The sequence below is a fragment of the Anolis sagrei genome, chromosome 6 (genome assembly GCF_037176765.1).
Source record: "Anolis sagrei isolate rAnoSag1 chromosome 6, rAnoSag1.mat, whole genome shotgun sequence".
Taxonomy (NCBI): Eukaryota; Metazoa; Chordata; class Lepidosauria; order Squamata; family Dactyloidae; genus Anolis; species Anolis sagrei.
The window spans coordinates 62,469,871-62,530,818 of record NC_090026.1 but is presented as its reverse complement, the minus strand read 5'-3'; the positions used below and the strand labels follow the sequence as shown (position 1 = coordinate 62,530,818).

Here is a 60,948-nt window from a genome sequence, read left to right as displayed (position 1 = left end):
TGACGACTGCCGCTAGAATTGTTTTTGCTAGAGAATGGAAGAAAGACTCAGCACCACCCATACAGGAATGGGTGGAAAAAATCAGAGAAATAAAGGACATGGATGAATTGACTTTTTTGTTGAAGAAAAATACAGGTATGATACTAAGAAGAACGAATTGGGATAATCTCCATGAATATCTGGACAATTTGGGAAAATAAGAAACAAGAGAGACAATTTCTTTTTGAACTTATTTTATATTTTTGAATAATAAGAAGATATGATCCAAGAAGATGGAATGGAAGTCAGTTTTTTTTTCTTTTTTTGTGTGTTTTTTGTGTAATTTTGTAGATTTTTTATTTTTTTCCCTTTTTTATTTTTTTTTAATTTTAATTTTTTTTTTTTTAGGGGTTGTTTGGGATTTTAGTATATTTTTTTGTTTCTTCTTTTTTCTCCTTTTTTTTCTTTATTTCCTCACTTTCCTATACTTTATTGTTCTCACTCTTTCGTTGTAATCTATATAAAAATTAATAAAAAAATTCTAATTAGAAATATTCTCTCCTGATGTTTCACCTGCTGTTTCACAGCTGCCTTGTTGGAAAACTATTACAGGCTCCACAGTGAAGACCCATTTAGTGAGCAAACCCTTCAGGCAACGCAGAGCATTGTATCCTCCATCTCTGAAGCCAAGAAAGAACAGTGGATGAAGCTGATCACAGAGGTCGACATGGGCAGGAGCAGCCAGAAGGCATGGAGGCTGCTAAGACGGTTGAGCAATGACCCCTCACAAAGTAATACTAGGCCTGGGTAACAACGGAAAAATTTGTTTCTAAAATCGATTCGTTTTTTGGGGGTTTTTGCGTTTCGATATTTAAAATAATTACCAAATTTTCCTTTTAAAAAGTTCGATATTTACGAAATTTCGTAAATGTGAAAAAAATTACAAAACATTAACGAATCGATTTCCGAAACAATAACGAATCGATTCGTTAATGGCGGACGCGACCGCGAAATACGCTAAAAAACCTCCAAAAACTTCTGAAGCTTCCCTCTCCCTCTGTTGTTGACTGTTGGTGTGATATTATAATTTTTTTTCACTAATTAAACCATAAAACTGGCCCAGACATGCGGAAATAATAACGAAACGACCTCAGAACAATAACGAAACGAATACAATAACGAAATACAAAGCATTTACAAAACGTCTTTAAAAATTCGGTTTTTTAAAAATTGCTCCAGAATGGTTCGTTATCGCTTCGTAATCAACAAAATTAATGAATTATTAACGAATTACAAATTAACGAAACGAAACCGCCCAGCCCTAACTAATACCCATGCCAACATAAAGGCAAATCAGATAGCACACCAACTCTTGAAGAATGGGACAGCCAACCTTGCCACCAAAGTAGGAAAGAAACCAATAGCCAGACAACCAGAGACTGAGAACAACCTTCATGAACCTTTTACATCTACTGATTTGGACATGGCTCTCAATAAATGTAAAAATGGCAAAGCAACTGGACTGGATGATCTACGGATGGAACAAATCAAGAACTTTGGCCCAAAAGCAAGGCACTGGCTGCTGGAGCTGATGAACAACTGCACTGCATCCTGTCAGATCCCCAAAATCTGGAGGAAAGCAAGAGTCATCGCCATCTTGAAGCCAGGCAAAGACCGTAAAAAAAGACCCAAAAAGCTACAGAACAATCTCCCTGTTGTGTCACCTCTACAAAGTTCTGGAGAGATTTATTTTGCATAGAATTACGGAAAAAATAGACCCATGTCTGATCCCACAACAAGCTGGCTTCAGGAAAGGCAAAAGCTGCACATCGCAAGTGCTGAACCTGACTCAGCACATAGAAGATGGCTTTGAAAGGCAGAAGATCACAGGAGCTCTCTTCATAGAAATGACAGCAGCCTATGATTCTGTGAACCACCGCCTCCTCCTGAGAAAAATGTATAATATCACATAGGACTACCACCTCACCCGCCTCATAGGAAACCTGCTACAAAACAGGAGCTTTTTTGTTGAGTTCCAGGGCCAGAGAAGCAGATGGCGGAACAGAAGAATGGCCTGCCTCAGGGAAGCGTGCTTGCTCCATCCATGTTCAACATCTACACAAATGACCAGCCACTGCCAGAAAGGACAGAGAGTTTCATCTATGCTGATGATCATGCCATTACTGCTCAAGCAGGGAGCTTTGAGATGGTAGAACAGAAGCTCTCCAAAGCTCTAGGTGCTCTTACTGCCTATTACAGGGAAAACCAGCTGATCCCTAACCCATCTAAAACACAGACATGTGCTTTTCATCTCAAGAACAAACAAGCATCCCGAGCTCTGAGGATCACATGGGGAAGGAATCCCACTGGAGCATTGCAACACACCCAAATACCTGGGAGTCACTCTGGACCATGCTCTGACTGACAAGAAGCACTGCCTGAACATCAAGCAAAAAGTGGGTGCTAGAAACAATATCATACAAAAGCTGACTGGCACAACCTGGGGATCACAACCAGACACAGTGAAGACATCTGCCTTTGCGCTATGCTACTCTGCTGCTGAGTATGCATGCCCAGTGTGGAACACATCTCACCACGCTAAAACAGTGGGCATGGCTCTTAATGAGACATGCCACATTATCACGGGGTGTCTGCGCCCTACACCACTGGAGAAATTACACTGCTTAGCTGGTATTGCACCACCTGACATCCGCTGGGAAGTAGCAGCCAATAGTGAAAGGACCAAGGCAGAGACATCTCTGACACATCCCCTGTTTGGGTATCAGCCAGCACGTCAACGACTTAAATCTAGAAATAGCTTTCTAAGATCTACAGAGACACTCACTGGAACACCTCAGCATGCGAGAGTCCAAAAGTGGCAGGCTCAAACCCAGAACCTCAACCAATGGCTGATACCAAATGAGAGACTCCCCCCTGGGCACACAGAAAACTGGGCGACTTGGAAGGCGCTGAACAGTCTGCGCTCCGGCACCACGAGATGCAGAGCCAACCCCAAGAAAGGGGGCCACAAAGTGGAATCCACGACATGCGAGTGTGGAGAAGATCAAACCACTGACCACCTGCTGCAATGCACCCTGAGCCCTGCCATATGCACAATGGAGGACCTCCTTGCAGCAACACCAGAAGCACTCCAAGTGGCCAGATACTGGTCAAAGGACATTTAATCAACTACCAAACTTGCAAATTTTGTATTTTGTCTGTTTGTTTGTTTTGTTCTGTTAGAAATGTAATACAATTGACTGGTTGCCCTGACATGACAAATAAATAACCTGCATCTATGGCAAACATCCTCAGAGGTTGTGAGGATGCTTGCCATAGATGCAGGTGAAACGCCAGGAGAGAATGCTTCTAGAACATGGCCATATAGCCCAAAAAACCTACAACAACCCAGTGATTCCAGCCATGAAAGCCTTTGACAATACATAAAATCAATATAATCCTTCCATTGGTAGCTGTTTGTGCATAGTGGACATTTATTTACATTGGCCCTGCATATCCCAAAGTCACATAATAGAAATCTGGACTAAAGACCCAGCCAGTGGTAGTGTTGCCCTGTATCCTCTCAGGACCTCATCAAACTTACCAATTTAAACATCCTAGGATGCTTGCCAACCAGTTGAGGAACAGATGGGCAAGAAGCCCATCACACAACACCCCTCAACTTCTGACTGGCGTAGAGGCATCCTAGGACACTTCCTCGTCGACACGCTGCAAAATTTAATAGAAAGAATTTCTTGAGCAAATATATAAATATATGTTCTATTGTATCTTAATGGTACAGGATGTTCCCAGTTTACAGACAAGATAAGTTTTGGAGCTTTGTTGTTAAGCTGAATATTCATGTAAACCGTAATTCCAGCCAAAAATACAAATTCTTTTGGTTCTGGATAGCATAGGGAAGCGTTGACACCCCGTGGTATTTGTTTTGCTCTCTGTGCCTCTGTTCAGAATATTTCACATCACTTTCTGCCCCTGTAACCATTAGAGTTTGAAAAATTTGGCTTGTTGTGAAAACCAAGATTGATGATAACACTTCAGTGGAGACACCTTTTCCACATGATAAGTCTTCCAGGAGTTAAGACTTAGCAGGATCAAGTGTGTGTATTAAAGAAAAACTTTATGATGTTAATTATTATGTGCAGCTGGTAATGTAGGTCAGCCAGCATGTTTGGGCCATACAGTCATACCGGTGGGTATAACTGTATGGATTTTAGAATACAGTTTAGAGACGCTGAATTAGCAACACTCCAGCAGCAATGTTCTTTGCTAAAGTGGAATAGCTATTTACTCAAGGTTTATGTTTTGCTCTCTCATTTGATTGAAGATGAAGAAACCTTATTCTGTGTTACTTACAAGGACTATGTAAGTTTGTTGCACTGTTTGATTTTGCATGCAACACTGCAAGTTTATGTTTTACCTCTGCTGATAAGAGTAAAGTTTTTTTCTGTTCCTTTTTCCTCTTGCCTGTGTGTCTTTTGCATGGGACGTGGCTAAAATCCACTATTGCACAACAAATTTCCCTTCCTAGGGATACATTTCTTCTCACTTCAATTTGTACAGAAGTCATTCTGAGGTTGGATCTACAGTGGCATACAACCCAGTTTCTGAATCCAGATTATCTGCTTTGAACTGGAATATATGGGTCTACACTGCCATATAATCCAGTTTAAAGCAGATAATCTGGATTCAGAAACGGTATTATGTGGCAATGTATAAGGGGCCTGAGTTGAATGTAACTTGGATGTCTGTGGCCAGATCTACAATGCTAACTATTTAAGATATTTGAAAATGTTAAAGTGTTATATGTACACTCAAAATTAATGTGAACAATGTGCCTGCTTCTTGCAGCAGTTTGTCAGAGAAATTTCCCTTGTTGTCATGTCTCCTTTTAATGCCTGGAGCACACTCATTATTATTGTTCCCCTGGCTAACAAAGGGCCAACTCATTTTTCTTCCAACCATCCTTTCTCTCTCTTTTTCTCTCTTCTGCCTTTCAAACACTTTAACTGCCTAACTGAATCTCTTGGTTTGCTGGCTTTTTGTCCCATCTCCACTCCTGTGATCTTTGCTGGCAGTTTCTAATCTCAGAGTGCTTGGCTTTTCTGTTTTTTGCATAGTGACCTGCTCCTGCCAAGAAAGGAGCAGGCCCTTTCCTTTAAAATAAATAAGTACCCCAGATAATCAAACTGAATCTTAAATGGACCAAAAACAGATTCATAACCCTACTGGTACTCATATTGGAGAGTGGTCCCTGATCAAAGTGGTCCCTGATCAAAATGGTTCCTGATCAAAGTGGTCCCTGGTCAAATGTTCCCTGGTCAAAATGGTTCCTGATCAAATGTTCCCTGGTCAAATGTACCCTGGTCAAAGTGGTCCCTGATCAAACGGTCCCTAATCAAAGTGGTCCCTGGTCAAATGATCCCTGGTCAAATGGTCCCTAATCAAAGTGGTCCTTGGTCAAATGGTGCCTGGTCAAATGATCTCTGATCAAAATGGTTCCTGATCAAAGTGGTCCCTAGTCAAATGTTCCCTGGTCAAAGTGGTCCCTGATCAAAATGGTCCCTGATCAAATGTTCCCAGATCAAAGTGGTCCCTGATCAAAGTGGTCCCTGGTCAAATGTTCCCTGGTCAAAGTGGTCCCTGATCAAACGGTCCCTGATCAAATGTACCCTAGTCAAAGTGGTCCCTGATCAAAGTGGTCCCTGGTCAAATGTACCCTAGTCAAAGTGGTCCCTGATCAAACGGTACCTGGTCAAAGTGGTCCCTGATCAAAATGGTTCCTGATCAAATGTTCCCTGGTCAAATGTACCCTGGTCAAAGTGGTCCCTGATCAAACGGTCCCTGATGAAAGTGGTCCCTGGTCAAATGGTCCCATATCAAAGTGGTCCTTGGTCAAATGGTCCCTGGTCAAATGATCTCTGATCAAAATGGTTCCTGATCAAAGTGGTCCCTGGTCAAAGTGGTCCCTGATCAAATACTCCCAGGTCAAAGTGGTCCCTGATCAAAGTGGTCCCTGGTCAAATAATCCCTGATCAAAGTGGCCCCTGGTCAAATGATCCCTGATCAAAGTGGTCCCTGATCAAATGGTCCATATCAAAGTAGTCCCTGGTCAAATGATCCCTGATCAAAGTGGTCCCTGGTCAAATGATCCCTGATCAAAGTGGTCCCTGGTAAAATGTACCCTGGTCAAAGTGGTCCCTGATCAAAGTGGTCCCTGGTCAAATGGTCCATGATCAAAGTGGTCCCTGATCAAATGTTTCCTGATCAAATGTTCCCTGGTCAAAGTGGTCCCTGATCAAAGTGGTCCCTGGTCAAATGGTCCATGATCAAAGTGGTCCCTGATCAAATGTTTCCTGATCAAATGTTCCCTGGTCAAATGGTCCATGATCAAAGTGGTCCCTCGTCAAAACGATTCCTGGTCAAAGTGGTCCCTGGTAAAATGTACCCTGGTCAAAGTGGTCCCTGATCAAAGTGGTCCCTGTTCAAAATGGTTCCTGATCAAAGTGGTCCCTGGTCAAATGTTCCCTGGTCGAATGGTCCCTGATCAAAGTGGTCCCCGTTTCTCTTTGCTGGCATTAGATAAACCTGGCGCAAGGAGGGAGCCAGGCAGCTGGAGGCGGCGGCGCTGCTGGTGTCCCTCAGAGGCTTCCCTGCTGCTGCTGCTGCATTGGGGCGCCTTCCTTCTTTCCTTCCTTCCTTCCTTCCTTCGTGCGGGAGGGAGGGAGGGAGAGAGGGAAGGAGAGAGGGAGGGAGGGCCCTGCCAGCAGCCTCGCCTGCCATTCGCTCCCTGTCTGGGCGGGGAGACGCTTTCCTTTTCGGCGGAGGACAGGCGCGAGGGAAGCGCGCGCGCGCGGAGGGAGCCAGCCAGGTGCAAGGCGCCCCGTCTCCTTCGCTTGCCTCCTTCCCCCTCCTCGCGCCACGAGGAGGCCGCCCGGGTGCCTTGATGTGCTTGGAGGCGGCGACGGCGGCGCCGAGGCCCATTTTCCCGCCAGCGCCTGGCCAGGGACGGGGATGGGAGGCCCAGCCTGCTTCCCGCCCGGTGGAGTCGCCAGCCGGGGATGCTGAGGGGAAAGACAGGGCGGCGGGGAGATGCCTCAGGAGGTGAGCCAGGCCGCGCGCAGGGGAACGGGGAACTTTCGGCCGCTGAGGGGGGAAAGCGGGAAAGTTGCGCGACGTGTGTGCCGTGCGGACGGGCCGAGGGGGGGGGGTGTTGTGTTGTGTTGAGGGCAGCCGGCGTTCACCCTTACCTGCGCAGTAGTCGTGGCTGTCAAGGCGCCCTCATGGCGGTGCCTGGTTGGTGCTGCAATGGACTCATCGAGCTGTATCTCCTCACAAATTCCTTGAAGCTGTGGCTCCCCCCCCCCCCTTTTATTCCCAATGCATCCAGTTTGCCAACAGTATAATATCAGGAGATCCTGTTTTCATTTCACTATACACCAGGCATATGGGCCAAGTTGGACTCTCCAGGTGTTTTGGACTTCAACTCCCACAATTTTGTATTTGGGAGTTGTAGTTGCTGGGATTTATAGTTTTCCTACAATCAAACCCACCAACGCGCCAAACTTCCAACACAGAACTCCCATGACCAACACAACGTACTGGAGGGGTTTGGGATGAATTGACAGTGATTTAGGAAAGATGTAGTTCACCTTCCACCTTTCTGATGGGTCTTCAAACGACAAGAGAGGAGATTCCATCTGAACATGAGGAAGAACTTCCTGACTGTGAGAGCTGTTCAGCAGTGGAACTCTCTGCCCCGGAGTGTGGTGGAGGCTCATCTTTGGAAGCTTTTAAACAGGGGCTGGATGGCCATCTGTCAGGGGTGATTTGAATGCAGTGTTCCTGCTTCTTGGCAGGGGGTTGGACTGGATGGCCCATGAGGTCTCTTCCAACTCTTTGATTCTATGATTCTTTGGCAACCTCTCTGACACCCCCTCACGACCCCCTCCAGGAGTCCCGATCCCCAGGTTGAGAAACGCTGACCTAAGGGCTAATCAATAAAAATCCATTTATTTATTTATTACTAGCTGTCCCCTGCCACGCGTTGCTGTGGCCCAGTCTGTTGATCTCGGAAATAAAGTAATGAGAAAGTGTTGGTTTCTAATATATGTAATTCCTTTATGCTTGTGAGTAAACAGTATTTCTTGCTGTGTCTTTGTCAGTGTTGATGTGGAGAGTGTCTGGTTTGCCCACTCTGGAACATTTTTTTTTTGTCATGTCAGGAGTGAGAGAGAATGGTGTGAGAGAATTGGCCGTCTGCAAGGATGTTGCCCAGGGGACGCCTGGATGATTTGATGTTTTTATTATCCTTGTGGGAGGCTTCTCTCATGTCCCCGCATGAGGAGCTGGAGCTGATAGAGGGAGCTCATCCGCCTCTCCCTGGATTCGAACCTTTGACCTGTTGGTCTTCAGTCCTGCCGGCACAGGGGTTTAACCCACTGCGCCACCGGCAGCTCTGGAACATGCAGCATATCATTGTCCTTCTTTAAGGGTCCCTTTCAAATCTATGATACTATATCTCTCTGTGAATCATATCTATCTATCTATCTATCTATCTATCTATCTATCTATATCAATGGCTGGATGGCTCTTTGTCAGGAGGGGTTTGATGACATTTTCTTGCCCTGATGAAGGGAGTTGGATTGGATGGCCTTAAGTATTTTCTGTTGGTTGTGGGGGTCCTGTGTGGGAAGTCTGCCCGGATTCTGTCGTTCATGGGGTTCAGAATGCTTGATTGTAGGTGAACTGTGAATCCCAGTGACTACAACTCCCAAAGGTCAAGGTCTTTTTCCCCCCAAACTCCACCTGTGTTCATATTTGGGCATATGGAGTATTCGTGCCAAGTTTGGTCCAGATCCATCATTGTTTGAGTCCACCATGCTCTCTGGATATAGGTGAACTACAACTCCCAAACTTAACGTCAATGCCCACCAAACCCTTCTAGTGTTTTCTGTTGGTCAGGGGAGTCCTGTGTGCCAAGTTTGATTCAATTCCATCATTGGCTGAATTCAGAATGCTCTTTGATTGTAGGTAAACGATAAATCCCAGCAACTACAACTCCCAAATGACAAACTCAATTTTTTTTGAGTGATGGACATACATTGGGTTGTTAGGTGTCTTGTGTCCAAATTTGGTGTCAATTCGCCCAGTGGTTTTTGAGTTCTGTTAATCCCACAAACGAACATTACATTTTTATTTATATAGATTTAACGAATTACCCAATATTACCGAACATGCAAAAACAAACAATACTATATTTTTTTCTTTAAATGACTCAGGCATTGCTGGGTAGCCAAGCTAGTTACATACAAAAGGCAAACAGTTCCATCCCCAAAGTGAAATAGATTTTTTTTTGCTGTGTCAGGAGTGACCTGAGAAACGTCAAGTTGCTTCTGGTGTGAGAGAATTGGCTGTCTGCAAGGACGTTGCCCAGGGGACGCCCGGATGATTTGATGTTTTTATCATCCTTGTGGGAGGCTTCTCTCATGCGCCCCATGAGAAGCTGGAGCTGATAGAGGGAGCTCATTCGCCTCTCCCCGGATCCGAACCTGCGACCTGCCGGCACAGGGGTTTAACCCACTGCGCCACTGGGGGCTCCTAGTGAAATAGATCATGTATAGCAGGCATGGGCCAAGTTGGGCCCTCCAGGTGTTTTGGGCTTCGACTCCCACAATTCCTAACAGCCTCAAGCCCCTTCCTTTGCCGTTACCTTCCCGCAGAAGCGGTACCTATTGATCTACTCACATTTGCATGTTTTCAAACTGCTAGATTGGCAGAAGCTGGGGCTAACAGTGGGAACTCACTCCACTCCCCAGATTCAGACCTTTCAGTCAGCAAATTCAGCAGCTCAGTGGCTTAACCCACTGCACCACCAGACACTCCAAACTCTATGTAGTAAGTTTAAAAAGTCATTTGTAATAATACAGTAAATAAGTATGATAAAACTGAATATAGATATCCCCCCCCCCCCCAATTTGCCCCGATCAGCCCCAAATAGGTTAGGGGAAAAAAGTCAGGCTTTGCTTTTGTTTTTAATGAATGCTTCCATTGGAGAATGTATCAGGATGATGTTCAAAGTTGAACGACAACTTCCAATATCTTGGGTCAATCGCCCCGAAATTCCACCTGTATTCAAAGGAGGCCATGTTGAGTATGCATTGGCCCAGATCCGTTGTTGGCTGGGCTCACACTGCTCTCTGGGTGTTGGTGAACTTCAACTCCGAGAATCTAAGGACAGTTCGCCCCAAACCCTGCCAGTATTCAACGTTGGCCATGTTGGATTTGTGTGCCAAGTTTGGTCCTTATCTGTCATTGGCTGGTCTCACAGAGCTCTTGATGTAGGTGAGCTACAACTCCCCCAAATCAAGGTGCATTCCCCCCAAACCTCTCCAATGTTGTCTGTTGGTAATGGGGTTCTGTGAGCCATGTTAGGTCCAGGTCCATCGTTGGTGGGATTGCAGGTGAACTATAAATCCTAGCAACTACAACTTCCAAAGGTCAAGGTCAGTTCCCCACCAGTATTCAAATTTGGGTATCTTGGGTATGCATGCCAAGTTTGGTCCAGATCTATTGTCATTTGGGTTCACAGTGGTCTCTGGATGTAGATGAACTACAACTCCTATAAATGAAGGTCAGTTCCCACCAAACTCCTCCAGTATTTTCTGTTCGATCATGGGAGTTTTGCATGCTAAGTTTGCTCCAGATCCAACATTGGTAGAGTCACAGTTGTCTCTGGAAGAGGGAGCCAATAGGAAATCTGATGCAAACATTGTTGATCTCCCACTGCTCTATAAATCCAGTTTTTGAATCCAGATGATCTGCTTTGAGCTGGATTATAGGGCAGTGTAGACTCATCTAATCCATTCAAAGCAGATCATCTGGATCCAGAAACTGGAAGATATAATATAACCCAAGACTCAATACCAACAGGGAAGGGAGCTTTAGAAGTATTAATAGGAGCAGTATAACACGATATTTTGTTTTTCTTTATTCACAATACAATATACATTATCTGCTTTGCTTTGATGATGGAACTGATGGCCGTTTTCGTGTAATTTCCATTCACTTCCCTGCAAATCCGACCGACCCAGGCCTGCCTCAGGCTCTGGTAATCTCAATCCCTGGGTTTGTCCTTCGCTTCGAAACTTTTGGCAGCTGCCAAACTGTCTAAAAATCCCTAGTCTCCCCCCCCCCCCTTATTTCCCCATTTTTGGCTTGGCCCCCTCTTAAAGAAAAAAAATGTATTTTTTTATCTACTTAATAAGGCAAACAGATTCCATTTACTTGCTCACTTTGCCAATTTTATCTGGTAATCGGGAAATTGGGAAACTAACACCAAAGGATACTTTAAAAAAGAGAACCCATATTATTATGTGCCAGAAAGCTAATTGGATAAGCGGAGTCAAACAGTAGTCTTGTAAGGCCCCATTTACACTGCCATATAATGCAGTGTATACAATGCAATGTAAATGAGCCTAAGAAATGGCTGCAAATAGGTCCAACTTTCCACAATGGTCATCAGCATGTGTTTTGTTTCTGGGGTACTATATGTCAACCTAAGTATTGTAAGGTTTTGTACTTTTTCCTTAAAATTATTAGCTCAGAAGTGGAAATAGAATGTGTAAATACACTGGGATTCATGGAGTAGCTTTCAAATTGTTAAAAAAATTGGCACAAATGAATGTGCCTCAGCCTAAAAGAGGCTACTTTGGAGATTCCTTCAGAATTTATTTATTTAGTACATTTCTGTAATGCCCCTCTCAGCCTTCCGGCAACTCGGGGCAGTTTACAAAGCAAGAATTCAATACTGCCAAGGACACAATTACAATATACAATATAAAAAAACATCAGCAACAATAAAATCAAACATTATAATGAAACATATTTCAATCGATAATCATTAAAGCAATGTCCAGTTCCGCCATATAGTTATTCCGTTATTATATCTGTTACTCCGTATTTTCAAATTCCCGCTCAAATAGCCATGTTTTAAGATTCTTCCGGAATGATAGGAGAAAGGAAGCTGATCTAATCTCCCTAGGAAGGGCGTTCCATAGCTGAGGGGCCACCACTGAGAAGGCCCTGTCTCTTGTTCCTACCAACCGTACTTGTGATGATGGTGGGACCAAGAGCAGGGCCTCTCCAGATGATCTTAAAGTCCTTGCAGGTTCATAAGGGGAGATTCGCTCAGAACCTTGTGCATGCTTCTGAGAAGCCACATTATATTCCATGGATGCTCAAATCCCATCATATACAATGACATAGCAAAATTGTGTTCTTTGTATGAGAGGGCAAATTCAGGGTTTGCTTTTTGTATTATTTTTTTTAAAAAAAAATCCGAGGATTATTGCATCTATGGATACAGAAGGCCAACTGTAATTCAACTGTAAATCTATCTAGGAATAAGTCTACCAAGGAATGAGTCCCGGTGGCACAGTGGGTTAAACCCCTGTGCTGGCAGGACTGAAGACCGACAGGTCACAGGTTTGAACCCAGGGAGAGCGCGGATGAACTCCGTCTATCAGCTCCAGCTCCTCATGCGGGGACATGAGAGAAGCCTCCCACAAGGATGGTAAAAACATCAAAACATCTGGGCATCCCCTGGGTAACGTCCTTGCAGACGGCCAGTTCTCTCACACCAAAAGCGACTTGCAGTTTCTCAAGTTGCTCCTGACATGAGAAAAAAAAAAGTCGTGTTGTACTCAACAGACTTGTGCCTGAATAAATGTTACAAGGCTGTGTTTCTACTTAATGATAAAATAATAATTTCTGATGATGGAAAATAACTGACACACCTAAATGATCTGAGATAGGATGTGATACTTGAAACTCTTGCGTAGAGTTACTGTTTTAGGGTGCATCTACACTGTAGAATTAATGCATTTTGACATCACTTCAACTGCCATGTCCCAGTGCTATGGAATTCTGGGATTTTTAGTTTGGTGAGAAAGAATAATTTCTGATGATGAAAAATAACTGACACGCCTAAATGATCCCAGATAGGATGTGATACTTGAAACTCTTGCGTAGAGTTACTGTTTTAGGGTGCATCTACATTGTAGAATTAATGCATTTTGACACCACTTCAACTGCCATGTCCCAGTGCTATGGAATTCTGGGATTTTTAGTTTGGTGAGGCATGAGCACTCTTTGGCAAAAAAGGCTAAATACCTTGTAAAATTACAGCCCCCATGATTTCATAGCATTAAGCCAGGGGTCCTCAAACTTTTTCAACAGAGGGCCAGGTTACAGTCCCTCAAACTGTTGGAGGGCCAGATTATAATTCGGAAAAAAAATGAATTAATTCCTATGCACACTGCACAAATCTTATTTATACTGCAAAAAACACTTAAAAACAATACAGCAATTAAAATGAAGAATTTTAACAAATATAAACTTATTAATATTTAAATGGGAAGCGTGGGCCTGCTTTTGGCTGATGAGATAGGTTTGTTGTTGTTGTATTCAAGTCGTTTCAGACTTAGGTTGACCCTGAGCGAGGGCCGGGTAAATGACCTTTGAGGGCCATATTCAGCCCTCAGGCCTTAGTTTGAGGACCCCTGCATTAAGCTATAGCAATTAAAGTGGTATCAAATTACATTAATTCTATATTATAGATGCACTCTAAGTTGGGTCCAATTGGAAATAATTGTTGCAATTAGTAAACATTATTGTATGTGTAAATATCCAGTTTGTTGAAAACCACATCCAGTTTGTTGAAAACAAGCAAAGTGATCCACAAAATAAATATTGGCAAGCTTTTCTAAGTATATATTACCAAGAATGCTCAGATAGTAATGTAGTATGCAACCCTTCTTTTCCCCCAACTCCAATGTGTATCTCTCCAATTAATTTGTAAAAAAACTGTATAAATACATTTTTTCTTTACAGAATTTTACAACAATTTAGGTACTTTTTTGCCTTTTGAAAATACATTTGGAAACTTTTAATTATAATTTTGGCCATTGCTCTTAACTCAAAGATAAATAACTGAAGCTGAGAAGCATTGTGTTATGTAAGAGTGTCAGACAAATGCTGTGTATGACTCTTCTGTAATCTGAAGTTTAGATTTCCATGTACATCATTTCTAGTTACCTCTTTTTGCTTTCTATACATGACAGATAAAGTATTAACTGTTTTTTTTTAATGCAGATTATAATCTGAATCTATTCTAACTGATCTCTTCCCAGGGCCTGTGGATTGTCAGAGCAATTCCCTTTGATGTGAATAAAGCATCTTCTACCCTTCTGGGATGCCTTAGGTAATGCACAGCAACACTGCAATGGCAACTGGCGCTTTCTCTGGTTCCCTCCTTGTGACTTGCTTCCTGATGGTTGCTATCTGTAGTTCTACTACACCTCTGCAAAAACTGCCTAAGACTCAAGACAAGCAGGAAATGAAGTCAAGCCAAGAAAAGAGGGACCACACATCAGATCGGGAAAGCCAGAATCAGACTGGATTAGGAAAAATGAATGAAATGGGCAGGAATGGGAGGGAAGAGGGCACAAAAGACTGGAAGAGCAAAAGCATCAGAAATTACTCTAACAAAGAATCTTGGACTAAGCAAAAACAAGGTCTGAGTAGTCAGGCAACAAGGAGTAAGTTTGGAAGCCAACCATCCCAAGACCAAGTTTATGGTGTACACCAGAATCTTCAAGCTGCTGAAGATTCCTCTCTCATGGATATTATTGCGAGTACGACTCCTGACCCTGCAGAGGAATATGCTTATCCGGACTACCGTGGAAAGGGCTGTGTAGATGAGAGTGGTTTTGTTTACGCGATTGGAGAGAAGTTTACTCCTGGTCCCTCTGCATGTCCTTGCCTTTGCACCGAAGAGGGCCCTCTTTGCATTCAGCCAGAGTGTCCTAGACTTCATCCCCGTTGTATTCATGTTGACACTAGTCAGTGTTGCCCACTGTGCAAAGAAAGGAAAAACTACTGTGAGTTTCGTGGGAAAGTGTACCAAACATTGGAAGAATTCATGGTAAGGAGGATGAGGTGGTTGTGGTGGTAAAAGGAAGGTCATAGTTCTCGTGATCTTTTTATCCTAGTTGATGTTATGTTCTTCAAGGGGTTTCTTTGCAGTTATTTCATATCCTTATATCTCCAGCTCCAGAAAAATGCAAGTAGAAAAAAATGCACTTATCAAAGAGAACTAAGTTCATTATTTATTTTGTTCCTTTTTATGTTTAAACCCTATCAAGCTATTTAATGAATATTCCTGTGGATTTTGATTAGATTTTCAGAATATGAGTTTGCTGTTTATATCTTCTACAAGCAAATAGCCAGAGAGCGAAATTCTAGCTGATAACAAAGGAGTGAAAGCAATGTATTTCTATGATGTTTCTCCTACATTTTCCTTTGCGTTTTTGCCTGGGTATATCAAGGTTATATAATCCTCTGTCAGTATGATTATGGGCCTATGATATAATACTAAGTACATGCTTCAGGGCATGCTATGCAGTAAGGTCAAGCAGGGTTAGCATTTCTAGCTGGCAAAACACTCTTTCCATTGATGCAATGATTTCCTTATTCAGAAAACATAGTGTATACTGATCTAAGCACTGACATTATTGGGATTTAGGGCTCAGCAAAAAAAATGTTTTTCAGGCACTTTTTAAAAAACCAGATGATTTTGCAGCATATTGATTATAAAGGGTTGAGAAAGATATCTGCAAATATTTACATTATATCTGCATACTGCTTGAATATAAGGTTTTCAGGGCTGAAACTAGCCACGGTTTTGATTTAAAAACAAGTGACAATGCAGGACTTAAAGAGATATAGGACTTAAATGCACATTTTGCACATTCGATCAAAAACTTAAAGAAAAGGAAAACAACATAAGCATAATCATGGGGGAGGACAGAGGGGTCTAATAATACACTGAAGACTTGAATGATGCTTTCCTAGAACAGATAACCAAACACTGATATGATAGAAAGAGGAAATTTCAATGATCCTTGGAAGTTATTTATTTATTGTGTCATCAGCAACCATACCATTGTATTACATTTCTAACAGAACAAAACAAACAAACAGATAAAAAATCACAAATTTTGCAATCATGGTAGCTGATTAAATGTCCTTTGACCAGTATCTGGCCACTTGGAGTGCCTCTAGTGTTGCCGCAAGAAGGTCCTCCATTGTGCATGTAGCAGGGCTCAGGTTACATTGCAGCAGGTAGTCAGTGGTTTGCTCTTCTCCACATTTGCATGTTGCGGATTCAACTTTGTAGCCCCATTTCTTAAGATTGGCTCTGCATCTCATGGTGCCAGAGCGCAGTCTGTTCAGCGTCTTCCAAGTTGCCCAATCTTCTGTGTGCCCAGGAGGGAGTCTCTCATCTGGTATCACCCAGGGATTGAGGTGCTGGGTTTGAGCCTGCCACTTTTGGACTCTCGCTTGCTGAGGTGTTCCAGCGAGTGTCTCTGTAGATCTAAGAAAACTATTTCTTGATTTAAGTCGTTGAAGTGCTGGCTGATACCCAAACAAGGGATGAGCTGGAGATGTCACTGCCTTGGTCCTTTCACATGAGGGAAGCCTCCTCGCAGGATTGCAAGACATCCGGGTGTCCCCTGGGCAACGTCTTCGTAGACGGCTGATTCTCTCGCCTCAGAAGCAACCAGAAGCGACTTGTAGCATGCAAGCAATCAAGCGAGCAAGCAAAACAACCAACAGACCTTTTCAGGACCAACCATGACAATCCTTGGAAGTCAAGTGTTGCCAGTAGTATAGGGTCCAACACATTCCCCATGTCCTTGGATACAATTACATTTTTTCTAAAAGGCAGAGGGTTAAAAGGGGGATCAATTAGAAAGAACTGGCCATCTTAATGGAAATAGTCTGCACCCTTGGATGGGCATGACAGTGTTCTCCTGGGATTTTTTACACAGAAAAACCAAGTGTAATTGTACATGGACTCAAGACAATGAAGAGAAATGATTTCAGTATATATAGGAAAATGCTGGAGGAGATTCCATGGGCTGAAAGGGAATTAAGTTCATGGTGGGTGGGAGTTTCTTAAAGTTGAGGTACTGAAAACACAGTTGCAAACAATTCCTATGAGAGAACAGAACATGAATGAATGGATTTAAATTACAAGGAAAAATCCACCTAAAAGCTATTCAGCACCTTGGATGGTGGTGGACTCTTCTTTGGAGTTCTTAAACCGAGGTTCACCAAGCGTCTTTGGGGCATGCTATAGTTGTGTATTCCTGCAAGAAAAATGTTGGATTAGATAATCCTTCATACTCTGTGATTTATTTATTTTATTTTATTTTATTTTTACCCCGCTTTTCTCCCAATATAGGCTCTAAAGGCAGCTAAAAACAAACATAACACAGTACAATTAGAATAGAGAAAATATATTAAAATATGATATTTTTTTAAAAAATGTAATACTGTGCGTCATGAAACATACAGACCCAGAGGAGAATTGAGGAAGAAACATGACATTGGTGAGAAGGCTCTTACCAGTGCCGTGTGTCTCCTCTTCCTCCCCCCACCCCCGGCCCCCGGTTTTTTCACTGGGGAATAGCTTGTCTTGGAGGATGATGGATTTTGGGGGTGTTTTTTTTCACTCTTCAAACTTTTAAGATTGTATTATTCTGAACCATTAATTGATATTTTGAAGCAAATATGTCCAGGATCTGAGCATCAAAGTGTAGTTTTTAAATTAAAAGTATTATGTTCTTAGTTGGAATGCTGAAAAATTGAGTTTAGAACAAGCATATTTCTTAGACTTCTATTTTCATGATGGCATTTTCATTTCTAGCTTTTAAAAAGGTGATGGCAGTTGCTACAGGAACATTTATGTAAGGTTGCCTTCAGCAGAATACAAGGACATAGTTAATGTAGCTTTAACATCTCTTCCCCCTCACTTGCTCTCTATCCTTTTGTGTTATTACTAAGAGGTACTTGAAAACTCGGCGTGGTGGGGGTGAGTAGCAACCCACAAAGGACAAGAAGGTGTTTGACATCAATCATATTTCTGACTGCTTATACCAGGGGTCCACAAACTAAGGCCCGGGGGCCGGATACGGCCCTCTAAGGTCAATTACCCGGCCCTCGCTTAGGGTCAACCTAAGTCTGAAACAACTTGATAGCACACAACAACAACAACAACAACAATCCTATCTCATCAGCCAAAAGCAGGCTCACACTTCCCATTGAAATACTAATAAGCTTATATTTATTACAATTATTCTTCATTTTAATTGTTGTATTGTTTTAAAGTGTTTTTTTTCACTACAAATAAGATATGTGCAGTGTGCATAGGAATTCATACAAGTTTTTTTCAAATTATAATCCGGCCCTCCAACAGTTTGAGGGGCTGTGACCTGGCCCTCTGTTTAAAAAGTTTGTGGATCCCTAGCTTATACAAAGCCTACCTGTTCACACAAAATATTAATAGTAATTTTTATTACATTACTAATAATAATTAGTAATAATATATATTACATTAATAATAATTCAGTCATCATCATCATTAACTTTATTTATACCCAACTTTGTCCCTGGATCGCTATAAGTCTTTGCTTCCTACACCACAATGTATCCTTCCATTTATACAGTTACTTAGAGTTTACTGTGCATAATGTTAGAGTTTGCTCGTAGAACTTCCATATCAGGATACTTTATTTGCGGTCCCTTTTATGTGTCACAAAATAGCTTCATGTTACTTAAGGGCGTAGGCCATTCCTTTCCAATTTTAATTGGATGGTGCATCCTCCTTTACTCCAAGGTAATACCTTCCCAATTCATTTTGACTTTGAAATATATTCAACAACAGCAGTCTGTAAAGAGGTTTTTGGTCAAATTTTGGTCAAAAAAACTTATCAATGGGTCAGTATGAGTACTATATCTTAACTCTTGTCAAAAAAGTAACCATTCTCTTTTCTGAGTAGTTTAGCAAAAGGGAAAAGCTTTGCCATTCCCAGAAAAACCTAAAAGAAGCATTGACTCCCTATAATCTTCCAGCCAGAGCACCTTTTTGAATGTTTAGATGGGATAATGGTGGCAGCCAATGCTGGCTGGTCCTCTGAGACAGCAATAGCACTTTTTTCTCTCTCCATGGAATGACCCACAACTTATTCATAGGCAATATCAGTAATTTTTACCCCAAAACCTGACTTTGCCTTATACATGAAGTTGCTCTATACTGACAGTATATAAAATCAATTCCTAAGTAGCTTAGGTATCCCTAACTTTGCTTCTATATCAGTATGCTGGGTTTTTTTCATGAAATAATCTAATTAATTCGACAATACAATCTAATTAAAAATTAATTCATTTGTAATAAAATACTACAAACAATCACTTCAGTTTTCATATCGAGTGATATTTTAAAGTATAAAATATCTCTTCTACTAAAATCGTAACTTTCGCAAAGAAATTGAGAGCTACCCTCCTGTCTGATAGCAAATATATTGTAAGGCAAAAACAGTCATGTATTTTTCTGGGAAGTTTCTGATTTGGTGAACACAAGAACCTTAACAGCCACGATAATCTGACCAAGACCTATTTAGAACAGCATTATGTGTGCAAATAGATGCCTAGGGAAGCCCATAAGCAGACCATGAGTGCAAAAGCATCATCCTACTCATGCTCTCTAGGAAGTGATATACATAGGCATAATTCTTCAAGCATTAGATATATGCATACACTTCTGCACCATGAATTAACCAGCCATCTTTGGAAGCTGATCAGGTTGTCAGCCAGTACTCCTTCCCATGATGCTGAATTCCATCATTTCACTATGTGCTTTTTACCTCTCTTGTACCTATTATTGTCAATCTTATGGATGATCCTTATTTCTAGTACCATATTTACTTACTTACTTACTTAGGCGATCCCTCGTTTTCCGAGGAGGATTGTCTTCCAGTGTTCTTGTGGGTCCGTACGTGGCTGTGGAGCCCTACTCTTGCTCTGCATCTTCTTCTGCAGTGAGGGCATTGGTTTTCAGGTGGAAGGCGGTCTCAGTCGGGGTTGGCTTGACACGCCTTCCTCTTGGCATGCTGCTCCCTTTCGCCCTCCATTCGTGCGTCTTCCATTTCTGCAGCACTGCTGGTCACAGCTGACCTCCAGCTGGAGCGGTCAAGGGCCAGGGCTTCCCAGTTCTCAGTGTCTATACCGGAGTTTTTAAGGTTGGCTTTGAGTCCATCTTTAAATCTCTTTTCCTGTCCACCAAGATTCCGTTTTCTGTTCTTGAGTTCAGAGTAGAGCAACTGCTTTGGGAGACGGTGGTCGGGCATCCGGACAATGTGGCCAGTCCAGCGGAGTTGATGGCGGAGAACCATCGCTTCAGTGCTGGTGGTCTTTGCTTCTTCCAGCACACTGACGTTTGTCCGCCTGTCTTCCCAAGAAATTTGCAGGATTTTCCGGAGGCAGTGCTGATGGAATCGTTCCAGGAGTTGCATGTGACGTCTGTAGACAGTCCACATCTCACAGGCATATAGCAGGGTTGGGAGGAGAAGAGCTCTATAGAGAAGCACCTTGGTATCCCTACGGATGTCCTGGTCCTCAAACACTCTCTGCTTCATTCGGAAAAATGCTGCGCTCGCAGAGCTCAGGCGGTGTTGTATTTCGGTGTCGATGTTGACTTTGGTGGAGAGGTGGCTGCCAAGGTAGCGGAAATGATCAACCATATTGTACCACATTTACACAACTCTTAACACAGACTTTTTTGGGGCTAAATTACATAGCCAAAAGTGAGGTGGGCATTAGATTTAAGGGCACAGTATAATTGGGCATGTAAACCTGTCTGCTTCCACTCTTCAGGCCGATGCTGGTGAACTCACCTTCCTTGGCCTGATGGAGGAGTGTGGTTTCCCCTTGCTTGTTGACTGTTCTGAGGCGGCAATGGAACAACCAACAAACAAGGAGAAGGCATGCATTCCATTTGATAACAAACCTTTTTTTGTAATGTGCACCTTCAAAACTGAGGTGCGCATTACAATTGAAGGTGCATTACACTTGAGTAAATACGGTATTATAAGACATGAAGTAAAGGCTTCCTTATTAACTTGATATATAAAGTTCTGCTAAATTCATAAACCATAAAAAATGCTTTTGGAGTTTAGACTTAGGTAAGATTAGGTTTTAATAAGAGTACTGTATTCATGTTTCCCCAATAAGTGCTCTGTGTTTTGAGTGTTGTCTAATTCAAGTGCAGTTGAAAGATAACTATAAGATGCAGGATAACAGAGATCATGACTTTGACAACTGATTGAACAGGAGGGCACACTAGTCACCTGATCAGTCTTCCTCACAATGCTGAGATGTATCATATGTCTTATATATATATATATATATATATATATATATATATATATATGCATGCATTTGAACTCTTAACACTATCTGTCCTTGGTGAAGCATTTCCTCGTTGCAGCAAAATGTGCATTACCAGAAGATAGGTTTTCCAATATTTTTGCCTTTTCAGGTTTCCTTATAATTTATTTTGTGATAGGGTTCCAAAAACTAGGTGCATTATAGTATGTTTTAATTTTTCAGAATCTAGAGTGTCTCTTCTTATATAATTCTGTTGCATATTCCTATAGGCTTGGTATAATAAGATGCTGTTTGAACAAAGTTCTCATTCCTAAATTATGTTGAGACAGGATCAAGTGTGCTCTGGATATTAGCTGGTGGACTAGTGATCAGCCCAAAAGAATGCTGTGTTCTTGTAACCTTAAATGTTGTTTAGTTAGAAATTCTTGCTAACATAATCTATCCATTCAAATTTTATATATGTACTGTGTAAAAACAGGTATGGGTAAATCCAGGCTCAGGGTCCAGATGCAGCCCCTTGGGCTCTTTTCTCAGGCCCTCCTCATTCTCACCATCCTAACCTTCCTTCTCTCTTTCCTTCCTCCTTCCCTCCCTCCCTTCTTGTTTCTTGTTTCCATGTGGCCCCCAAATTGGAAAGATTGCCCATGTCTGGTATAAAAGAAGAGTGCTCTCAGCAATTTATTGACATTTCAGGAAATTGAATTTCCATTGTAAAATGATATTGTTGACCTTGTTAACAGTTTTGTTGTATTAATGTAGACATTTTCTTTAGGGACAAGAACTGTAGAATGATTAAGAATGTGGCTGATTTCTGGTGATAACTGTAAACTCTAGATTTCTTAGCAGCATCTTGGCATGTTTTGTGGGTTTTGATATAATCTCATTTTGTACCATAGAATGGTACAAAATTGCATAACTTGAATCACTGTGCCTAGGAGAAAGCTGAATCTGCCAGATGTTATCAACAGAAGGGAAATCATACTAATCAGAATTTGAGATATACATATATATATTGGCTATATGTGGTGAGAATAGGTTTCTATGGCCTGTTAAAAGAATTAAAATAATATTTCTACACAAAAGCTCTTAAGTGTAGAGGCTGAAAATTCTGTTCTGTCTGCTGTGTACCAAAAAGTAGAACAAGGCATCTATTTGACAGCTGCAGGATTGATTTTGAAAATGTCTGGATGCCAGGAATAGACATGGAGATGAAGGTGAAATGCCTGTGGGCAGTCCAGGATGATGTTTGTAAACAACAAAGGGTCAGTTTAAGCTAGGCACCACAAATCAACATGTTAAATAAGCCAGATATGATTCCATTTTTGAATCTATTAACAGAAATAGATTATGGGAAAGATTATGGAGATCTGATATTGTTTCTAGACTCTTAAGATATATACAGGAACTACACAGAAATGAAGGTTAGAGTTGGCATTCATAATTTTCTTGACAGAAGCTTTTGCAATAACATGGGGAGTAAAAATGGATGCCTATTAGCTCCCAGCCTTTTCAACATCTATGTGAATGGTTTCGTGTTTAGCTAAAATTGATTCTCCAGTAATCAGGAATAGAACAATTTTCATCCTGATATATGCCGATGATTTAGTGGTCATCTCCCTCTCTCATTTTGAATGCATTCATTGTTTACTGTCAACAGGAGTACCTGTCAATAAATTACTCCCATGATATAGGTTATAGTTTTGGAAGAGCAAAGACTGGAAGGGTTAATTACAGCTTCCTAGCAAACAGCAGACATACATTATCAAATAATTCCATACAATATCACAAGGAAAAAAGAGGCTCAAGTTTTGAAGTTTTACTAAAACAAACAAGCAAAGCTGGCATAAGAGGGTAAACCTGCATAGAGAAAGCCTGTGTGGACTTCTTGAAATCCCATTTTGATGGGAGAAACATGTCAAAATTAAATGGACATACCCACATTTACTCGAATGTAGTGTACCATCAAATCTAATGCACTTCCATTTTCAAAACCCTGAAACGCAAAAAGGTTTTTGATGACAAATGTAATGCGTAGTGGCAAAAAGTGCACTCTTTGTAGTTTGTTCCAAAAATTTGTGTATTACAGTTGCTGTGCACTTAGAGTTCCTTCTTTTAAAAAAAGAACTATTAGATCACCAAATATTCCAGGAATGGAAAGTAACACCAGAGAATCAAGTAACCCTTAATGGGAAGGGAAGGAAGATGGGGAAAATTGGAATGAGGAAAGTTGGAAGGAAAAGAAAAAAAGGATGATAAGAAACAAAGGAGAAGATGGATGGTGGATAGAAAGAAGGCCAGAAAAGAGGAAGAAAATGAAAGGAAAGGAGGGGGGCGGGAAGGAAGAAGGGAGAAAAGGTGGGAAGAAAGAAGGAAGGAAGGAAAAGAAGAAAGGAAGACAAGAGGAACAAAGAAAAGGACGACAGAGGAAAAGAAAAAAGGAGGATGAGAAGGAACGAAGTCAGTAATGGAAGACAGAAAAAGGAGAGAGAAGAAGTGATGGCAAGAGGATAGAAAAGTGAATCACAGTGGCATTCATGTCCTTAGCATTTAGGTAGCATATTATAGCATGAACTTCGCACTTGGAGGGAAATGCAATGAGGATGCTCATCTCTAACCTTCACCACACCAGTTAATGAACTAACAACTGGCTCTCCTTGTTCGCTTCCACTAGCTTCCCGTTATACGGCAGTGATACCAACTTCCCCTGCGAAAATTCCTCGTGAAAGCTACATGTCTTGTAACCTTACTTTCCGGATAACCCTCCTATTTTTATATAGAAATATATATATAAAAGTAAATATAGTAAGATCAGTCCCGAGTGAAAGCCTATTGCGGTGTTAGATGGATGCTATAATAAGGTGCCATTAGAAAATCGACTATATATTTGTAGACAATGTTTGGTGGAACACAAATCTTTACATCAGGTTGCTTTACTCTTCATCTTCTTCTTCCTCCTCATCCTCTTCTTCCACCTCTATACATTACATGATAAACTGTCTCCTGTATACTGACCCCAGAGAAAGATTTCTGGAACCCTTGCTGCCAGACAGAAGCATTGTAGAATTGGTTCAGATGTTTTTCTGAGTCATTCCAATGATTATGTAACACATAAAGTGCCCCCCTTTTTTCTCTTTTTTTCTTTTTGCTTTGGCTGGAAAACAGATCAGAAGGTGAGAGCTAGATGAAATTGCCACAAATTGCCATGGGAATCCAAAGTACTCATTTGATTTTCAGGTTAAAAATTACCTCTAACTTGAAATGGTTTTATCTATATACATTTGAGTATAACTTTGGTTACTGTCTTTTGTATTTCTAACTTAAATGTTCCGTATATTTTATAGCTCTTTGCCATGGCCTTTGGCTAGCATAATATGCATACTGATTGATTGATTCTATCTTTTTCAAAACCAGGTCATGTCATAGTAATGTTATTTTTGTTTTTGATAAAGTTACAAGCTTGGTAGATCTACCTCTGGGGCATTAACTATCCCTCCCTATTTGGTGTCATCTTCAGATTTGATAAGCATGCCCTCTATTCCATCATCCAAGCCATTGATAGAGAGGTTGAATAGCACTGGGGCCAGGACAGAACCCTGTGGCACTGTGTTGGCTGCTTCTCTCCTGCATGAAGGGGGCTATTTTAATAAGCACCCTTTGGGTTCTGCTAGTTAACCAATTCCAAATCCACCCAACTGTAGCATTGTATAGACCAGGGCTTCTTAATTTTTTTCCACTCGCAACCCCTTTCTGCCTAAGAACTGTTTATGTGACCCCAAATATATAGGTATGCAAAATAGGTACAGTATAAAAGCAGATTGTCAACAAACTCCTCCTTATGCATGCCACCTATTGGCATTCCACCTTGACCACTAGGGATGGGCAAGCCAGAGTCCACAAACTGCATGTCATTTGTAGGGATTACCACTTCACCCGCCTCATAGGAAACCTGCTACAAAACAGGAGCTTTTTGTTGAGTTCCGGGGCCAGAGAAGTAGATGGCGGAAACAGAAGAACGGCCTGCCTCAGGGGAGTGTGCTTGCTCCATCCATGTTCAACATCTACACAAATGACCAGCCACTGCCAGAAGTGACAGAGAGTTTAATCTATGCAGATGATCGTGCCATTACCGCTCAAGCAGGGAGCTTTGAGATGGTTGAACAGAAGCTCTCTGAAGCTCTAGGTGCTCTTACTGCCTATTACAGGGAAAACCAACTAATCCCTAATCCATCTAAAACACAGACATGTGCCTTTCACCTTAAGAACAGACAAGCATGCCGAGCTCTGAGGATTACCTGGGAAGGAATCCCACTGGAGCATTGCAGCACACCCAAATACCTGGGAGTCACTCTGGACCATGCTCTGACCTACAAGATGCACTGCCTGAACATCAAGCAAAAAGTGGTCGCTAGAAACAATATCATACGTGCCCAGCTGACTGGCACAACCTGGGGATCACAACCAGACACAGTGAAGACATCTGCCCTTGCACTATGCTACCCTGCTGCTGAGTACGCATGCCCAGTGTGGAACACATCTCACCACACTAAAACAGTAGATGTGGCTCTTAATGAGACATGCCGCATTATCACGGGGTGTCTGCGCCCTACACCACTGGAGAAATTACACTGCTTAGCCAGTATTGCACCACCTGACATCCGCCGGGAAGTAGCAGCCAATAGTGAAAGGACCAAGGCAGTGATATCCCCAGCTCATCCCTTGTTTGGGTATCAGCCAGCACATCAACGACTTAAATCAAGAAATGTTTTCTAAGATCTACAGAGACACTCGCTGGAACACCTCAGCAAGCGAGAGTCCAAAAGTGGCAGGCTCAAACCCAGCACCTCAATCCGTGGGTGATACCAGATGAGAGACTCCCTCCTGGGCACACAGAAGACTGGGCGACTTGGAAGGTGCTGAACTGCCTGCGCTCTGGCACCACGAGATGCAGAGCCAATCTTAAGAAATGGGGCTACAAAGTGGAATCCACAGCATGCGAGTGTGGAGAAGAGCAAACCACAGACCACTTGCCGCAATGCAACCTGAGCCCTGCTGCATCGTTAACAAATTATCTGTTCAACAGGGGTCACTTTATATGCAAGTAATTTTTGATACTTATGATGCCCTGGAGTATTCATCCCTAAATTTCCAAATTTATCAACATGAAAGAAATTGATTGAAACAAAGGATACGCAGCAGTTAAGGCGCCAAAAATGGCCTTTATGCTCTTCGAGCTGTAAGATTTTATGATTCCATAAAAAAAAAATCATATTACTGCGGAACAAAAGTCAAAACTTAAAAAACAACTTGCTGTTTTCAGTTGCATTAGTATTCACCACCGTAAATACAACTATATACTCAATATTTGATAGAAGCATAATTGGCAGCAATTACATCTGTGAATCCTTTGGATAAGTCTCCATAAGCTTTGTAAATCTAGGTCCTGCAATTTCTCATCTTTCGACTTGTAAAAATCCTCCCGCTCTGTCAGATTGGCTTAGGGAACAAATAGCAAACAGCCACGTCTTAACTGTTTTGATTTTGTTGCTGACTTTACAGGCCACTACAATACACTCAGGTTCTTGGTTTAAAAATGTTTTGGGTTATTGTCTTGCTAGAAAATGAATCTTCAGTTTAGTCACAGGTATTTTATAGATTGAAATAGCTTTTTCTCTATAAATGCCATTCTTCTAAGGCATTCTATTCCACTGTCCAACAGCTCTTACAGCTTTTACAGTCAATATGTTATTCCTAATATTTTGGTGGAATCTCTTGTAATGTTATCCATTTGTTTGTGTTGTTATCTCTGGAGCAGCAGAAAACAAGCTTGCTTCATTTTCTATAAGGCTTTCTTTCAGATATTTAAGCATAGGGCTAATTTGCACTGACCACTTAGGTTGGTGTGTAATTGGATGAACCCCATGATGGCTAAATGCAGCACAGGTCTGATCTGGGTTAAAAGGGGCAAGACTGCATCACCTACTGCTGTGAAGTACAACCCTTGATGTATCCTTGCCACAGGTTAACCTAACTTGGGGAAAAGCCATACTTATGTCATAGATTCGGGCGGCTCCCTGACTTAGGGGCAGTCAAGGCTGTTATGCCAGTTCCTAATTGGAACCAACCACAATGGTCTTGACTACCATCCCATGTTTATTTGATGGCATTCCTATGTTGCTTCCTCTGTCCGCCCCCACCCTTGATATTAGCCAGTGTGCCAAGAAACTGGTAGGTAGCATGTTGTGACTGTGATTTGCTACAACTTGAGAGGCAAGGTGGATGGGATGGAGGATGGGCCCCATATTACACAATGGCACCAAACAGGGATAGGCATCGCTGGGTAGTAAGGACTTCCTCTTGTCTCTGAGGCAGTTGAGGGAGCCCCAGGTCCGATTCAGCATCCCAGATGCTGCATTTGCTGTCAGTGTTGAATGGCCCATAGATGTAATTATATTTTAGATTTCCTTTCTCTAAGCCAGGGATCCCCAGACTTTTTGAACAGAGGGCCATGTCACAGTCCCTCAAACTGTTGGAGGGCTGGATTATAATTTGAAGACAAAAAACATGAATGAATTTCTATGCACACTTACTTGTAGTGCAAAACCACTTAAAAACAATACTATAATTTATTGTCGAAGGCTTTCATGGCCGGAGTCACTGGGTTGTTGTATGGCCATGGTCTATAATTAATATAAAGAAATTTTTTAACAAATATAAATTTATTAGTATTTCAATGGGAAGTGTGGGCCTGCTTTTGGCTGATGAGATAGGATTGCTGTTGTTGTTGCTGCTGCTGCTGTTGTTATTGTTGTGTACTTTCAAGTAGTTTCAGAATTAGGTTGACCCTGAGCGAGGGCCGGGTAAATGACCTTGGAGGGCCGCATCCGGCCCCCCTGCTCTAAGCTATGCATATCCAGCTCACTAAATTCTTTATCAGTCTTGGTGTCTCTCTCTGATCATCCTGATCCCTCTTTCCAGTATGCTCTGGACTTTTACTCTTCACAGCAGCCATTCGTAAGAACATTAGCCCTAACCAACTGCTGCTGTGATGTGCAACCCTTCTCATAGAATCATAGTTGGAAGAGACCACAAGAATCATCCATGCCACCTGCCATGCAATAAACCCTTCTTGTCTAGGAAAGAATGTAAGATCCATTTTGCTAAGGTTTTTGAAAACAAGGTCTTAAGAACAGGCACTTCAGTATGAGATCTGCTGCTTGTGAGGATCCAGCTTTTAAAACAGCCCTTCCACTATTGAAGAAAAAGACTTTCAGGGAAAAAAATGACCTCAAAAGCTTCCTCAGAGTTGATGACACTACCCAATAGCTTCAAATTTACTGTTCCAACTATTGTGCCAGGAACTCATTTTTGTGATGCAACATCACTACCTCTAGCTTCACTACCATCTACTTCAAAACAACTTGTAGTTACATCCAATCTGGGGAAGTATTTAGAGATTTTGGTTCAGAAGAAGCATGATTTTACGTGGATTTTTGGATGTTCCCTTTACAAAGAGAAAGAAATTGAAAGGGGACAATTTGAAGAAGAAAAACTGCTCCCTTTTCCATCTATGATATTTTTGCCATTGAAATTTGTAATGCTTTGATATTGACCATTCTCAAAAGTATTCCTTTGGTGTTGGTAAATTAAGAAGTGCAACGGGTGAAAGCTCCAAACTCTCATCTATACTGCTAACGTTGTGCTGTATAGAGAACTGCTACAGAGTTCAAAAAGAAAGTGTTTGGTGTCTTTTTCACCAACCCACTCCTGATTCTATTATTGTTAAGATTTTTCAGTCTAAAGGTCATGAAACATCACATTCCACTCTACTGGACAAAGAAGGAAGGGAGCTTGATTTGATAAGACTGAAATTGTATTTCTCTATGTTATTGGCCATGAGGCTCAATAACTATCAGGCATACATGACTGCCTACCAACAGCTACTCTGGGAGAAATTGTAGCAATTATCACAATATTTTCCTCAAGATCAGAATCTTGCCAAATTTTTTCAAGCAGAAACCATACCAGTTAGTTGCTAGTCGACTTAACACAACTTGCCACATGGCTGACTGCTCATCTAAGAGAAACTGCTTGCTGCTGTTTCTCTTAGATGTCAGAATAGCTATTGTCTCAGGATACACAGTTGAGGATCAATGACTCACTTTTTGAAGGTGAGGGCCTTTTTCATACCAAAACAGATGATTCCCTGGACCGCCTTTATAAGGCTTGGATGACTGCAAAAACTGGGCATGACCCTTAATCTCAACAATCTTGACTCCAAAACGTTGCACTAGAAGAAACAATACTAACCTTACAATCAGTCCCAATCTCTTATTAGACCTTTTCATCAGCCTTTCCACCCTTCTTCACAATAAAGAGGATCTCTGGGGGCTCAATTTTTCTACTTACCCATAGGGGAGAGCTTTCACAGTTCAAGACTCTTCTCCTCAGGGTAGTCACCATTGTGAGGGTGTTCACAAAGTATATGGCTCCCATAGTAGCTTTTCTTCAGTCACAGCTCATTCAAGTATTCCTATACATAGATTTATTTATTTATTTAGAGTTTTTATATACCGGTCTTCTCCACCTCCTAAGAGGGACTCAGGCCGGTCTACAGCATGAAATTCAGATACAATAATAAAATACAAAACATCCTCATAATACAATACAACAAGTACATTAAAATACAATCATAAACATTACACAGGCCAGGTCGTCAGGTGAAATCACGATTCGTTGCCATCCTTCTGTGTGGTCAGAGTCATTGCCTCAGTCATCAAATGCCATATTCCAAAGCCAGGTTTTTACTTGTTTTCTAAACGATAGGATAGATTGACTTGTGGTAGCTCATTCCAAGGCATTCTTCAGGCTTTTGGGATTACAGAATTATACCTTATTCATCCACACAAATCATTATTTCTTTTAAAACAATGTTTCAGTCTCTAGCCATACTTTCATATGACCACAAAATAATAATCACAAAGTGAATGTTCTAAATTAGATGTACCATTTTGCCCCTGGTAAACACACAACACACAAATTACACTTTTTTCCGCTAGTATCTGATTGATGGCTTTTGGGTTTCTAATGAAAAACAAAATTGGAGGGCTGAATTTTGCTAACCTCTGGACTAAAACATGGTGTGCCTTATTTTCAGGTTTCATCTTGTGAAAAATGTCGCTGTGAAGCCAACGGTGAAGTTGTGTGCACAGTGTCTGCTTGTCCTCAAACTGATTGTGTGGACCCTGTATATGAACCAGATCAGTGTTGTCCCATCTGTAAAAATGGTAAGTAAAAGTCACAAGCTTCAGCAGTATGTCTCAACATTTTAAAAATGTTGACAATTGAAATAAACTATTCATAGGTGTTAATGAAAGTTGCAGTATCAAAATCTCTCTATATAAGATTCTACCTGAATTGCATTTGAATTCTTTGATTGGTATACTCTGTATACTCATATAAGTCTAGAAATTTGAGTCAAAAATCAGTTCAAAAACCTGGATTCATCTTGTCCATCTTTTGGTTTCAGTGTTATTGTTGCTGTCTTTTATGTTTCTGGTATATTTTCTCTTTCTAAGATGGAACTGAATGACATTCCATCAGGGCCTGGTGTTTTTTCAATTTTTCATTTTTATGATTGCAGTAGAACTTTCCTCCATTTGACTTACTTTCAAACAAATCTTGTTCTTCTTTTGTTATCTGGAATATATTTTGTGTATTCAGACCATTTTTTTCAGATGTGAGGGCGATCTGGCTGCGACATGTGTCACCCCATTGATCGCCAGGGTTGATTTTTTTGTATAGCAGTAGCTATGGAAAACGTCAGTGAGGAGATTCACAGCTTAAATCATGAAAACTAGGTTGAGCCTTTTTGTTAAAATTTAAAGGAGAAAGAAATGATAGGGATGTAATTGTGGGAGTCCAAGCCAAACTGAGGGTGTGCATGATGATGCCTTCCTACAATGGATGACCAAACATTCAGAACAGAGAAACGTAGTAGTAATGGGAGGTTTTAACTATCCTGATATTTGTTGGAAGACAGTTTCTGCCAAGAGGCAACAAGGGGATCAGCAATTCTGAGATCCTAACCAACAGGGACGACCTGGTAGATGGGGTGGCAGTTTCCTTAGGCAGAAGTGACCATCTTCGTATAGAGTTTGTTATGCTACAGAAAGGGAAAGTCAAGCATAGTCAGATACACATTCTAGACTTTAAGAAAGCTGATTTCAGTCAATTTAGGAGAAAAGCTGAGTGTTATCCCATGGTCAAGAAATTTGGCCTCTCTTTGATCCACCCATTCTTTCCTTGGTTTCCCCTTTCATAATCCTTGAGCTTCTCCCCCACATTTTTCTTATGACTTATGGAGCATCTAAAAGTCATTTACTGACTAAACCATAGCTGTTTGCAAGCTTGCTGTTCTGTGGGTACAATCCAATAGGTAATTGTCTCTAAAATTGTCACCCTGCTTCGGCAGATTATGGTCAAATAACTGGAGTAAGACAGTTGGACACTTCTTCATAGATTTTTCACTTATCATCCCTGCTCCTCTTGTGAAATCCATTCTAATTTAACTACAGGTCTAAATTACTGTGTCAGAAGTAGAAGTCAAAAGGGACCCCAAAGTATATTGTGCTATCTATGCGTATATGCATCTTCCTGTGTGTGTGTGTGTGTGTGTGTGTGTGTGTATATATATATATATATATATAGATATAGATATAGATATAGATATAGATATATAGATATATCTATATAAATAAAAATGTAATTTTCGTTTGTTGGATTAACACAACTCAAAAACCACTGGGCGAATTGTCACCAAATTTGGACACAAGACACCTAACAACCCAATGTATGTCCTTCACTCAAAAAAACCCACTGATTTTGTCATTTGGGAATTGTAGTTCCTAGGATTTATAGTTCGCCTACAATCAAAGAGCATTCTGAACCCCACCAATGATGGAATTGAACCAAACTTGGCACACAATTCTCCCACGACCAACAGAAAATACTGGAAGGGTTTGGTGGGCAGTGTCCTTTGGTTTTGGAGGTGTAGTTCACCTACATCCAGAGATCACTGTGGACTCAAACAATGATGGATCTGGACCAAACTCTACACAAATACTCAATATGCCCAAATGTGAACACTGGTGGAGTCTGGGGGAAATAGAATCTTGACATTTGGGAGTTGTAGTTGCTGGGATTTATAGTTCACCTACGATCACAGAGCATTCTGAACCCCACCAATGATAGAATTGGGCCAAACTCCCACACAGAACACCTACGTGGGCCACAGCAACACGTGGCAGGGGACGGCTAGTATATATATATATATATATAGATGTACATCTACATGTATATATATAGACGTATACACACACACACATATATACTGCACAAACCCTCTAAACTGCCACTGATGCTGTCACTGCATCAACATCATTAATAATGTTATTGTGTTGTCCTTGCCCAAGTCAGTGTTCCAGTGCACTTCAGGCCCAAATAAAGGAACACACGAGGGTAGAGTTCCAACATTATTTTATTCCACTGCAGAGTGAGAGGAGCCCGGAGAAGTTCACAAATCAAGCATGAAATCCTACAGCAGGCATCTTAGAATGCATCCATGTTCATTGGCAAATTAGCAAATGGGTTCATCTTGACATCTCAGTTAGGGGGTTATGGAATTATAGATCTGAAAGAGACCAGGAGGGCCATCCAGTCCAATCTCTGTCATGCGGGAATATACAGTCAAAGTTCTCCTGACATTTGGCCATTCAGCCATGATTTAAAAACCTTCAAAGGAGACACTATCACATTCCAAGGAAGTATATCACACTGTTGGTCAGATCTCACTATGCTTCGATACTGGTTTGCCTTCTTCATTGATAAAATCCTTAATATCCAAACCCCACATCCTGCTCAATCATATTGTGGAATCTGGACCATTAACTTTTATCAGCAGCATTGTTTTCTTCTGTTTCAGGCCCCAACTGCTTTGCAGAGACCATAGTCATTCCAGCAGGTCGAGAAGTGAAGACTGATGAGTGCACTATATGTCACTGTACTTACGAAGAAGTTACATGGCGTATTGAACGACAAGCTATGTGTACTAGACATGAATGCAAGCAAATTTAGATCTATGAATCAATGTCTCTGGATATTTTTCATGCACCAGTTGTTTGAGAAAATATGAATCAGCTTCAGAATGAATTTGGTTGGGTTGTGGACAAAGTCAACTGCTGTTTTTACCCCCCACACAATAAAATACTGTGAGTCAAAGATGGCTGTAATTTAAAGGTTTTATGCCTTATTTCAAAAGTTTAAAATATATGTTTTGTATAGACACAGATTAAAATACTATCAATTAATGACTTTCTTCTTGTTTGCCTGATCATAGGTTAGGATGTAAGCTATTGCCAAGTTATGGTGGAATAGAAAGGGTAAATCTAAACATAACAAAAGGACTTGTAAGAGGACACAATTCCCGAGTTAACAAGGAATATCATGCTGTCCCATTAGACTCAGTAAGGTCCATGTTGGTGATTTCAGTAAACTGAGATTCATTTTAAACATTCAAAATATAACTGAGATTGTCTTTTCTTGGATGGGGACTTCTTTTTAATTAAACCAACATGAATTATTGTGGCAAGAATTGAATTGCTCTTCCATTTTTCTTAAACTGATTTTGCTTTTTTGATATAATATTAGACTATCTCTTGCCATTAGAAATGAAAGATAATAATTTATGGGTTTTCAATTGCTAAGCAGTTAAGGCATATGAATTAAAAACAGAATTTGTGCTACTCTTTATTTTAATTGCTATTAACTACTTTTTCTGATATACAAGCAGCAGCAGTTAAACCACATCCAACCTAAGTTAAAATATAATGCATCCTCAGGAAAAAGATGTACATTATTTCTCGAAGGAAAGGATACTAATCATTGCTCCTCCAGCGCATTGCTCTACACTTTCAAGCACTGCAAACTCTCAACTAAGAAAAACACATTTTATAAATTAGGTAATCACTAAAACCTGGGGAAATTTTTGACTTTTTGTTACAAATATATGTTTTCATGCATCCACCTTTTTACCATTTTCAAAAATATTCTTTCTGTCATATTTATGAGAATCACTCAAACTAACCTACAGTTGCTAAACAGTAATGTACTTACTTATAACAGATACTTATAGCAGATGGCTAAACTCTAAGGTCAAGAACAGACTTAACATAACACAGCTTAACAGCTACTCTTTAGAAAGTACATAGAAAAAATAAACCTTACACTACGGATTTTATGGCAGTCTTAAAAACATGTTAGTAAGGATCTGGGAAAATAAAAAAAAATAGAAATGAGGTACAAACCTACTGTGATGAAAAACTGTTTAATGAACAGACTCCTCCTATTACACCATAAGTACATTCCAAAACTTTATTAAAGGGTTTGAGCCTGAATTTATGATATGGCACAGCAGGATCATCACTTACTTTACTATTATGCCCACTATGCTGTTGCCATTTTTTTCTTTCAAACTTATTAATTCTCTGTCATTCATACTAAAATATTATTTGTGGATTTTACATTTTATGTGGCATAAAATAGCACAGGGTTATTGTAGGTTTTCCGGGCTATATGGCCATGTTCTAGAGGCATTTTCTCCTGACGTTTCGCCTGCATCTATGGCAAGCATCCTCAGAGGTAGTGAGGTCTGCTGGAAGTAGGAAAATGGGTTTATATATCTGTGGAAAGACCAGGGCGGGACAAAGGACTTTTGTCTGCTGGAGCTAGGTGTGAATGTTTCAACTGACCACCTTGATTAGCATTTAATGGCTTGGAAGTGCCTGGGGGAATCTTTCTTTGAGAGGTGATTTGATGTGCCTGATTGTTTACTCTCTGTTGTTTTGCTGTTGTGATTTTTGAGTTTTTTAATACTGGTAGCCAGATTTGTTTATTTTCATGGTTTCTTCCTTTATGTTGAAATTGTCCACGTGCTTGTGGATTTCAATGGCTTCTCTGTGTAGTCTGACATGGTGGTTGTGAGAGTGGTCCAGCATTTTTCTGTTCTCAAATAATATGCTGTGTCCAGGTTGGTTCATCAGGTGCTCTGCTATGGCTGACTTCTCTGGTTGGAGTAGTCTGCAGTGCCTTTCATGTTCCTTGATTCGTGTTTGGGCAATGCTGCGTTTGGTGGTCCCTATGTAGACTTGTCCACAGCTGCATGGAATACGGTAGACTCCTCCAGAGGTGAGAGGATCCCTCTTGTCCTTTGCTGAACGTAGCATTTGTTGGATTTTCTTGGTGGGTCTGTAGGTGGTTTGTATGTTGTGTTTCCTCATCAGCTTCCCTATGCGGTCAGTGGTTCCCTTGATGTATGGCAAGAACACTTTTCCTCTGGGTGGATCATCATCTTTACTCTCGTGGCTTGTTCTTGGTCTTGCATCTAGCTCCAGCAGACAAAAGTCCTTTGTCCCACCCCGGTCTTTCCACAGATATATAAACCAATTTTCCTACTTCCAACAGACCTCACTACCTCTGAGGATGCTTGCCATAGATGCAGGCGAAACGTCAGGAGAAAATGCCTCTAGAACATGGCTATATAGCCCGGAAAATCTACAACCCAGTGATTCCGGCCATGAAAGCCTTCAACAATACATAAAATAGCACATTTTAGCACAAATAATGGTTGGAATCCTAAATCCCAATAGGGACAGGGTCATTCAATGAATTGCCAAATGGCAAGTCAACACATAAGCAACTGCCACTTCTCCAAAGGTTACTTGCATTTTTGTGATCAGTGACATGCCCTGTCACTGGCTCGATTTGACAGGGACAGTATCAGTTAATCCTTTGTCATAACTCTTTTTCTGCTTCTTTCAAAAATGTCAGTTTCTTTTTCATCCTTCCACTTTCCCTCTTTGAGGTCAATTTGCATGAATTGCTGCAATCCGAGTTGTTCTTGTTGCTATTATTTACTTTATTTATGCCTCACCTTTCTCCCCATGGGGACTCAAGGTGTCTAACAACAACACAATCTGGTCAGTTGAAAACAAAGTAAATACAACAATTTAAAAAACAAATCATACTGTGTGGATTACAGTTAAAATATAATAAATGCAATAAAACCCACAATCTCTCTCCCCCTGCGCCAAATCCTACCCGCAACCTCCCCAGCAGTGTGCCTCTCATCCTTCCCCAAATGCCTACTGCCATATAAAAAAGCTTTACCAGCTTGTGGAAGGCAAAGCAAAATGTAAAACTAATTTATGCTTAATTAACTCAGCAGAGAGGAGAGGAGAAGAAAAAGCAGAATCCTGTGCCAGCAAACTGTGACTTCTTGATCTGATGTGTTACCAGTCTGTTCGCAGAAATGTTGGAGGGTACAATGGCATATCCAATTTGGTCCTTAAGAAAGTCCATGCAGAAATCTACTTTTGTAAGTCACCTTAGTTTCTACTCCAGGAGAAAGCGACGTATCAGTAGAGTCAATGAATAGAAATAAGTAAACATGTTTATTGCACAATACATTCACCTCTAGATTTTCTGGGGTTGGGTCTCAGGCCCTCCATAAAAGTATTAAAAAAATGGTTCTCAACCAGTGGCCCCCCAGATGTTTTGGCTTTCTACTTCCAGAAATCCTACAGCTGGTAAACTGGCTGGGATTTCTGAGAGTTGCAGGTCAAAACACTTGGGGATCCCCAAGTTGAGAACCACTGTGTTAAAATCACGAATAAAAAAAACCCCTTGTTTTCCCTAAGGCCATATTTTCCAGATGATCAAAGTAGATAATCCATTTTATCTGCTTTGAACTGGATTATCAAATCAAATCATTTATTTCGGTCATTGACCAGCACAGGAAATAGAGTCACATTTTCATACAAACTCTGTATGTTTGGTACATTAAAAATATAAATATAACTACTGAGTATATACTGCCATATAATCCAGTTCAAATCAGATAATCTGGATTTTATACAGTAGTGTAGAAGGGGCCTCAAATAACACTTCTCAATGTCATCCAGTGTGATTCCATAGTCAACATCTGCTTATAGTTGTGCTTGCAATGTGGAGGGCCAACTGTATCAAAATATGTGCCAGGTGCATGTCTAGCATGAGCTATGTATGTTGCAAACAAGAAGCGCTAGCTTTCCAGAAGTGTATTGAAAAAATTCTGGTTGATTTCAGTTTCCTGTTGAATAACCCGTTGGTGGCAGACCTGGATGTATTACTGTGCAATGTGAGAAACAGAATCACACCCTGGAGTTTAAATGCGATTTGTCTTTAAAATTAGCCCTGTGCCAGTTTGAAAAACATCCTTTGAAGACGGCACCGTTATGCAAAAGAGCAGCAGAGCAGAATATGTATGTTTACTGAACTGTTTCTGTATGTTTTTCCATTCAACTCCACTCCCATCTCCGCCAGCGTCTCGCCCATGCAGGGCAAAAGATACAAGTCATAATTCCATCCATTCCTTACTTTATATTCGCAGCACAACTATATTGTCAGCTTTCAGCAAGTGTTGACAACAGATTTGCACTGGATGACCTAGATTCCCCGAGAGGTGTTCTCGTAGGTAAAATTTATTTATCATGTCAGGAGCAACCAGACAGTTGTATTACATTTTTAACAAAACAAACAAACAAGCAAACAGACAGACACTTAATTGTATGGATTTAACTAAAGTATTGTTTGTAAATATATTAGAAATCTAACTTAAATAGTTGAATTAAAAAAAGGATTTCAGGTAGTCTTGCGTGATTGTATCAATGGCCTTGCAGTAGCCATTTTGTCCTGAGCCAGATGGCTTTATTTATCGTGTCAGGAGCAAACCAAACAGTTGTATTGCATTTTCAACAAACGAACAGACAAACAAACAAAACACAAAGTTTGCAAGCTTGGTAGTTGATTAAATGTCCTTTGACCAGTATCTGGCCACTTGGAGTGCCTTTGGTGTTGCTGCAAGGAGGTCCTCCATTGTGCATGTAGCAGGGCTCAGGTTGCATTGCAGCAGGTGGTCAGTGGTTTGCTCTTCTCCACACTCGCATGTCGTAGATTCCACTTTGTAGCCCCATTTCTTAAGATTGGCTCTGCATCTCGTGGTGCCAGAGTGCAGTCTGTTCAGCGCCTTCCAAGTCACCCAGTTTTCCGTGTGCCCAGGGGGGAGTCTCTCATTTGGTATCAGCCATTAGTTGAGGTGCTGGGTTTGAGCCTGCCACTTTTGGACTCTTGCTTGCTGGGGTGTTCCAGTGAGTGTCTCTGTAGATCTTAGAAAACTATTTCTTGATTTAAGTTGTTGACGTGCTGGCTGATACCCAAACAAGGGATGAGCTGGAGATGTCACTGCCTTGGTCCTTTCTCTGTTGGTTGCTACTTCCTGTTGGATGTCAGGTGGTGCAATACCGGCTAGACAGTGTAATTTCTCCAGAGGTGTAGGGAGCAGACACCCCGTGATAATGCGGCATGTCTCATTAAGAGCCACATCCACTGTCTTAGCGTGGTGAGATGTGTTCCACACTGGGCATGCATACTCAGCAGCAGAAAAGCATAGTGCAAGGGCAGATGGCTTCACTGTGTCTGGTTGTGATCCCCAGGTTGTGCCAGTCAGCTTTCGTATGATATTGTTTCTAGCACCCACTTTTTGCTTGATATTCAGGCAGTGATTCTTGTAGGTCCAAGCACGGTCCAGAGTGACTCCCAGGTATTTGGGTGCGCTGCAATGCTCCAGTGGGATCCCTTCCCAGGTGATCCTCAGAGCTCGGGATGCTTGTCTGTTCTTAAGGTGAAAGGCACATGTCTGTGTTTTAGATAAGTTAGGGATCAGCTAGTTTTCCCTATAATAGGCTGTAAGAGCACCTAGAGCTTCGGAGAGCTTCTGTTCAACCATCTCAAAGCTCCCTGCTTTGAATGGCACGATCATCAGCATAGATGAAACTCTGTCCCTTCTGGCAGTGGCTGGCCATTTGTGTAGATGTTGAACATGGATCCAGCAAGCACGCTCCCCTGAGGCAGGCCGTTCTTCTGTTTCCGCCATCTACTTCTCTGGCCCACTGGGCATGCATACTCAGCAGCAGAGTAGCATAGCGCAAGGGCAGATGTCTTCACTGTGTCTGGTTGTGACCCCCGGGTTGTGCCAGTCAGCTTTCATATGATATTGTAGGTAAAATAAAAATAGTTTTTAAAAAAATTCTTCCAGGCCAGGACTCAAGGGGCTCAAAAAAGACATATGGTAAAAATGTAAACATTGAGACCACTTTATTGAACAACAGAATTAAAAACATTTAAAATCTTATTTGGAACATAGATTAGAAGCATTATAGCACCATAAAAATCCCTTTCTTATTAACAATCAATTCCCAAAGATAATTGCTGAATAATTGTCCAATCCCACTAAGGGAAAGAGTCCCAAAGTGTGGGAGTAGCCACAGAGAAGCCCCTCTCCCACATGCCTTTGCGCCCGAAGAGAAAGGTAAAGTTCTCCTTTTCCCCTCTCCTCTCTCACATCACTTTGCTGCTCTAGCTCACATTACAAGTGCTGAGTAGTGACTTCTATCATTTTTGTGCCTGGTAGACATCACAGAGCTTAGAACAACAGGGGCAAGGTAAGATGGTGATCCCACACACTGAACCAGTTTCAGCAGAGCTGGGTTGTGCAGCCATTATCCAGCTGCCAGACTGGTTGGGGAGCATGCTCAGCGGTTGGCTGTGTGGACCATGGCGATGCTGATTCAGAGTATCCCAGTCCAGATCAGCATTGCTTTTGTTGGCTTTATATTGGTAGGCTTTTAGAACATTTAATCCGGCATCAGTGTTCAGTCTAAGGCTGATAGATGTCTGAAAGCTCACAAACAAAGCATAATGGGAATGATAATCTAATTTGTAGAGATGAGAGAAGTCTGTAACCTTTGTGGCAATGTACCCCCCCCCCCCCCCAAGGTTCTTCATGCTCCACTTTAAGTCTTGGGAGGAGGCAGGAACCTGCAGCCAAGGTCTGAGCTCATTGAGTTTTGGACCCAACTAGCTTCCCAGGTGCAGACTTTGCTTCTGTCAAGTGAGTTCCCACTCAAGCATTCACTTGGCAGTTGCCTTCTCAGCATCATCCCATTCCACTCACTTTTATTTTGCATTAGTTCCAATATTGTAACATGGAGGTTTGGGCGGATTGGTCAATGTCCAGATCCAAGTCCCTATTCACAGCTGTAACCAATAAAGTTATGCCTCTCCTTCCCGCTTATACAAGAGTGTGTTGGTGTTTTGAACTCCTTAAGTTGAACTGGATTGGTTTTTGTTTGTTTACGGACTCCAATGTACATTATGTTATAATTCCATTTACCCTTTCCTTGCCTATTCACTCAGTTTAGTTCAACATTTAAGATCTTAATTGGGATTTCACTAATTTGTATAATAAATCAATAAAAACTTTATTTATATTATCTCACCGAAGGACTCAAGGTGGATTCCAATCACAAACAGGCAAACGTTCAATGCCTGAATACGACAACCAATAAACGCATAATAACAAAAATAGCACCCCAAACATATAAAAACAAATTATAACTTAACATCGAAAATTAAAATAAAAACATAACCTATTAAATAAACTATATATAAACAGACAAAGCATTAAACAGAAACATACATACATATATATATATATATATATATATATATATATATAAATGGTCTGTGCATAATGAGTACCTTAAAAACAAAAGAACCAATGAACGAAATCACACCAAATTTGGCAACAAAACGTCTCACAACACAAGGAGTGAACATCAATCAAAAATTATGATTTTGTCATTTTGGACTTGTAGTTGCTGGGATTTATAGTTCACCTATAATCAAAGCATTCTGAACTCCACCAACGATGGAATTGAACCAAACTTGGCATACAGGACTCTCCTGACCAACAGAAAACACTAGAAGGGTTTGGTGGGCATTGACCTTGAATTTTGGAGTTGTAGTTCACCTACATCTAGAGAGCACTGTGGACTCAAACAATGATGGATCTGGACCAAACTTGGCACAAATACTCAACATGCCCAAATATAAACACAGATGGAGTTTGGGGAAAATAGACCTTGACATTTGGGAGTTGTAGTTACTGTGATTTATAGTTCACCTACAACCCAAGAGCATTCTGAACCTCATCAACAACAGGATTGGGGCAAACTTCCCACACAGAATCCCCCATGACCAACAGAAAATACTTAAGGCCATCCAGTCCAACTCCCTTCACCAGGGCAAGAAAACGTAATCAAAGCCCTCCTGACAAAGAGCCATCCAGCCATAGATATATATGATTCACACACAGAGAGATATAGTATAATAGATTTGAAATGTACCCCTAAAGAAGGATAATTATATGTTGCATGTTCCTTTATTTATACCCCGCTACCATCTCCCGCAGGACTCGGTGCGGCTTATAAGAGGCCAAGCCCAAAATACATCATAAAACATAACAACAATACAACAATAAATAACTCATAACAAAGCAAAACAATATGATAATGACACAACGCAATTAAAAACCTGTGGCGGGGCCAAATGTAAGAATTAAAATTTTAAAATGCTGGGCATGTCCAGGAAGATAAGTTGGATATTTTAAAGATAGGTGGACGTGCAGACAGTACTAAATCTCTTATAAAGTGCATTTGGGACATATTGCTTAGGATTCCTTATTCTGGGAAGGCACACTGGAACATCCACGTCTTCAAGCTCCTTCTAAAGACTGCCAATGTTGGGGCCTGCCTGATGTCCTTGGGGAGGGAGTTCCAGAGTTGCGGGGCCACCACCAAAAAGGCTGTGTCCCTCATCCCCACCAATCGTGTTTGCAATGCAGGTGGGATTGTGAGCAGGGCCTCTCCAGATGAACAAAGAGAGCGTGTGGGTTCGTATACAGAGATGCGGTCAAGCAGGTAGATGGGTCCGAAACCATTTAGGGCTTTTTAGGTAAGCACTTGCACCTTGAATTGGGACCGGAAAATGAATGGCAGCCAATGGAGATCCTTAAACATGAGGGTTGACCTCTCCCTGTAAGGAGCACCAGTTAACAGCCTGGCCGCCGCCCATTGAACCAACTGAAATTTCCGGGCCATTTTCAAAGGCAGCCCCACATAGAGTGCATTACAGTAGTCCAATCTGGAGGTGACTAAGGCATGGACCACCCTGGCCAGATCCGCCTTCACGAGGTACGGTCGCAGTTGGCACACGAGTCTCAATTGTGCAAAAGCCCTCCCGGACACCGCCAATGCCTGAGCCTCAAGTGTAAGTGATGAATCCAAGAGGACTCCCAAACTGCGGACCTGTGACTTCAGAAGGAGTGTAACCCCGACCAGCACAGGTTGCCACCCTATACCTCGATCTGGTTTACGATCGACCAGGAGGACCTCTGTCTTGTCAGGATTAATCTTCAGCTTGTTCTTCCTCATCCCGCCAGCCACAGCAGCCAGGCATTTGTCCAGCACTCGAGGGGCTTCCTTGGAGTTTGGTGGAAAAGAGTAGTAGAGTAGTACTGCCGCATACCAGTACTGCCATCTGTTGAGGAGTTACGAAGATGGAGGCATTACTTTTCATTCAGCCCTCGTAGATTTCAGTAAGTGGTCGAAAAGCAGAAAAGCAGTTTTCTGGCATGTTGCCAAAAGTGTGGGTATGTTACAAGCATTTTAAAAATGTTTTTATTGAACATTTTCAATTTTTTCAACACAAAAAGAGAGAGGAAGGGGAGAGGCTGGTGGAAATATAAGACAATTGACACCCAGGGAAACAATGTAACGGAATGTGGGACCCTTTCATTCAAAAATGGAGCTGTCCTTTAATATCTGTTGACGCCTGGTAACCCTGATTCACTGGGACCAGAGAAGAGTTGAAATTTCAGAAGACAAATACACATTTGTGATGCATAAATGTTGGATGCATAAGATTACTATGGGATATTGTAAACAATATAGAAGATTGCTGTTTTTTAAATTTTCATTTATTTTGGGGCTTTGAAATCACAGCCTTCAGTCAAAAAAAATAATAATCCCAGAGTGGTTTACAAATTGTCAATTTGACAGTTCTCTGAGATGTCCAACATTTCTAATATAAAATATATTAAAAACCTGAATAAGAAAATGTATCTAGGTTTCTAAATATATAATGTGCAGTATGCCTGCATAGCATTATTTTCCTGATTTAAAGCCCCCAAAGTGATATACAAGGGACTTCCAAAGTCATTTACAGACTAGCTCTGAAAGACAATCATACTCGGCCACAAGTGATACTTTAGTAAAAATATGATAAATCAGTTAAAGCAATTGGGTGTCCTTACTACCTTATTATAGAAACAATGTGTTTATGTGATGTTCTCAGAAATAATGTAACATTTTCTGTTCATTGATTCTGTTTGTCTTTTGCTTTATGAAAAGGACCATCTATGAATTGATTGCTATTCAACTGATAGAAGAATAAATAAGTTTAAGATTAAAATGCGTATTGCGTATTCCCAATCTACCTTATTTTGAAATTTCATAAACATATTAATTTATATAGTCTACTAAATATTACTTCAGTAATAAAAATATGGTTTTATTAAATCTTGATTATGTCATCACATTTATTTAATAGGTTTGGATAGGTTCATTCGGAAGAGCCTAAAAGTCGTAAAAAACTCCAAACTTTTGCCTTCCGAAGCAATTTTAAACTATGCAAGAAAGGTGGGGGATCGGAATTTGAATTACTTACCTTTTTTCCCCAGAAATATTCCATGTTTGGATTTCTCCCAAGGTTATTTTATTCCTTCCTTCTCCCTTTCCCCTCCTCTTCTTGTCCCTCTCCCTGTTTGAGCTGGGAAAGGGACAAGAAGAGGAGAGAAAAGCAGAGAAGGAAGGAATTTATCTCACAATTCAGCAGCAGATCAGTTGCACAACTTCAGCGCTTTCGAGTAGCTTCTTCCTGCACAGTATTTTCAGTCAACTGCTCCCACAGACTGCAGTCACTCTGGAACCCTTTATAGACACTTGAGCACATGCCTGGCTATTGTCAGTTTTACCATTGTTTTCCCCAATCTAGATGACACTACAAACTTACCACAGCACACGGTTATATCTTGTCTTAGCAGACAGGTTACTTTAATCAGTTACACAGAGCCTTCAGCAAAGGGCATCACAGCACAAGGAGAGAAATATACACTGTACATGACTTCCTTATATACAATTCTGTACATTTACACATAGCAATCACTGATTGGTTCCCAACTCATTAACTTAACTCAAACCCAGGATTGCATCATTCACAATCACCTGGACCAGGCCAGAACACATTCCCAAAATGATTCCCTATATACAGTTCATGACTCAGCATTTCCAATAGAAGCCTATTAGCAGTGCATGACTCAGTTATATTACATTACAATACATTGTAAAAGCTGACAGAAAAATTAAGTGCCAAGGCTAGGAATGATAAGGAACAAATAGAAATATAATAATAATACATGATGGCTTGAGGCAGGGTACAACAAATTCAAAAATATTTATTTATTTATTTACCGTATTTATATACCACCTTTCTAAGCCCGAAGGCGACTCCATATTTATTTATTCTTCATGCAAGGAAAAAGGTCCAGGATCCCTACTTTGGCACTTTCCAAGAAGTGATTTTAAATCTGGGGTTATACACCACTATCAAGCGTAATCAAATGGAACCTAATCAAGAGTAATCAAGTGGAGTCCCCAGTGGCGCAGTGGGTTAAAGCACTGAGCTGCTGAGCTTGTTGGCAGAAAGGCTGCAGGTTCGAATCCGCTGTCAGCCCCAGCTTCTCCCAACCTAGCAGTTCGAAAACATACAAATGCGAGTAGATGAATACGTACCGCTCCAGCGGGAAGGTAACGGTGCTCCATGGAGTCATGCTGGCCACATGACCTTGGAGGTGTCTATGGACAATGCCGGCTGTTCGGCTTACAAATGGAGATGAGCACCACACCCCAGAGTCGGACACGACTGGACTTCATGTCGGGGGAAAACTTTTACCTTTACCTAATAAAGAGTAAAGCTATTGGGAAAATAGAAAATCAAAATGTGGTGTTCCAGAGTATACAAAACAAATGGGATTTGGTTGCAGTTTTTCTGCGAAGGATGATATAAAAAAATAACTGGCATGATATTAAACTGGAATTTTGAAAAAAAAATCCTTTATTTGCATTATCAAGATATAAAGCAAAAAGTTTAGTGTTGACAATGTCGTGCTCCATACGTCAAGCTTTCGTTGCACGGAAGGCAGTGATTTCCTTCATGAGGGTTATATGTTCCTGGACTGCAAATCACTATAATAAAAATATTAAAACATTAAAATGTCATAAATTACATTCAAAATATGTACATGTGGACTTGCAATTTATCTTAATTATTTATATGAATGTCTCAGGCTCAAATCTTGTCATACAATCACAGTACAGCGGTTTAGAAAAAATGCAGGCTGAGACATTGAAGTGCTACCACAAGTTAGCATAGCAGAATTCTCTGTATCCTCATTTGCTTTTTAGCAATCTATAAAGTTTTTAAGAAGTATATAGTGCTTTAGAGAGAGAAAAGAGCAGTTGTGCAAGCTATGTATCACCCACAGAACACATAAAACAATCACTATAATAAAGAAGAGAGAAAATATCCAGTTTGCCTGACTAAAAGGGCTTTAGGAACAAAATCATGCCAAATTTGTACAATGAACACCCATCTTCCAACCTTCTACTATTCTAATGGATTTCTGGATGGTGGAAATATGATAAAACATAAGTGTATGTGTGAAAATGTGTGTATAGATGTATTTATCTATGTATTTTCCAAAATGGCTACCACTTCCAGAGACCCCTGTGACTTCTACAAACAACGAATCTTGGGCAAACATGACACACAGAATCCCCCCCCCCCCCCCAATATGACTAGGGAAGGTATTGAACACAATGGAACTGGACCAAACTTAGCAAAAATACCCATATAACCAACTTTAACCGCTGGTGGTGTTGGGGGGGGGGGGTGAACTTGGAATGACTAGAGTGGTAGTTTACTCATATCCTTATGCATTTTCTAATGGGACCCATTTATTAACTCCAAAAACAAACAATACAGTGTTACAAATAATATAACCTGGGCATTGTTTGGTACCTATGCGACTATATATAATAAAATAACTTACGTCCCCATTCTCACCACCACCAACAGCTTGTTGTTCCAAAATAAATATAGAAAGTCACCTGAATTTAATAGCACTGCATGCCCATGTCTAAAATGTTAGTTTATATGTGTGTGTGTGTGTGTGTGTGATATATCTATATATATATAAATGCTCTGTGCATAATGAGTACCTTAAAAACAAAAGAACCAATGAACGAAATCACACCAAACTTAAACTTATGTGACTCCGGTTATATAAGTAAATACAATAGGTATAAGAATAAAACTTTTATGGAGAATAAATCATCATTTGCAAGACTTGCTGAACAGGTTGATTTTCCTGTTTGTAGAGTACAGTTGAAGCATTTTCTGCAGAGTCTACTGTGAACGCTGTATGTATGGATACAAACAAAGATAAAGTTTGAATCTCCCAGATTTGAAATTAAACTACAATGAAAAACAAAACATAACTGGAGTGTGTGAATTCTTTGGGATGAGAAGATGAAAAATAATATTAATTATAAAATCATTATACAGTACATTATACATTATACAGTATAGAACAATCATTCTTGAGAATTTAGAATTCGTATAAAACCAGATTTCACTCTAAGTTGTCCGTACGGTGTTCCTGTATGAAGCTTTGTATAGAAAAGAAACTGGTTATAGTAGCAAATGGGCAATATAGAATAAAATCAAGAGAAGAGACAGAAACAGAAAAATGTAAGTTTCAAACTTATTTGCATAAACAATTTAGGATGCAAAAGAAAGGATCAAATCAAGGCTGAAAATTCAACTTTTCTCAGGTGATGACCATTTGATTGTTAAAATACATAAAATATTCCCAAAAACGGAAATGGAATACAAGCAGATTAATGAATGGATGACAAAGTGGTCACAACACACTGGTTACATGTGGACCAATGGGGGCAAAAGGTTTAAAATTTACTTTGAGTTATTATTTGAAGAAAAACATATATAAAATGATGCACTGATAGTATTTAATACCAGAAAGAATTTCCAAGATTTACAAGGGTGTTGTAAATAAATGTTTGAAATGTGATCAACATTTAGGTACATTTTATTGTATGTGGTAGACTTGTGATAAGACAAAAGAGTACTGGGTTTAGATTCACTGGATGCTGAAGGATATTTTAAAGTTAAAAACTGCAAATGAGATTGGATTTCTGCCAGAAATGAAAAGAGAAGCCTCTGCCTTTGTTTGTGTGTCATTGTATATTGTTGTAAATGTTTGTACATGCATGTAAATGCTGTAATCATATATATATATATATATATATATATATATATATATATATATATATATGGTTGAACATGACCCCCAAACTAAACATTTATTTATTCATTTACTTCATTTATATACCACTTTTCTCAGCCCTCAAGCGACTCAAAGCAGTTAACAACAGCAAAATTCAATGCAAAAACATCACAAAATGAATATGGGACAGTTAAAAACAGTAGCATCATCAAAGATTAAACATCAATATAACAATCATTAGCGTCTCATCAGTAAAATCAGAATCCAATCTCATCATCCATTATTCCGTATTCCTATATTCAATTACACTGCTTAATTGAATGCTTGTTCGAACAGCCAGGTCTTCACTTTCCTCCGAAACGCCAACAGGGAGGGGGCCAATCTGATATCTGTAGGAAGGGCGTTCCACAGCCAAGGGGCCACCACTGAGAAGGCCCTGTCTCTTGTTCCCCGCCAGGCGCACCTGTGATGCAGGTGGGACCGAGAACAGGGCCTCCCCAGATTATCTTAATGTCCTAGTTGGTTCATAGGAGGAGATGCGTTCGGAGAGGTAAGTAGGGCCAGAACTGTTTAGGGCTTTATAGGCTAACGCCAGCACTTTGAATTATGCCTGGTAGCAAACTGGCAGCCAGTGGAGCTGGAGCAACAGAGGAGTTGTATGCTCCCTGAGTGCCGCTCCTGTTAGCAACCTGGCTGCCGAACGCTGGACCATTTGAAGCTTCCGAGCAGTCTTCAAAGGCAAGCCCACGTAGAGAGTGTTGCAGCCTAGCTGTGCCAAAATCAAATGGATGTCTGAGCACAATACAAATACAATACAATATAATACAAAACTGTTCAATCTACCTAAATAGAAATCAAAATTAAAAAGTTCAGATTTGTAACTGAAGTGGCTGTTACCTACCACAACAATTGGGACAATCTGGATGTAGTAGAGCATTTATTCCATAGCCTGGCAAACAGTGTCTAATCCACACCAATTGCAGAGTGCCTTCAATATAATACGTGTCTGGTAACAGTCCTTTCCGTTTCCCAATAACTTCAACTTGCTGGCTAAAATAATGCTCTATTAAGTCTTTTGCCTGAAGCAGACAGAAATTATTTTCTTGTGAGGGGAATACAAAGCAATATTTCTTTGCATCTACTAAAGAAAAATATCTGTACAGAACATATAAATACTACTGACTAGGTCTGTTCAACTGCATTATTTAATGGAATAAAATTATATGGTCTGAAAAGTGTCCTAATTTGTTGAGTGTGAGAAATACATTTGCTTCACATCTTTTCAAAGGGAAGAATTAAATCATCTGCTTACTACATCTCTATAATTAAAAATATATAAATCTTTCCCTTCTGAGATCTAGAAATTAATTTCACATATGAAAAATAGAATACAACGGATGTTATGTGACTATCAAAAGCATGATTTCTATTTCAGTTGAAAATACCAGTAAGAATTAGAATGATGTTACAAAGCATCTTGGATGCATACATTTCCTCGTACTTTCTCACTTTTCTTTTCCCAAGGTAAACCAGGATTTGCCTCTATACAATGGATTATAAAAGCCATGATTCTGCAAACTAGAACTGGTAAGCTGTATGATTTGTCCCATTTGGAAGTAATAGCAAACTAGGTTGCTACTAAAGAAAATTAGGAAAATCTAAAGAAAATCCAAATCCTTACTTCAGAAACTAACATATAAAATATGTATGACTGCACTATTAAACAAAATCTGTGAGATTGGTTTTCATCTTTATGCACTTCTACAATGCAGGTTGAGGATTCCTTAACAGGAATTCGAAAATTCAAAATTCCCCACATGCTTTGCAATGATTCAGTGTATACAAACTTTTAAAGTTAAAATATCATGTAAAAATTGCTTTCAAGCTATCTGTACAATGTCTATATTAAACATAAATGAGTTTTCTGTTTAGATTTTGGGCCCATCTCCATGTTTTCATTGTGTACATATATACAAAATTCAAAAAATCCAAAATCCCAAGCATTTTTGATAAGGGATATTTATTATGTGTCTTATTTTTCACTGACCTGGCATTACTAAAGAGCAAAGTAACGTTTCTTGGATTTATGCATTTAAAACTAAGGTCTTCCTGCAGATAGACATGGATTTTTCAGTAGTATCATGCTAGCAGTAGCATATAACTTCCCAATTAAGACATTATTATTTTCCCTTTTTTTGTTTCAGGAGCGACTTGAAAAACTGCAAAGTCACTTCTGGTGTGAGAGAACTGGCCGTCAGCAAGGCAGTGCCCAGGGGACGGCCAGATGTTTTACCATCCTGTGGGAGGCTTCTCTCATGTCCCTGAAAGAGAAGGTGGAGCTGACAGACAGCAGCTCACCCCGCTCCCCAGATTCGAACTACCGACCTTTCAGTCAGCAGTCCTGCTGGCACAAGTGTTTAACCCATTGTGCCACTGTGGTCTTTATTCTCCCATGCAGAATAATAATAATAATAATAATAATAATAATAATAATACTCTGCTCTTAGCTCAGGAACAGAGATGCAAAAGCTGCTCACAACCTTAAAAACTATACAATTTAAAAACCACAAGAAGTAAATATTAAAGTAAATATTACTGGTCTTAACAATTTATGAATAACTTAAATAGCCCTGGATTCAATATAGATCTTTGAAGGATACTACACCTCTGTAAGTATTCACTGTTCCTACTTTCTGTTCTTCAACTGTTACAAACCTATAGGTTGACTGATCTCCTTAAGATGCCAAGATGAACTAGGCACTTTCAATTGTCTCCTATTTCACCTTACTCATCCCTTGCGATCACTACTTCTGAACAAATAACTTTAAAGCTGTTCTTTTCAAATTTTACAAAAGAACTACAAACAAAAATACTTTGTCTATGCTTTATTTGCTCTCACATGAATCTACACTACCTTTCGTAATCTTCTCGATACATCACACAAACTTTTTTGACATACACTTTTACTTTTCTCTGCATCTAGAGAAGAAACTGTAAAAATATTTTATTTTAGAAGGGAAACACTCATTGCACAGCACTGTACACAAAAATCTTGCAAAGAGCAGCACATTTAACCTCTCAAAACTCAATGGTAAAACATGATCCGTGAATGTAGAGGGCTCCAATTTTAATGTCAAAATAAAATTGGGTGGTTATCTGCAGCTGGTTCTTCAAGTAGCTGTCAAGGAACTAACACATACATATTGTTCTCTGTCTATGCAGGACTTTCCAAAGCTGGAGAAAGTGTCATTTCAGCAGGAACTCTGCCCCTTCCATTGTGTCAATGTATAGTCTCTTTCCCACCCATTTCTAAGTTCAGCACAACTTGTGGACTCAAGGCTGAGGGGGGAAAGCTATAGTGGTAAGGAGGGGGTGGTTTAAGTGAATTCACAGATGACCAACTGAAGAACCACATTTACAGGCAAGTAACTGGTTCATCGTCTTTATCTATGTATGACACAAATACATGGGTAGAATGCCAAGCAATACTTCCTTTAGGACAGTGTTTCTCAACCTGGGGGTTGGGACTCCTGGTGGGGGGGTCACGAGGGGGTTTCAGAGGGGTCGCCAAAGACCATCAGAAAACATTTCTGTCGGTCTTAAGAACCCCTTTGGCAGAAAAGGCTGAAGATCTCTATGCCTGTAACTTCTCTTCATTTTTGGGAACAGACGGCAAATCCTCCCACCAAAAGCTCTCCTCTGCTGTGATTGGCCAGCCTCTCAGCCAAGGGGAGGGCAGTTTCTGAGAATCCAAGTGGGAAGAGGAGAGCAGGGGTGCATGGCAGCATGGTACACATATGCGGGCGAGGAAGAGTGTCTGAGGTTGGAGGGAGGCTAGCGCCAGCAAGTCCCTTCAAGGCATGGGTGTTCTGTGTGGGAAATTTGGTCCAATTCTACCGTTGGTGGAGTTCTGAATGTTCTTTGATTGTAGGTTAACTATAAATCCCAGAAACTACAACTCCCTAATGACAAAATCAAAATCTATTCCCCAACCCCACCAGTATTGAAATTTAGGCGTATCAGGTATTTGTGCCGAATTTGGTCCAGTGAATGAAAACACATCCTTCATATCAGATATTTACATTACAATTCATAACAGTAGCAACATTACAGTTATGAAGTAGCAACAAAATTAATTTTGTGGCTGGGAGTCACTACAACATGAGGAACTGTATTAAGGGGTCACAGCATTAGGAAGGTTGAGAAACACTGCTTTAGGAAGGTAGAAAGCAGATCATGGACAGATAGTTGAGAACACTGCCTTGCCAAAGATGGTATCCTGTGAGCCCTTGTGCTAATTTTGAAGCATCTAATGACTCTGAAGGAAAACCATAACATAATAAATCATAACATGATAAAACCTAACTCAGTCATTCACTAAATGACAATTATCTGAAAACTAAGTAAGTGTATAATAACTAGAAAATGTTTGGGCAATTCATTTCTTACATGAAATATTATTTCATTAAATTTGGCTGTCAGTAGAAATGTCTTGAATAAATATTTTTCATGAAATGAAAGTTTCATCAAACTGTCCAAAAAGTAGATTTTACCTGTAAAAGTAAAAAATATTTCATTTTGCATTCCACCTCTCTGCATTTTAACATGATGACATTCTGACTTGCGTAATGAAACCTCACAGGTTAACTCAGACACAAGTTTGGAAAGTCCTCGAAGCAAATTCTTCCCAAAAGAAATATTGTGGATATTGTTACAGGAAGTTGCATGATATCGAACAGTGAACTCATAGTAAAAGCTAGGGTCAGAATAAGCTGCAGTGAAGAAAAATACAAGATAAAAATATAAACTTACAATTTTCTTCATAATATTTTAATTAAAATTGTATTACATTTGTAAATGCAAACCCCTTTGTGGATATATAAATCTGTTGACAGATCTGCACATGCGCATTCCAGGAGGAGGGGGTGGTGGTGAAAAAAACTCTGTACTCTCCACTGCTGTCAAGCTGCAGATACTCTAGATCCTAGAACTGGTTACATGGCAGCCTTTATAGTATGTGTAAACATCATGCTACCCTCTACCAGTGGTTCTCAACCTGTGGGTCCCCAGATGTTTTGGTCTGCAACTTCCACAAATCCTTACAGCTGATAAAATGGCTGGAATTGCTGGGAGTTTACCAGCTGTTCGGATTTCTGGGAGTTGAAGGCCAAAACACCAGGAGACCCACAGGTTGAGAACTACTGATCTACTCAATGATTTCCTGGCCAGTTGCAAGGAGGAGGAGCTATGTAATATGTCATTTTACAATCAAGATTTGACTGATTGAAGATTGACCCACCATTCCAAAAGGTGGTTAGCGTCACTTAATTTAATATCCAACTTACAAATGACTCATAGTTAAAGAATGGGGGTGAGACAACAGGAAGTGAGAGAAATCTACCCCTAGGAAGGGAAATTCACTCTTAAAAGCATTATAGGAGAAAGGTGTCCCAACTCAGGCTTTATCACCAATCCTTGTTTCCACAACAAGCCAATTTTTTTCAAAATCCAATTATCACAGGGACAGATAGTGTGGTGAAATGTTCTGAACAGAGGTACAGACAGTAAAGCAAAACCACAGGGGCATTAACCCTTCCCTATGTCATCCAGTGCTTTTGTGTATGTGTGGAGCTACACTTTAAAAATGTACCTGTTTCAACTTAGAAACAAATTCCACTTAAGAACAAATCTACAGAACCTACTTTGTTCGTAATTTGGAAACTGCCTGTAGTCATTTTTTAAAGTCCTTCATATGGTCCAAGTACATAGTACAAGTCCTTCAGGAGGTGCAACTTGATAAACTGCCAGTGAACTGCTTACAGATAAGAACCTTGGGACACATGGTTGAAGTAGGTATGACCACTCACTGTATGCAGTCTACAGTGTAATTGCCAGAGGGTCAGTTACCCCAAAATAAATATTTAAATATACAGCATCAGTTTCCAACTGCATTAAAAATGAGACATTTTAAAAGATTGATTGCAAACAAAGAAAGGATAATTATTTAAGGGAAGGCAATCTGTTGCCTTTTGCTTATTTTGGAGAATAAAACCGAATCAAAGAACTGCTCCAAACAGTATATCTTACCATAAATAATGTATTTCATTAAATAGCTTTTTCCATCTTGCTCAGTATTTGGCTTAAATACAAGGGAACATGTATACACTCCACTCATCTCATGTTTGAAGTGTCGGAATAACAGAGTTCCTGTTGGCGTTATTTTCACACTTGAATTTTCTGTTATAAAGGTAAAATAAATGTAGTTTTCTATAATTAGATTTTTTAACAACAAAAACCAAACAGGCAACACCTTATACTCAATTTCAAATCGTGATAATGTTATATATTACATTTTTCCAAATGTTAACATGCAAAACTAAGATGTTAAACTCAACTGGCTTTCGGTGCCTGTATGAAATAAATGGACACCATGTTGCTTATGCCTGACTATATTTCTTAAAGAGTGCACATATAAAGTAAGCTCTTCCGTAAGTGTTAGGGGCCAAACCTTGTCCTTCCATTGTGCAACCAACAATCCATTTTGATTTTTCCAGTCTTGTGCAAAAATCAATATTCAGTCTGGCAATAAAAATAAATCAGGTATTTATTTATTTATGACTCATTGGCATCCCTAAAGAGAAAGAAAAGATCCAAAGCAAGAAATGATTTCATATTCTAATTGGTGAATATCCCCATTTTGATTAATACCTCAGATCAGAACTGAAGTAAAGAGGCAGTACAGGAATATCTGGTTACCCTATACAAATCCAAGTCTCCAAGTCTCCAAAACCAGATGAACTACATCCAAGGATAAGAAAAACACTGGCAGAAGTAAATTCCGAACTACTGGCAATCGTCTTTTAGAATTCCTTGAGAACAGGAGAAGTTCCAGTAAACTGGAAGAAGCAAATGTTGTTTCCAACTTCTAAGAGGGGAAAAAAGAGGACTGAAACAATTCTGGCCAATCAGCTTCACATCAAGTCCTGGAAAGATTCTGGAGCAGATCATTAAAAAGACAATCTGGAAGCACTCAGAAAGGAATGCCATACTCAGGAAACGTCAACATGGCTTTCTTAAATACAAGTCACGCCAGACTAACCATATGTCTTTTTCTGATTGAGTTACATGATTGGCAAATGGAAGGAATGCTGTGAACATAGCAAATCTTGATTTTAATATTGATAAAGGCCGTCATGATATTCTCACAAAATGGTAATAAACTATCGGCTAAACCAGGCTTCTTAAAACTTTTCCACTCATGAACCCTTGGGGCCAAGAAATGTTTACATGATCCAGGGCATGTGAGCATATAAAATAGGTATAAAACCCAAACATCTACGTCTATCAGCTCTGGCAAGACTTGCTAAACAGGTTGATTTTTCTTTTTATGAAGTGCAGCTGAAGCATCTTCTGCAAAGTCCACCATCAACATTGCATAACGGATTTGTGGAAATGTCTAAAAGAACCACTAGGTGATGTTCAGAAATAATAATAATAATAATAATAATAATAATAATAATAATAAAAACTTTATTTATATCCCGCTCCATCTCCCCCAGGGGGACTCGGTGCAGCTTACATAAGGCCATGCCCATCAGTACAATACACACAATATAACACAAAAGCATAACAAAACCAGAAAATAAAATATATAAAACGGAAAACCAATAGAATAAACGACACAACAATATAAAATCAACTATTAAAACACAAAAGAAAACCTTCACACAAAAGAAAACTTTCACTCTTGCCAAGTTTTTCAGGACCCCAAAACTGAGCTAAAGAGATCCGATTTCAAGTCAGGACCCACATTTTAAGAAGCAGTGGGGTAGACAATGCTACTGTAAGGTTGATTGGGAACTGGTTTATTTAATCCAAAGAGTACTTACCTCCTCATTCTGGAGAAAATAATAATAATAATAATAATAATAATAATAATAATACTTTATTTTTGTACCCCACCTCCAGCTCCCCAAAGGGACTTAGGGCAGCTTACATGGGGACGAGCTCTAACAGCATGATTAGAATACAGCACATTAAAATATATAATGGCAACACAAAGTGACTAGCGGGGTGTAATTTGTTTATCTTATGTAGTGCAGCAAGTTCATATACAGTGGGAGCTGGATTATTTAAAATTAATCATACATAAGATATTACTGTACATGCTAAGTTATGTTTAAAACTAACCAATTTGACGTTTGGCTGAAATGCAAGTTTTGTTTAAAATAGTAATAAACATTCCAAACTCTTCTTTTTATTCACATACCATGGTAAGGGTAGGTGTGTGTGTATGTGTGTATTCTGGCATTTCCTAGGGAGGCTTGATCATGCCTCTGTACGATTTAGTTCAAACACAAGCACAATCAGCAATTACTTCACTGTGATTAAATATGTTATGAATATTTTCTGAGCTTTAAGTTATAACTCTAAAGAACAAAGAACAAAGAGAATGAACAAAGAGAATGAAAAAGTAAATAAATATTTCGAAAACCAATACCATTGCAAATCAATTACTTCCTGCCTTTTAAAAAGACAATTACTATCTAAGATGGAATTAGAAAAAAATACCTGTAACCAGATGACCTCCTGGTCCATGCCACTGAAATATTGGATCGATCATTTCTAAATTTCTCAGACGATTCGTAACACATAGAATACGCGGACTGTTGTGACTCAATCTGACATAAACTTTGACTGAAAAATATAGAGTCTTTTTTATCAGTGGTGGTCTTGCATACATCACAAATACAACTGCAATTATGCCAATAAATATAGTGTAAAACTTCAAACAGAAAAAAGTGCTTTGAAAATGAATCCTCAGGATCAATTGGGTGATGTAATGAATCCTCACCCCCTCATGCACATCATGTTGTCTGTGCAGACACTTCCCCTTCTCTTACACACACACACACACACAAAATGTGCTTACAAGACTACATGATTATTGCCACTTAAGGAGCCAGCTGAATGTATCCATTAAGAAAAATGAAATGCAGTAGGCCCATATATTAAGAAAAGGATATATTCCAGGAACCTTCACAGAAGTTTGTATGAAATCTGGAACCCTTTGTCTAAGGACTGATGCTGCTGAAAGCTGAAAATATTGTACATAATCAAAATATCCGCCTTCCTGCTCCATACCGCCACTCCACTCACCTGCTGCCTCACAGAGGGAAGGGGAGGGGAGCAGAAGGGATAACTCACACCTTAGCAGGCAGTTTCCAAAAGCAGCCTCCTTTCCAGATGCCAAATTTAGTGGGAAGTTCAGCTGGGCAGCCATATAAGTCTCTGGGAGAAAGAAGTGTGTCTCTTTCCTCTGCAGAGAGGAGTCACCCAGGCTTCTGTTGCTTTGCTCGGCAGGAGAAAGAGTTCATCTCCATCCTCTGCGAAGAGGAGTGCATCTAGGCTTGCCACTAGATTTGGCACCCGGGGAGGGAAGCTGCTTCTGGAAGCTCAGGGCACGCAACCTGCCCCTCTACCACCCTTGCTTTCACCCACGCAAGTGAACACGAAAACAGTGCAAAGTTAGGGAGTACAGGCAGACCCCAAGTTACAAACATCGGACTTACAAACAACTCATAGTTACAAATGGGGGTGAGACAACAGGAAGTAAGAAAAATCTGCCCCTCGGACGGGAAATTCACTCCTGTGAAAGTTATCCATTTTTTCCCAAAATCTAATTGTTACAGGGACAGAAAGTGAGGTGAAATATTCTGAAATGGGACACAGACACAAAGCAAACATCACATGGGTGTCAGCTCTTCCCTATGCTCTCCAAAGCCTATTTAGCAAGGGGGGGGGGGGCAGGATTTGGGGTTGCACTTAAAAACTGTACCTGTTCTGACTTACAAACAAATTCAACTTAAGAACAAACCTACAGAATTCTATCTTGATCGTGGAGAGAAAACAAGACCACCACCTTTTTTTGGGGGGGGGGGGGCATGCTTTGTTTGAAAGAAGAGCTGCTTCTTCCCAAGAATTTCAAAAGCATCGTATCTCCTTTTTTGCTTCTCCTCAAACTCAACAGGAGGGAGCACCTGGTCACTAAAATGCCTGCCATTTCTATATGCCGCACCTAAGTGTGCAGGATCATAGCAATATAACAAATTCATGTAATTATTGTAGTTGTCCTTGAATAAACCATCAGTTTTGTTGATCACATTTCACAATCAAATTTCAGGTAAATATATCCACTACAAATTTGATTAATTCCTTGGGCATATTTATATTGACCACTGAAGTCAGGTTGAAAGAGCAACAAATGCATTATGTACACCATTAATGCATACTGCAGCATAATTTAAGACATTTGAAAACTGAGATAAGCAAAATTGAGGGATACGCCAAAATAGAGCCCTTAATAAGCATCAGTGCACTCCAGAATAAACAACATTGCATAGCAAGTGCAACTCTACAGAACGCAAATTCCTTTATGCAGACATGTAGCCGGGGGGGGGGGGGGGGCTTGGTGGTCCGCGAGAAGGTCTTACTGGTACATTATTTAAACTGTTATGTTTATTCATATCATGATCTGATCACCATGCTCAATATATCCCATATGCATGGGGGTATTGGGGTAATGATACAAAAGATTTGCTAGGGTAGACCCTCTTTCACTCAGACTCAGCCCTCCCCCCCCCCCCCCCCAATCAAAATCCTGGCTACGGGCCTGTCTTTGTGGATATCCAAATCTGTCCACAGATCTGTACATGTTCATTGCAGGGTGAGTTGGAAAAAAACTTGTATTCTCCACTTTTGTCAAGCTGCAGATACTGTGGATCCTAGAACTGGTTACAGGACAGGATTACAGGACAAACTTCTATTCTCCACTGTTGTCAAGCTGCAGATACTGTGGATCCTAGAACTGGTTACAGGAAACTGCTTCTGGAACCTCAGGGCAGGGAACCTGCCCCTCTACCACCTTGCTTTCACCCACGTAAGTGAATATGAAAATCAGGAATGAAAATACATTCCTAACTCTATCGTATGTGTAAACACCATCCTACCCTCTAACCCAGTGGTTATCAATCCGTGGGTCCCCAGGTGTTTTGGCCTTCAACTCCCAGAAATCCTAACAGCTGGTAAACTGGCTGAGATTTCTGGGAATTGTAGGCCAAAACACCTGGGGACTCACAGGTTGAGAACCACTGCCTAACCAGTTCCAGTATTGTCAATCTAATCACCTGTACATTGAAACCACTTTCTATGCTAGTTGAAAACTGAGTTAGTAGTCAGTGTAGATGTGCTCCTTATTTGTGCTTTGCTTTTATTTGAATGCAAGTGACTAAGCAAGCTAGGAAGTTGTAGTTAGTGACAGTTTCCTATTGTGTGCAGTCTAAGAAATATGATTAGTGTTCCCAACAAAAAAAGAATGCAAAACTTATTTTAAAATCTGGTTTCATATTCTGGCTAATTTTGAACGCATTAACCATAACTTTGGGTATTATCTACACAATGATTTCCTGGCATGTTGCAAGGAGAAGGAGCTATGAACTCTGTGTGTAATATGTCACTTTAAAATCAAGATTTGACTGATTCTAAAAGGTGATTAGCCTCAATTAATTTAATATCTTAATATTAAATCTTAATTTGAATACCTGGCAAATTGGTCGATCCTACTATTTTCAATCCATTAGGGTCTTGATGGATAGAGGAATAAACTATCAAAACAGAAGAAAAAGAACAGCTGGCATAAAAATAAAGCTTTTTAGAAATATCAAAACGAGAAAAATCAATAGACCTGCACATGGATAAGAACACGACTGGCACAAAATTAGAAAATAACAATGCACATACTGCTGCTTCACCCTCCAATTACACAGGACTGCGGTCTATAAATTCTTTAAAACATTTTACAACCATATCTAATATTTGGGTAGTGATTATAGGAGTTTTGTAGATAAATCTTGTTGTGTGTTACTAAACCCACTATTATGATCAGATGCAAACCACATTGTTTTGTTTGTGGCAGTGAACTATTTTATTAGCCTAAACATGCCAAAATTATTTTTAATTTTTGTTTTTAAAATCAAAACTGAAAAATATGTGAAAATGGAAAGCCTGTTAGAAGCATCCCAAAAACAATAATCTTTTAAAATTCTTTTCATCTCACCCATTCAGACAATAAACCTTCTGGATTTTCAAATTCCATTGCTTGTGGATCACACTCTATATGGTGGCAATGTGCATGCAGCCAATGTATCAATGTAGCTGCCATTTAATAAGGGTCATAATCACTTGCATTTTTGCACCCACATATAGTCCTGGAACCACATCCCTTAGACATGGTGGCCCCTTTTCATTTCACTTTCCTAAGGAAAAATGAAGTGTGCAAAAACAGAAGATGGAACTCTTTAATATCTATTTTATTAGTAGCTATTAATAATAGATTACAGAAACAAATTTGATTTCAGATTAGAGAATATATTGATCCTCCTTCGGTTACTAAATATTTGTTTTCCTTGAATATTTTAAAATTATTTTCCCTCTTTTTGAACAGCACTCAAATTTTTTCCAGACATTAGTTCCACTTTAACTTTCACAGGCTTATAAAAGAGCGAAGAAGTGCTAAGCAATCCCCAATTATGGTTGGGAAAAGAAAGCAAGCAAGCAAGCAGCAACCAGGTCCTCGCCATCATGCCTTGATCTAGATTCAGATGAGAGCTCCCATTCCCTAAGCTAGTCATGCCTGAGGCATTCAGAAGTGCAGGCAGCAGCAGTACCTCCACTATATTTAGATCCAGCTTTAAATACTGAATGCAGAATATTACCTAACATGCAGATGTGAAAGGTTTTGACAAAGCAATTTACATCGGGCATTTAGAAACCATGAAAAGTGGAGAATACACCTCCTCTCCACAGGGTCAAATCTGTAATTCCATGTCTGACTTGGATGTCTCCATGGAATAAAGGCCCCTTCCCTCAGTCTAAACCAGGGGTCCCCGAACGTTTTAAACAGAGGGCCAGATCACAGTCCCTCAAACTGTTGGAGGGCCGGATTATAATTTGAAAGAAGCATGAATGAATTCCTATGCACACTGCACATATCTTATTTGTAGTGCAAAAACACTTAAAAACAATACAATAATTAACATGAAGAACAATTTTAACAAATATAAATTTATTAGTATTTCAATGGGAAGTGTGGGTCTGCTTTTGGCTGATGAGATAGGATTGTTATTATCTGCTTTCCAGTCGTTTCAGACTTAGGTTGACCCTGAGCAAGGGCCGGGTAA

General features: G+C 40.2%; 2 protein-coding genes across 2 annotated transcripts in view; one reads left to right on the top strand and one right to left on the bottom strand.

The window, feature by feature from the left end:
- Nucleotides 1-6,864: 6,864 nt before the first annotated feature.
- VWC2 (von Willebrand factor C domain containing 2) lies at nucleotides 6,865-33,660 on the top strand. The gene is made up of 4 exons (XM_060781529.2): nucleotides 6,865-7,101; nucleotides 14,190-14,983; nucleotides 30,446-30,575; nucleotides 33,272-33,660. The coding sequence occupies exons 2-4, from the start codon at nucleotides 14,264-14,266 to the stop codon at nucleotides 33,421-33,423; spliced, it is 1,002 nt and encodes a 333-aa protein (XP_060637512.2). The 5' UTR covers nucleotides 6,865-7,101; nucleotides 14,190-14,263; the 3' UTR covers nucleotides 33,424-33,660.
- A 10,944-nt stretch (nucleotides 33,661-44,604) lies between these two features.
- ZPBP (zona pellucida binding protein) overlaps nucleotides 44,605-60,948 on the bottom strand; it is a 20,118-nt gene continuing 3,774 nt past the window's right edge. The window contains exons 2-8 of the mRNA XM_060781527.2: nucleotides 59,311-59,373; nucleotides 56,282-56,407; nucleotides 53,798-53,947; nucleotides 52,264-52,482; nucleotides 50,625-50,701; nucleotides 48,612-48,789; nucleotides 44,605-45,587 (exon numbers count right to left, since the gene is read on the bottom strand). Coding sequence (XP_060637510.2) covers nucleotides 45,490-45,587; nucleotides 48,612-48,789; nucleotides 50,625-50,701; nucleotides 52,264-52,482; nucleotides 53,798-53,947; nucleotides 56,282-56,407; nucleotides 59,311-59,373 — 911 coding nt within the window. The 3' untranslated portion in view covers nucleotides 44,605-45,489. The remainder of the gene's footprint in view (nucleotides 45,588-48,611; nucleotides 48,790-50,624; nucleotides 50,702-52,263; nucleotides 52,483-53,797; nucleotides 53,948-56,281; nucleotides 56,408-59,310; nucleotides 59,374-60,948) is intronic.

What these genes read in the sequence shown, in the direction of transcription:
- VWC2 (XM_060781529.2), top strand. Translation starts at nt 14,264, where the DNA reads ATGCACAGCAACACTGCAATGGCAACTGGCGCTTTCTCTGGTTCCCTC. An exon ending in AAACATTGGAAGAATTCATG is followed by an intron (nt 14,984 to 30,445) that starts GTAAGGAGGATG and finishes CCTTATTTTCAG; the next exon opens with GTTTCATCTTGTGAAAAATG. An exon ending in TTGTCCCATCTGTAAAAATG is followed by an intron (nt 30,576 to 33,271) that starts GTAAGTAAAAGT and finishes CTTCTGTTTCAG; the next exon opens with GCCCCAACTGCTTTGCAGAG.